Source organism: Rhea pennata, chromosome 6 (genome assembly GCF_028389875.1).
Source record: "Rhea pennata isolate bPtePen1 chromosome 6, bPtePen1.pri, whole genome shotgun sequence".
In the NCBI taxonomy this organism is placed as follows: Eukaryota; Metazoa; Chordata; class Aves; order Rheiformes; family Rheidae; genus Rhea; species Rhea pennata.
The window spans coordinates 26,735,204-26,807,292 of record NC_084668.1 but is presented as its reverse complement, the minus strand read 5'-3'; the positions used below and the strand labels follow the sequence as shown (position 1 = coordinate 26,807,292).

The 72,089-nt window shown below is 39.7% G+C and overlaps 1 protein-coding gene across 1 annotated transcript; it reads right to left on the bottom strand.

Moving 5' to 3' along the window:
* Positions 1 to 13,973: 13,973 nt before the first annotated feature.
* Positions 13,974 to 69,903, bottom strand: UBE2E3 (ubiquitin conjugating enzyme E2 E3). The gene is made up of 6 exons (XM_062579093.1): positions 69,669 to 69,903; positions 68,281 to 68,483; positions 66,050 to 66,100; positions 19,486 to 19,618; positions 17,617 to 17,764; positions 13,974 to 16,112 (listed from the first exon to the last, which is right to left on the bottom strand). The coding sequence occupies exons 2-6, from the start codon at positions 68,472 to 68,474 to the stop codon at positions 16,015 to 16,017; spliced, it is 624 nt and encodes a 207-aa protein (XP_062435077.1). The 5' UTR covers positions 68,475 to 68,483; positions 69,669 to 69,903; the 3' UTR covers positions 13,974 to 16,014.
* Between the last annotated feature and the right edge of the window lie 2,186 nt (positions 69,904 to 72,089).

The following is a 72,089-nucleotide window of genomic DNA, read 5'->3' as shown; positions in this document are numbered from 1 at the left end:
TACAAAAAAAAGAAAAAAAAAAAGATCTAAAAGTAGCTGCAACATTTTATGCTGAGCTCTATCTGCTGGAGTCTAGTAACCAATACGTGGAAGTGATGAGGGGAATTGGCATTGAAGACTTTTACACCCAAGTGGCATCAACAGTGAGAAATCATGCCTGTATATATATATTTCAGGTACAAATCCAAATCCACTTTTAAACAATAGAGACAGAAATGAAGTTAAAAAAGACAGATGACAACACGTCTAGTCCTTCTAGTCCTAGGCCATAGATATAACACAGCAAAATACTTGTTGCTGTCAGAGAATATGGAATTCATGGCCTAAAGAAAAAGATGTAGCTGTGTTTTCACATAAATCCACTAAAGACCTGAAAGAAAAATGCACACAATTTCTATAGTCAACTGTAAGCACTGCTGGAATCAGTCTATGTCTGAATAAGAATAAACAAACATTTATAAACATTATAAACATGGAAATAATAAAATATGACAGGATTTGTATTTGGAGAGAAAAACTGCTTATTTCAGTATGTACCTTGAATGCATTTATGAGTCCCGTAGTCTGAAAGCTGCGGGAGTTCAAGCACCAAGGACAAGCAATAAATAAAGCCCTAGAAATGCACAACGTGGCATGTGTTACTTCATCATGACACGGAAATATTCAATAGAGAGGAAAATTGACCAGCCACCGAGAGACAGTAATAGATTAAGAGAGTGGAGATAATGTAACGTTTAATATGACATTCCTGATAACTAGTCAGGAAGCTCTACCTGTGCCAGATTTCCAAGATTATTTGTAATTGAATGCAACTGAGTAACACTAGAAAGCAATGCAATAGGGGACAATGTCCTGTAATTTATTGCAAGTGTAGAGCAACTTTAAAGCAGAAGATGAAATCTCTGTCCCAAGGAGCTCCCAGGACCCAGATTAGGACTTATTTAAATGTAAGCAAGTGCTTTGCAGAGGAAGAGGGCAACTCCTGTTGCTGCTGGTGAGAGGGGTAGTGTTGCTTCCCACCTGCTCTGAGTTTTGTTGCCGGCTCACACCTTTGCACAAGCTCTCATGTTTGTCTGACCACAAACTGAGCTGATGTAGTCTATACAGCGGCGCAAAACTAGATTTTTTCCCTCCTTCTCCTTGCCTGCTCTTTTAGTGAGCTGGTTGGCTTGTAGTTGATTTCTCACCTGTGACAGGGCTGGAAATAACAGTTCCAGCAGGTTCTGTTTGGTAAGCAAGGCAGCGTGAGCCAGAGAGATGGCCGGTGCTTGGCTAGGGTGTGCTTGCAGTATAGAAAGGCAGGGCTAAACAGAAATACAGGGTTTGACTCATGACGTGAACCACGTTTGTGATTTTCTTCTGACAGTGATTTTACCAGCTGATTTTTTACATATTTTGAGTGTATTTTTAATACTGGGTCTGACTCTCCACATCTGCACCTTTGTGTGTTGATTTCAATGCAGCTGGTGCAGGGCCAGCAGAAAAGTTAGGCTGGTGATGTTTGAATCGTGCAAAGCCTTTGGTGCAAGACTTCTATGGTATTCACCTTGTATATGTGTAAAGTCAAAATCTTTGTTTTTTTTTTCTGTTCTTGACACTTTCTTTTTTGCTGTAATTCCAACAGAGATGGAATTCCTCCAAAAAAGCGCATTCATTTTGTAATGCTGAAGGCATTTGTAAAAGATGCAGAGAGCAATCAAATTGCCACTACATAGCATGTTTAGGAATAGAGACTAACTGTAGTATTAGTAAATCGCAGAGAAAAAATGACTTATTTGGGGAGTTTTACTTGAGCAGAAGTCCTCCTGATGTTGACAGTTTTGTCACATAAAGGATTTTGGATTTGGTTAGAATTGTGGCGTTCACATTTCTGTCAGGCAGCAAAGTGCAAAATTAGTCTCCTGGTACATTTCTCACCTATCACGTACTGCAATAACCATTTTCCCTAGACAAAAGCCTGATAGTGGCACTGTAAAGTACTCCTGTCTGAAAGGACAAAATGCAACTCAGAAGCAAGAGATGATGAGAGGGAAATAAAGCATGCAATGATTCAATGACAGCCATGGAGAGAACCCAGGTGGGATAGAAAACTTGAAAAACATTTAATCTTTCTATTTAAAAACAAAGAGTAACTAAATTATAAAAAGAAAGCAGGAAACCTGAGCCAAGGTTGGTACCAGAATGCAGAGTACACAATGAGGGACCAGTTGGGGGCTGCAGCTGCCCTGGTTTTTGCAGCAGGTCCCTCAGTTAACTGGTTAGCCTGTTAGGCTGTTAGCCTGACCTCCACATGGCTGGTGGCTGGCCCCAGTGCATGTGTGACCCCAAACTGGGGCTCCTTAGTGCCAGCTGCTTCTAAGTCTCAGTGCAATGAGTTTGGGGCTCTCTACACCCTCTCATGTGGAAAGAAGAAATGTTTAGGCAGTGTGCTGCTCTGTTCTTAACATCTCCTGTAGGACTGTAGGAACTGTGAGATATATCTGAGCTCTCAGCCTGTCGGGGATCTGGCTTTTTGGGAACCGAGTCTGCTTGCTGCAACTGCTGCCTCTGAGTCACTATTAGCATCAGCCTGCAGCTGGTGGCAGCTTCCCCCACGGACAGGTCATTCTTTTCATTTCCCCTTTCACAGGCAGTGCAAAACAGCCCTGGCTAGGACCGAGCACAGGGAATCACAGCTTCATGCCTGTAGTGCTGACTTGGCTTCTGGTAAGATGCTCTTCATCTAGGCTGTTGTCTTTACTTTTCTAGCCTCGTGGCAGATGTTTCTACTTTGCACCCATACCCCATACAGCTTCAGAAATACAAGTCTATTCAATATGAATTCCAAATTGTATGGCCATGTTCGTCAGTTGTCAGCACATAATTTTTAGATTCACTATGAAACTATGCACTGTATATCCATTAAATGGAGCTTTTCTTTTCTCATTTGAGACTGCAGAGACTTTTCTCATTTGAAACTGCTAATTGTCTTGTTTTTTATTCATTTTTAGTTGCTGTTAGAATTCCTTGATTTCAGATACCAGAAGCAGTCTTGAGATGTATTCTGAAAAACCTCAAATTTTGAGATCTGTTTGTCCCCTCTCTAGCACCTTTCACAGGAGAGCAGAGCAGTCTCAGCAGCTCAGAATAGGCAGGATTTGACACAAATTACTGTAGGGCTTGGAACTACCAGAAGTTCAAATTAGCACAAGGACTTAACTGGCATCGAGTGAGGGATGGGATGTCACAGTTTTGCATATTTTTGGCACGTGGCCTTGAGCAATTTGAGTCACAGTGAGTGTTACTATCCGGCATGGGGACAATGTGAGAATGGAGTTACGGTAGTAACTGACTACTGAGGTGAAAGAAAGGAGCTGGGTTTCTTTGTGATGGAGGAGAACTAAACTACTGTTGTCTCAAGTTTTGTAGAGAGGCAAGAATGCAAATGGATGGCGAGTGTCTTGCTATTGAGGGGTACCATGTATTAACTTGATTCTTTTGCTAGTTTCCACTTCTGCAACAGCAATGCTGTAATCCTGAAACTCTTGAGCTACCTTTTAAATCACTCCAGCATTTATTCTCTTTCTCATTCTTCTCTGTGCCTCTTTTTCTGAAATTGCTGAGAAATATTAAATTGAAGAATATATAGCTCAGTACCTCTGAATACTGTTCTCAAAGTGGCCCGAGGTATCCCAAACTCTTTGCAAAGTCTGAATACAATGATGAGTTTGTAGAAGTGGAAAATAAGTAACTGAGGAAAGAATACATTGAGATTAATATAATATAACAAAATATAACTGATCCACCTACATGATTCTCAGTAGAATTGGTGGGAGAATATTTAAGTCAGAATGTCCAAGTCTATGTGCCAACAGTTTAGGATGTTAAGCTATGATCAACATATGACTTGATTTCAAAGGTCCTCGTGTTGATGTTAATGTATAGTCTAAGGCTCGCTTTTAGTTTCAGCACTTAGGTAAAGATTAATGTGAAAGGATTAAAAATTCTTCTATCATCTATCTCTGTTGTCTCTTTTGAGGAATTCAGAGAAATAAAGAATTTTTGTAATTCCTAGATTTGCATTAAAAGCCTGAGTGACATGAAACTTGGTCCTGCATTCAATCTGTCACTGTTTCACATTTAGGTTTTGCAGTGGGCTGGCTCATATGAATGCAGATTTTACTCTGAGTAAAATCATGGGGCCATACAGAAGCAGTCAATGGCAGATGCTCAGCAATGACTTTAAGGAAAGGTTGGGCATGTGGTCAGATCTCCCATGGATACTCTTGTGAAAAAGAGCAATCTCTGGTTCAGAGCTTCCATAGCAAGTGTTTGATTGTTTGTTCTTTGATGAGCACTTTTTAAAATCCATTGGAGACATCCAGCATTCCCAACAACATCGCTGACATAAGGGAAGTCTCTAACATGCTTCCTCAGTACTTTGCAGCAGTATTGTCTTCTGTTCGATTTGGACCTGTGCTGTACTTGCAAACTGTAGATATTTTGATAGTTCTTCACCATCAACTCTCCTCTTAACTGCTTTGAATAACTAAAAATCAGAAGCTTTGTCTCTATAATATTCAGCCCTCTTTATTACTTGCTTGCTTTTAATAGCTTCTTTTATCCTGTAGCTGGCTTCTTTTTCATATTTTTAAAAATCTTACTTGTCAAGAACTTTGCTCTGAGCATCCAATATGCTTTCTTTAAAGAGACAGGCATTTTTCAATATTTTCCAGTCTTCTGTGAGTGATTTTACTCCTTTGACTGTACTCTTTGGCGTGCTGATAATAGGCTTCTACATTTTCATGCAGTTCTTTTTCTATTTTCTCTTCCCAAATATGTCTTGGTTTATGGTGCTCCAATGTGGATGCTGAGCAGAAGTACAGTTTGGACTCTGTTATGGAACAGCTCTGCAAAAGAAGCATTTTGTCTGTAATGAGCATGGCCAAGGTGTTTTTCTTTTCCACTTACAGGTTCTGCACATAACTGCTCAATTTTGGGCTTCCAGTCTTCACAAAATTTATTATTTTGTTAAATAACAAATGAAATAGGTCCACAGTTCCAGAACCAGTTTCATCCCTAGCTTTGGCTAGGACTGTGCCTGAGCCAGGACTCCCATCCCTGGCCCAGAAGAAGAAATTCTTTGCGGACAAGCCTTTGGGTAGCACCACCACTCCTTCCTGAGCCTTCTTCCAGCCTCCCTCCAACTGCAGCTGCAGACTGTCAGCTCCTGCTGATGCATGCCCAACCCTAACCCTAATGTAATGAAAGTAAAAAAAGCCTGGTGGGATTACAGCAGTCTCAGAAGGCAGTAAATATGGCAGCCAGGATAGGAAAATCTGCACCTTCCTGTCCTTGTCTTTTTTGTCTCTCAGTCAAATTTCTCTCTCTCTCCCCCCAGGAAGATGTTGAGTAGAGCAGTCCATCTGTTCGTTTGCCACCACTCAGGCCTCACTCCAGCACACTGGTTTTGTTTCTTCAATCCCACTGTCTTTTTCCTCTTGTTTACCAGATAGGTCCTTTACACCAGTCCAAGGGGTTGTTCTGCTGTTTTTGTTTTGTTTCGTTTTTTTCCTACCAGGCTTTCTTTTTGCCCTTTACATTGTGCTGGATTTTGCAAACAGTGTAGCAGGCTGAGCTGAGCTTTGGTTACTTGATCTATGTGGAGCACAGACCCCACACGGAGAGTAGCTGGCTTCTCGCCACCTGCTCCAGTGACAGGGTATGGGTGGCAGAACAAAGCTGGCGGCATGAGTTGGCTCGATGAGTGAGGAGGTAGGGTGCACAGTGCCCCAGCTGATGCTTGCCAGTGTAATTGCCCTTCAGGCAGTAATTCGAGCCAGTGTGAGGGCCTCCAGAGGCCTCCTGCAAGCCAGCATAAGCTAGAGCCACTTCTGCTTCCCTGTCCCTCAGCTGCCACGAGTGTTAACCTTATATTAATTCAAGACTGAACCCCTAGATTCAGATTAGTCAGTTTTTCTTAATAACCAAGTGAGGGAAATGACTTATTTTGAAACCCTTAAAGAAAAAGGGGAAAAGCTGCTTTTCAGCATCTGAAGAAAAGTTGCATCTGCAAGAACAGCAGACAATGGCAGAGTCAACTGCATGGCAGCAAAAGCAAGAAGGCAAAACTTACCATAAACTTAAGACAGAAGAACAAATAAGGAGACAAGGCCTGAAAACAGCTAAGCTGTATGCTTTAGTTATCTACAATGAAAACAAACAAACAAACAAACAAAAAAAATCTTAGATTCCAAGAGATCTTTACAGCCCAGGTCAGTGCTAGCAGGGCAGAGCAGGTAGTATCCACAGGGACCTTTAAATATTCCCTTCTCCAGGGGTTAATGTTTCCCTAAATGCTTGAGATACAGGGCACTGCAGAGATCTCATCCACTCCCTGTCTCTGAAGAGCTCCGAGTTGAATGTCACGCATTGGCACAATAATTTCAAATTTCTCTGGTGGTTTCAAATAAGCTTCTTGTTTGGTTTTTGCTTTTGTGAGTGTTTTTATCTTACTATGTGGGAAATCTTTAATCCTGAATTTGTCCCACTAACCTGCTGAAATTTTGAACTAGGAACATTTACTGTTTATTCTTTCCTAGCCATTATTCCAAATCCAACCTATGCAGAAAGAAGAAAGGGAGCAAGAAAGAGAGAATACGGAAAGGCAATGGCTAGGTATAGGTCAGAGGAAGACACAGAAACTTATTTAAGGTCTTCAGCCTTCCCTTCTAAGACAGTCTTTTGCAGATCTACATCGCATTTAAAGCATAAATCCCAGCAATATGCATGAACCATCACCCTTTACAGCTTATGATTCCTTAACTGTCTTTAATAAAAACCCTACCATGGGCAATATCTTAAGACAACTGCTATTTCACAGTTTCACTCCAGATTCCTAATGTAAGTTAATAAGGCAAATACAATACCTGATGTTTGCAGTGATAATTACGGAGGCCTCACTTCAAGTACTGTCTAAATCTGATCATGCATGACTTCTTTTGCAGAGTGTGTGAATTACAGCATAGGTTAAGGCCTGAAAAATCAATGGCCACTTGAATCACTCAATTAAAGCCTTTGAAAATCATTAACAATTTGGTGGATTTAAAATATTTGCCCATACATCATTTTTAAACAGACAGTGCCAACCCAGCAGCATTCCATTTGTTACATTCTGGAAGCGCTGCTGGAGAGGAAAAAAGAATAGTATTAGTGCGCTAAGTAAGCAAGTATATCATCAGAGTGAAAGCCTGAGAAAAGTACAAGTCACCTCTGTCAGCTTTACCTGATTTATAATGTTTACCCAAGGTCAACCTTCAAGTGACAAAATATAAGCCAAGTGCCAGGAAAAGTCTTGCTCAATTATACAGTCATAGTCCACTACGACTTTCATTGATTTGAATAAACTCCTCCAAGACTTGAATAGTAAAACAGAACATGCAAGAGAGAAAATAGAGCAGCCACATTGAAATCCTTTGTTATTTAAAGAAAATCAGCTCTCCACTAGGCTGATTTCCAAGGTGGCACATCTGAATGAATATGTCTTAAGAGGAAAAAGGTTTTCCTAATGCCAGCAGCCTAATATTTATTTAATCTAAGAAAGAAAATAGAAAACATTACCTCAGTCCATCTGGACTATATCTATCCATCTGCAAAGATTTGCCTTCAAGAAGATAGCTGAAAATCTCTTTTCTTAACTTGCATATTCATTTTCTTTAACTGCCTCTTGTTCAAAGCAGTGGTGTCAAAGTGCAGTTGTTCAGAGTACGGCAGTGTCGCTATTCCAAATCCGTAGTCTCTCCTTTCTGAGAGGTGCTCAGAGGGGATGAACATGCAGGCTGAGAGTTATTCATCAGTGCACAAATGCTTCATTTCCCTCTTGATCTGCTAGGTTTATGTGATACTTAATTTTGAAGATCTGAAGGAACTTGGAAGAGATTGAATACCAGGCTGACATCACCTGTTTGAAATAATCTGTTTTAGTTTCTTAAACATTTTTTAAATATATTTTAAAGCAAATTTCCTATCCTGACAAGTGCACCAGAGTCCCTGTTCGATAGACCAAGGCACTCTGCCGATGATGAGAAAGGGAGTATCACAGGTCACAGGAGATTACACTGTCCTGTACCACACCACTGGGGTCATATAACCTCCGTGTGATTCCCTTTTGCTTTGCAGGGTGCAGGTGACAGTACATGTGCTTGCACCCCTGCACTGAGCTGTTGCATGGGAGAGGCTGCAGGACCCCTGAAGGTCCAGAGTTTGCAAGAGTTGTTGCCTCTGAAGTTTCTGACCATGGGAGCAGAATCAGCAGTTCCATGCCCCATCACAGATTATTTGAAACTCTAGCTTTATAACTGCAGGTTTAGCTTCTGTGGCTACATTTCATTTGCTAGTAGCAAAATCCATGTAAAATCAGGTATCTTTTCTTCCATTTATTTATGTAAATCTCTTTGGCCTATGAGATTATGCAGCAAAAACTTTCTCTTGCTATTATGGCTCTAAACTGTGTTACACTGACATCTAGTGAGCGTTTATTTCATTTTGCCCAACAGAGTTGCCCATTTCTGAAGGAAACGCTGGTGATGAGAAAAGCCTTCCCCACCGAGCTGTCTAAAGCAAGGGGAACCTCCAGCTAGGTTTGTGTAAGCGTATTGAAGGAATGCAAAATCCCCCCCCCCACCCCAGGCCGGTACAGGAGCTATTCATCATCCTGCATCCCCTTACATTTTTGGCTGACCGTTTGGTTTTACCTTTCTGGCGTAAGGAGGAGAGCATCAACTTTTCACCTTTGGGGCAAGCACGCCAGAGACAGGTGGGACCCCTGTCCTCAGCCCATCTGTCCCTCGGTAAGAGGCACTATCAGGCTTCAGGGCATCTTGATAGCCCTAGTTGGGACTTTGGAAACAAAATGACTCGGCTAATTTTAAATAATTCTTTCACCAGATCACTTGCTGATGCAAGCCAGGAGCTGTGCTGATTCATCAGGGGCCTGCTTAGCAGAGTTAAAAACAGAGAAACAGGAAGGGCCCTGGGTCCTCAAAATACCTGCCACTCATGACCAGTTGGGGGGGTATGGATGACTGGTGGTGGCAAGAAACCATTGCTAGAGAATGGACAGCAGCCAGGCCCCGCTTCGCCTAAATGCGGTAGCGATGAGTGTCAAGAGAGTATGTGCTCCTCTCGGCTCTCAGCCGTCCCAGCCACTGCAGGCGCGTTGGGGTCAGGTCAGGGTCGGTTACCTGTGTCCTCTACGATGAAACACTGCTCAGAGACTCCTGCGGGAAACTCCTTCCAGTTGCCTTTAGTGAAGATGAAGCAATGAGAGTGGCTGAGAATCATTGAAGGAGAGGAATACTTTGCAGTCTAGGGAGTCTTTAAGAGAAGCTAGAGAATAGCTAAGCGTGGGATGTAGTGCTCTGCCAAAAAGCAGGCACCTGAAGATAGGAATTAATGGTTTGCAAATGATAAGTAGGAGCCTTGCATCACAGCTGCACTTAAAAAGCCCATTAAACTGAAAAATTCACTGTGCAACCTTCATGAAAATCCAAGAAACTGACTGAGCCAGGAAGCCCAGCATTTGATTTGATTTGTCCTAACTTTAGGTTTTCTTTAATGCAAAGTTCAGGGATTTTAGGTGGTTCTTCTGACATACTCCAGCAAAACTCCACAATGCTTCATGTTTTTAATTTACTTTCTTCTGCTAGTTTATAAGTGCTTGGCTCAGATATTATGCAGTAGGCAAAACAAATTGTACATGATGTAAAGGTATATGATTTCCTGATGTAAGGTACTCAACTAAGTAACAGACATGCTAATAAATAGTAAAATCTTCCAGAAGAACTACAGCGTAATTTAACAGACATGCTAATAAACAGCATAATATTCCAGAAGAACTAGAGTGTAGTTTATTGTTTACTTTGTTAGCTTAAGAAAGGTAATTCAGGTCATTTTACAGTAAAATATCAACTAAATCAATGAATGAAGCTTAATTGTTACCTTGATTTGTTTAATTCTTCATTAAATCCATACTTAAGAAACAATTCGGCTAAGAAACTAGCAAAAATTGGAAATGAATAGAATGAAAAATATTGTTTATAGGTACTAACTAATCATCCCAACAGTGAAAAGAGAGCATATTAGCTTCACAGCTAACAGAGAAACACATGCAAAAGCAGGAAAGAACAGAGCTTGTTACAATTTACATGCAGAAATTGACAATAAATTTAAAATAATTTGTCACTTTAATTCCACTGCCTATAAATTATGAATGTAAGAGGTAGTATTCTATTTATTTAGCATTCAGTAAATAGAGTCTCAGCTTGGTTCAAATGTTCACAAATGTAAAACAGTTTTAAAATGCTGGAATACATAAACACAGTCATAGATTCCTACAATTCCAAGTAGTGGCCTTGCTCACTAAAGTAATACCATCATGCACCACTGTATTTTAACAACTTCATTCAGCTTCCATTTATTGCTTCTGTATTTCCAGTCCTGTTACTGCTAACTGGCTCCTTGAATAAATGTTAGACTGCTGATTTCTAACCCAAGCATATATGCTTCAGAGATATATCCAATTGCTACATTAAGAAGAACAGTCTCCCACAGGATTTGAGATTCACCCCTGTCTACCAATATGATATCCCAGAAAACTAATCTGTGGGGTGACAGCTCATTCAGCACTCTGGAAAATTTACCTACATTGAGTTCCTCTTTAAATAATGACCTGACATTTGTTCTGCAGAGGGAGACAAAGCCCGGGCTGATGAAAACGGTTGGCAGCTGCTTTCATTTGTGCCATTCAGAAGCCGGTTGATAATTTCTCCACAGGGACCCATCACTTCTTGGCAGACAGACCTGTCCGGTGTACTTTGCTGTTACTTTTGCTGCTGCCTCCGACCCCTAGAATAGACACTACACAGAGTCAATATTCAAGACAGCCAAAGCTAGAACTAACTGCAGAGAGTCATAAAGGGTTTCATGATACTGAGAACTGGGAGATAAAACCACAGATAAAATTCAGTGATGATAAATACAGAGTAATGGACTTGATGAAAGAAAAATTCATTAGATCTACATAAAAGATTAACTCAAAACTACTATTACCACTCAGAAAAGAGATTTCAGCATTTCTGAATATAACTCAATGAAAACATTAACTCAATATTAAGCAATGCTCAAAAAGGCAAACAGTGTATTAGGAATTACTGGGTAAACAGACCAAACCAGAAAACATTATTCCAGATGAATCATGCGTTCACCTTTTGCACACTGTGAGCAGCTCTTGTTCCCTTAAATTAGAGCGAAACTGCAAAATGTACAGAGAAGGGTGGCTGGCAAAGATTATATAGATGACAACTTTCTAGCCTGGAGAAAGAGATTACTGAAGGGCTGATGATAACAATGGCACACAGAATCATAAATGGGATCAAGGAGGAGAACAGATGCAATTATTCACTATTTCTTAGAGTACAAAACTAAGAGGCATCAAATGAAATGCTCATTTAGCAGGTCAAGTGAAATGGTCACGTAACAAACTAGGAAGTACTTTTTCACACAGCTTATAATTAAACTATGGAACTCACTGTCAAAGGATGTTGTGGAGGGTAGCAGTTCAGAATCATTCAAAAAGATGTTTATCTTAGACAACAAAGGTATAAAATGCTTCCTGGTACTTGGACACGCTACATAAGCAGATAGGACTGTTAACACACTACCCACGGGAGAACAGCAACAGAAGAGAGACTATTTCTTACCAATTCACATGGTCCCGCTGTATCTTACATAACTTCAGATGCAGAGCCTGCACTCAGATGTAGTCACCATGAGACATAGATATATTTTTTTCATACTTACTCAACTTACTTACTTACACCTTACTCTATTCTTAAGGGGTATTTACTTACCCTGTACTTTATTCTGGCAGCTTTTAAGGAACTCCCAAATTCTTCTTACTATGCTGGATGGATTCTGTTTTATGCAGCACTAGAGTTAGTCACAGCACTCCTCAGAGAGACGCATACAGCGGAAGGAGGGGGAAGAGAAGATGAAGCAAGCTTCCCTCTATAAGGATAAAAGCCCCAAAGTACCCAAGTGCTGCAAGCATCCTAGCAATTACCTACTCTTCTTCAAAGGGCATTATCTGCTTTCCCACATAAGCTGCAGTTGAACATGCCTAATTCTCATCAACATTTCAGCAAGGTCAGGCTACTGCCCAGGGGTACAAGCAGCCACACTGTTGTCTCACTTCTTTTTTCTTTAAGACGTATACTCTGTTTTATGATCTCTCCTATTGTCTTGGGATCCTGTTCAACCACTTTCAGGCTAGGTGTTTAGTGAGCAAAGAGCTACTGTTCTGCTTCAGAAGTTACAATGCAATATAAATGCAAGGATTACCACTACACAGAAGTTAAAGCGATAATATATACGAAGCAGTACTGAGTTCCCTAATGCATCTGTTTGCCTAGCCATAGCACAGCCTACAGAAACACAATGTTATTTTATAATGGAATCAAATCTAATTTTAGTCAAACTAGTGTCACTGCCCTTGACGTTGTTTTATTTCAAGATGTCTGAAAAGACCTTCCTTCTTTCCTATACATATCTGATGCTGAACTTTGCTGAAGAAAATGCAGGAAAGATGAAATTCACTCTTAAAACTGGAATCTAGCTGGAGAGCTGGAAAAAATGTTCATAGTTCCAAACAAAACTAGATGCTTCTTAACTCATACAGATGAAACCCTAGGGACAGAATGCCATTAGATTAATGCAGAAGTTGCTGGGCTCTCTAGCTGCCTTTCCCACAGCTCTGTGGTGACGGAGGGAGGCAGCCACCGCCCCACGGGGAGCGGGCAGTAGCCTGGCTGTGGGGCACCTTGCCCAGGCAGGGCAAGCCAGAGCCCCTTCTCGTTCCACCACTTGAGCTCTGCACTACTCAGCTCACAGGGCAGAGAAGAGAGAGAGAGAGAGAAGCTGCAGACAGGCCACGAACCTGGCTCCCACACGTGAAGGCGAAGCAAGGGAGAGCCTTCATTCCACTTTCTGTAATTCCCATTGCCACAAATAAGCCGATACAGAGCAAGAACTGATGTGCAGCAGAGTGGCCCAGTTCCAGTCTCCCCTCGAGGAAGGGAAGGAGCGGAGCGTGGCCCTGAGTTGTTCTAGTTCATGCTTTGCTTACTAGGCTGATCCTTGCTGCTGCTCAAGTTAGAGCGCACTCTCACTGTCTAGCCCCATACGACTCCCTTCCCTTCCCTTCCCTTCCCTTCCCTTCCCTTCCCTCTTACACTTCTAACAGTTGTTAGCAGACACAGATCTGTAAGTGAAACCATCTCCATGTAAGGCACCCCATCCGTCACTGAGATGGACATCACAGAACATGAAGCAGCTTATCCAAAAATATCTGTAAATACAGAAATGTTTGATGCACCTTTGCCTTTCCATTATATTTAAGATGTTTAATATATTTATATTCACCCATTCCTTCTCATTTGATATCTGCAAGTAATTGCTCTCAGTGTAGCCAGTATTCACCCAAGCACAGCCAGGGAAGAAATAATTAGAAAGCATCAGATTCTTTTTGCAACTAGTATTTTGGACATATTTCCATCAGAGATTTCTCCCTTCCCCATGAAAACAGACACACATTCTCATTTAACAACTAATTGATTTATTTAACAATACAAATTTCTTTCTACTGCATGGTTTAGCAGAGAGAACTTGAGAAACAAAATTAGCTTCTTTTTTTTTTAAAAGTTTAAATGTTTACACAAAACAACCTTTACTTCAGTAAATATAAAATTTACACACAAAAAAAACTACATTAAAAAAGAACAGATTCATGACAAACCAACAAAAAAAAAGGATGGGAATTCAGTGTAAAGGATCCAATTGCAAGGAAGGCAAGATGGGGCAACACTAACAAGGCAACCCACTTGTACACCTAGGTATTTTAAGTTGGAGGTACAATACAAAAACAAAATACATTAAAATTAGGATTAAAACCTTTATTGTTATACCATAATATATTATGATATAAATATCTGTAAATTCTGTAGGCAATATAGTTAACATGTGAAATACATAGTTTGCACTTCACTGGAAAGTCACTGGAGTGGTGTATGAGCACTGTGTAATATCGTAGTGCACTAACAGAGAGCAGTGAGCAGTCTTTAGATGTCCCACATAGATGTGATCGCCCCTTGTTTCTTTGCCAATCTGTGCTATTTCTCACTATGTTCAATGACACAATGAGAAACTCTGGTCACCTTCAGCAGTGATTTCCAGCACTTCATCTCCTGGCATTAGACTGTTACCTGACTTAGGTGTATGGACCTGCCAGATCCCCTGTTTCTCATTCCCTTTTGCACTTTATAACCTGAACTCTAAAGCTATCTTGTAGCTATCAAGAGAGACTGGCTTCTAGGTTGAGATATTTGGGATCCACAGTTCTTCAAGTCACCTTCAATCTGTAGAAATATTTAAAGTAGGGTGGACAATTCATGCTCAAAGGCCATGTGATACAAAGACAGATCTATATAGTGATGGCTAATTTTAATCTTTTAACAGTTTCTATTGCTTAACATTCAGTTTTCATACAGTAAATGCACAGAGCATCTTATTGATGGAAGTGCTACAGAGTCTCCAAAAACACCAGGTGACAAGGGAGAGAGTAAAGTTTAAAATTAGTTGTAATTTTAAAAGTCTTTTAAAGGGATCAAAACTCTTTTGTATAATCAATATTGTGATTGGCAATCTACAAAAGCTTAAATTATAAAACTAGTAGTGACTCTACTTTTTAAACTGTATGTACTATAAAGCTGTATCTTTGTTACTTACAGATGTTACAAAATTTCCAAGGCAAAAAGGGGAGAGGGGGGAAGAAAAAGTAGTCCAGAAGTCTTAAAGATTTCATTTTCACTAACAAAAGTTCATTTCCCCCCAAATTGTTTTACGTCATAAAATTTGATTAAATTTATTCTAATCCTTTCTTTTCTGGACAGATGATATCGTGTTCAATCATACTTTGGAAGACCATTTTCAATGGACAATCGTAATTCTCCAGATCAGCAAGTCAAACTTGCTCTAATCAGAAACAAAAGCACCAAACTATCTATAACTTTGCCCTAGTCCTGCAGAAAAAGTGTGTAGCAAGATTCAGGCACCCTATTATGAGAGCAGAATTGGGCCTGAGGCAATCAGCTACAGTAACCTTAGGAGTAAGCATACACAATGCTCTCACTCCAACTTGAGAAAATGCTGAACAGTATGAAATTTAAGGAAATAGTAGAAATGACATTTGTTCTGTAAAAGAAAACTAGGGAAAATTTAAGCAATCCACAGGTGTGCATTAAACATTTAATAGCAAGCCTTTGCTTATGTATATTAATTTAAAGATTACCCACAGGGATCTGTGATACAATGGCCCTGCCTTGTTACTATAATTAAATTTATTCAAATATTAATTTAAAATAGGAAAACAAAGAAACTACTCCATGGGGAACATGTTTATTGTGTTTGAGATGATACACTGGGTGCTCTCTGAGCTACAAAGGGAAAAAGGAAATCCTTTCATTACAAACTGACAAAGGTAAAAGTTAAAACAGTTTTCACAACAGCATGTACCACATATCGGAAATAGATCTGGGTTTAATACAAATGACATAATTCCTAGTAATCTACAGCTACTTTTAATAACTTCATACAGATAATGAATTAGGCTAAAATGCACTATAATATTTGGTTGACTTCAGGAACAGTATCCTTAGTACATCACAAAATACATTTTGATATCCCAAAGAAGCAAGACTTGCAAGTAGGCATTTTAAACATAACTAATCTACAGCTACAAATTTCTACTCTTGATAGCATTTACCTTTTTGGGGAGGCAGTATCCCAGTCTTCAAAAGGATAAAAGCAGAGTAGAATCAGTATAACATATACACAGAAGTCCGTATTGTAAAGGCTATAAAGATTTGTTGCACACTGTAAAGTTGCCTTCTGCACCTTCACACTGCACAAGTAGTTTGTCATTTATGTTGCATATCTCTTGGTCCACTGTCTGGCTATCCTGTCATGTTCTGCTCTGTTGGTCAGATACTGAGTGGCTATGCTTCCAACCAAAGGATCAGCTGTAAAAGACAGGAGAAGATACTTGAGAAATCATTCCACAATAAAAAGGCATGATTTAAAAAATGGAATCTATTCCAAAATATAGTCTTTGTTAGGCCAGCAAATGCTGAGAGGTGTAACGAGGCTCTTACCATACCAGACATTTCCAAGAGAAAACATACAAGGCACAATGAATAGGAAGAGATTTTAACCTGTTTCGGTAATCTACATTTTAGTATGTCAAAAAACAGGCAGATGCCTATGTTCAAATGTTACAGGTGCTCTTTTCAGCCAAAACTTGACAAAAAGCATGGTAGGTAGTTTTGTAAGATCACCAGCAATTCAGGTGCTGTTTTGTCAGGCACAATTTGCTTATATTTTCAAACAACAGATGTTTTCAAACTACAAACCTTCCCCAAAAGTCTTTCATTTTTTAAAGACCTAATCTGCTCAAGGAGGGTAAACATCACCTGTACAGACAGACATACTGCCAGCTGATGGTGACCAAACTACAGACAAGTAAAGCAGTTCCCTTGTAAGTTGGAGAAAAAAAGAACTTGTTAACTTCAAAGAAATCAAGTCAGCAGAGTCTACTCTCTAGGGCTGGAAACCTCCATACACTGACTCCAGGATACATCCACCAGCCACGTCCTGCCTGAGGGAAACTGTACTGTAACATGCAATATCTCAACCTCAGTTCTCTGGTTGTTCCCATCACAGAATATACTACAACCCTTCCTAGCCAGGCCCTGTGCTTTCCTTTAGAGGGATTGCTGGGTGCACTGGACATCCTGGCGTCCTCCTGTCATGGTGTTGGGACAAGACTAGAGCACTTAGGAACACATTTTTGAGGGCACTGAAGTTTTACTACAGCAAGAATCATCAAAATTTTGTATCAGACGTGCCAATCTGTTTCTCCTTGCCCCTTATCAGTCTTCTCTAAATGAATGCATCTTACCTCTCATTACCTCTCTGTTCCTATATTGACCACAGGCCATTAGCATTTATATTATAATGATATTGGTCATACAGTTGCTGCTGTGAAACTTTACTGCTTCCAGTGAAGTTCCTCACCTCCCAGCAGGAATAAGAGCATCTCTCTGAAAACAGCAAACATTGTCTCCCTCACATTTGCAAGATTAAACATTTCAATTGTTGTCTTCAGAGAGGGGCTTCCTGCAGTCGCTTCCAGCTTGAATGATTATGACTCAGTGAGGTCAGGGAACTCTTTTGCTTTCCTCGAACTCACTTGTTACAGCTTTTGGGATACAGACCTTCAATGGCAGCAACTTCATTTTTTTTGTACCACACCTTTGAAAAAATGGGCTTAGCACTGTTTGCTTTCTGTTATGCCACAAAAGTGAAAAGAGCCTTTTAGTGTAGAACTGTATGCCAAAACAGGAGCATTTCATCCCTAAATTTAAAAATATTAGCTTTGATTTAATCTAAATACAATCAAACCTACAAATGATATATCATGTCAAATAATCCAAACAAAGGAGGTACGCTCAGAAAGTTCCTTACCAGGGTTGCAGTCTGTCAAAAGAGAACAAATAGACAGCAGAACCTTTGAAATAGTCAAAGCAGGGCTCCAGTTGTCTTTCAGAATATCCAAACAGATGACTCCCTGACTGTTGATGTTGCAGTGATAAATTCTGGTACGGAACGTAACCTGGAATTACCATGTAAGCGAGAGAAAAAAGTAACTATATGTTGCCTAGGAATGCTGTCCCTCTTCTCGGAGTAGCAGAAGTGTATGCGGCACTCTCAGTTCTGCAAAACTTCTGCGGAGGCAACTCCTCTCTGTTCATTTTCTAAAATAATTCTATTTTAAAAAGTGCGTATTTATTTTATTCATGGTTACTTTTTAGGAGACCTACCACAGAAACCCTTCGTGCATAAATTCCTTTCACAGAGGCACTCTGTCTGGTAACCACAGAAATTAAGACCTACTTTGTCATACTGTATATTATTTAATGAAGATATTGAACTGCATGTCAAGAACTATCTTACCACAAACAAAATTTTATTACATTTATTGAAGGCAAAGAAGTAGACAGAATTTGCCCTGCTTATTCAGTCTTAGATTGATCTTTTCCTTACTTCCAAAAGCCTAAATATAAACCCTGAAAAGTAATATTTAAAACTATAATAAGGTATTACTTTTGTTCAAATTAGCAAATAATTAAATTCTTTTAATACCTTTTATTAGGCAAGACATAATATACATCTAAAACAATGGTATCATACTGATACAATACTTGTTTTAAAATTATTTCAGATTAATATTGACAAACAATGAAAGAACAATTCTGCAAAATTAAGAAGTTAGAAATATTTAAAGTGCCATAATTACATAAAGCAGAATAAGATGAGCAAAATTTCATACCAATGCAAGGGGCAAAAAAAATCCATGAAATGTTTTCTGAAACCATGGAAAGTCCTAAAATGACCAAATCCACAAGATTTTCATGGAGAATTTGTCTAAAATTCTTCATCACTTCATTATAACAATTTTAACTCAGAGAACATTAGATTTTGTGAGTTTTGGAGAAGTGTGAAATATATAAAGGATATATTATTTTTTATGTTGTAGTGCATTAGGGAATGAAGAAAAAAGGTATTGGATTTATAATAACAACACTATTGCCCCAACTGCCACAAGTTATAGGAAATACTGTGTGGCAGAACATATTTATTCTTTGTAAATGTCAGCAGTGTCCTTCTGGTATCATGGACAAGATTTGTAATTTGGCATGGCAGGGGGCAAGGGGGGGCTCAGGAGGGAACAACCGTTAGCTTCCGTGGCATCTGTTAGTAAATTATGATTTCATAAATGTCCCTGCTAATTCTGAGCCAGGAAATAAAATTTAATTTAAGATTGGTTTCATTTTATGGAAAGAGCTTTTGCTTAAAAATGTTATCAAACCAGGCTGCTGGTCTAACCAGTTGCACATACACTGACATTCTGCAATAATGAATGTCATCACAGTATTTTAGCCAACTTGAAGTCACGTATAACACTTCAGTTGTCTATCAAAACAAATTTATTTTTAGCCTCCTTTTACTTTGGTAACAATTACCTGAAAAATATATAATACAGTCTCTGGCTTATAAGAGAGAAAAGATTACTACACGTATTCTATCAGGTAGAATGAGAAGCAGGAGGCTAGGAAGGTTTGTAGTCTTTTCTATTAAAATTTGTTGTTTCAATCTTACTCATGATCAGAATTATCACTTCATTTATCACTTGGCAAAGCTTGGAAACCAGCATTGGTGCGGCAGGACCATAAGCAAACTTGATTTTCAGAAAGTGGTGAGCACTCACTCTTTACAAGTAATGTTCATGTACATATAAAAAAATTAAGAACACAATAAAACCTTTACTCTTACCTTTGGTGGCTTGAATGGATAGTCAGATGAAAATGTGATATCCAGAAAAAAAACACCTCCTTCATATACAGAACCTGGAGGTCCAAGAATAGTAGATCTCCATTCATAAATGTTATCTCCTTTAGGACCAGCGCTGTGTGAAGGAGAGAGAGGGAGAGAGAGAGTCAGGTGCACCTTTGAGACAGGTATTTTATGGATTTCCTTTTATATCTCTGTGTTTTGCTTAATACTAACCACTTACATATCTTTAACATCTGCCTCATTTCCATCTGATTTCAATGGGTTCAATGTTTTAAATAGACATAACTGCTGGGCACTTTGCTGTCCCTGGGCTTTCATGCTTTGTAACATGTAGGAATGGAAAGGATTGACTATTGCACTGTCACTGTCTGAAGCATATCCCAGCTCTGTTTTCTGATGGATTTGGTTGCTTCTGAGCTTTGACTTCTCTGGAGCTCTGTGGTCCTTCCCACGACACAGTTTCAATGCACGAAAGAAGCTGCACATCACAACCACACTCACCTTCTCTGCGCACTGAACAGATTGTACCTTCATACGAAACCTAACCTACAAACATGCTGATACACAGTGTGCCACTGATGGCCACTTTTTTTTTTTTTTTTTTTTTTAAACAGGCTGTAGAGTGGTATGTTACCCATTCACTGTGTAGATTCACATTTCCAGTTCACTACACAAACAGGAAAATGGCGTGGAGAGACTGAACGAAGTAACCTGGGATAGTCTCAGTTTCTGAGACATCATAATTAATGCTATTAGAGCACAGTAACCATCTAAACTCACACAAAATCAAGTCTCAGTGTAAACACTAAACTACCCTTCCACAAAAAAAGGTCCAGAATCTGAACTGCTCCGTTCCAACCTGACTGCTATGGAAAATAACACTGCTGAGCTCATGGAGGCACTGTGGCTTCACCACATCCCACAGACAGGTCACTAACCAGGTGGAGCGTAGAAGCACCTTTCAATCGCCCTCTGCCTCAGCAGGCTCTCCAGCACTACATACAACTCGCACACACGTGGTCCTCTGTGGTTACAGCAACTGGCACTGAAAACTGTCACATCTCACTGCACGTGAAGCAGGTGACAGGCATGGTACTAAGCCGTGGCCAGGGACCTTGCAGTTTCTGGCACTGCTCAGCATGGCTCAGAGCCTTCCTATAAGCTTTCCTAGTGTTAAGGCTCTGCCTATGTCATGTCACCTAATCTACTTGTTCTGCATATGTCTGCAGCTTATACCATGGTGCGTTGGACGTTCATCTTTACTATGTAGCCAAACACATGGAGACATTCATCAGAGATGAGGAACATGAGCAGCCTGCACTATGCATCTGCAATTCCCATGTCAAAAATCTGGCCATATTCAAGAAACAGCCAAAAGCTGATTTTGATTATGAATTCCCTTTCAGTTCGTAATTTCCCAAAATGTTTTTTATTTTGTGACTGTTTCATGTACCAAATGTTTAAACGGTTGCAGACCTTTTCTTAACAGGACAAGAATAATTATGAATTCTGGCTAACATCCTTTTTAATTAAAAACAAAAAGTTATTTGTGGAACTGCAGCTATTTTTCCTTTTGCCAAAATGAAAGTAGATAGCAGCCATGTGCTAGCTTCAGAGAACAGCCAAAGAAGAAAAATTAAATGTGATGTTAAATAAGTTTGGGCCTAAAATCACTGCTTTTATCTTTCTATTTGCAATGCATGTACAAAAGGGGAAAGAAAAACTGTAGACAAATTTTAGAGAAAAAGGGAAAATCCACAGGCAAGGAGGTCCATTTTTTATAATGTAATGATCTGTCTGTACCCTCCATCACTCTAGTAGATAATAATCCATTCATGCTCTCTAAAAAGCAATTAGTGTAAGAACTGAAAATATTGGGGGAATAATGCTAATATTTAAAACCCACATAGGCCATCAAAATGTTTTAATTAATTCTTGACATTCATCAAGCTTATAGCTAATTAGTATTAAGCTTGGAAACCAAATTTCTGTGGAGCAATTCAATTTCTGCATTAGATGTCCTAATGAGTGCTTTATAGTTTAACGTAGAGGTTAGTGTTCTTGCCTCATGTGTCAGCTACCTTTCTTTCATACACCTTTAATGGCTGGATGCAATTCAATCAGATTAATGAAATAGCTGAATTAAATTAGTGACATATTTCAGCCCAGCGAATCAGTCACCATTAAGTGCAGCTATAGCATCTAGTCCTGTGCCAAACTATCTGGTAATCACTCATCAAGTCAGCACAAGGGCATCTATCAGTTAACAGCCAGAAGCTAAGTGCAATAACTCTCTGCCTATTATTATCTACTATCATCTTCTATGCTACTGTTAGCAATATATAAAAGGATAAGGCTATAATGTGAGAAGAGGAATTCATACCCATGTAAGAGGAAGAAAATGCTGTGTTCAAAACCCCTATTACCACTGGGAAAAGATTGCTGCAGTATCAAAATAATATAATGCTGTAATAATAAACGCACTCAGGTAAAGGCACAAATTGTTAAATTGAAAGGTTGGCCATTTCATTACATCTGATTGAGGTTTGTGAAATACCTATTTTAACAGCTGAAGTGTTGTCTCACTTTCCAGTGGTGCAAGAGCTCCCCTGCTTCATTAACAACTTGAAAATCCCAGCAATTACCACATTATAGGTATGTAGAAACAAGAGATTAAAGAGCAGAGACAAGACATCACACTTGGCTGTTACCACTTGCACATTTCCGCGGCAGACCGTATTCAGACAGCCATCCCCTACTTTGCATTTTGTATACGTACTGAGGCCATCTTTTGGGGAAGCTGACGAAACAGCACTTGTCTCTCTCAGAACCTCTCTAAGGCCCAGCAAAACAGAACAGATCTAGTGACAGCAGCTCCAGCTTCCGCAGTGCTTCCCACAAGGAAGGGGCAGTGGGCTTACACTGACCTGGGCAACTGCAGAGAAGAGCAGAAAGAGCAGTCCTGACTCAGCGAGCCCACAGGAAGGCTCCTACCCATCGGCAGGCCAGCGCTGCAGCCTCGCTCAGGGCTTTGGCTCTCCACCACCACAGTGCACCGGGCAGGACGCCACAGGCAGCGGACTCCCACTCCTTAATGCAACCCCAACTTGTTCACTCCCACTCAGGACAGCGACAACCAAGGGTTGAAAACTGGGAACAGGGAAGCATTAGTCTGTCTCATTTTCTATCTCATTGATGCCTTACACCCAACAAACTACACTCTCCTCGTGTTAAGCGCTGAAGAGGCTGGCTCGGGAAGTGGTTCTAGGGACTACATTTTCAAAGGTTATTCATAGATGTTCTCCTGCTTTCAGGAGGATCACTCTCCTATTTAAAATTGTGTGTGGGCTTAAAATATCTCACCTTAAATCTTTCCAGCTGTGGGGAGTAACAGCCTATGAGTCTCACTGTCTGCCACACTGAACAGAATATCCCAGGCAGAGCACTACAATGAGGAATTTCCACATTGTCTTTTCCTTTCCTTTTTCTTCATCGTTGGAAGACCCAGCTCTTCCTGATTTCCTTAAGAGAGTCAATGTGAATGAAGAATCCTCCTCTATTCAATCCATTAAAACGAAAAATCCTGACAGAGCCACAGATCTGATGATGACTTAAATATTCTGGCTACACAGCATACCTGTGCAGTTAATTGCTACTAGCCTGCTGCTCTATTAAATTAGCTTATAGAACATCCCAAATTTAGTAAAGACACTATCGGTATGTTCTCAAAGAAAAGAATCACCTGGAATGCTTTGTTTTTAAAAATACGGGATAAAAAAACCTCAGACAACATAACAAAGCAATTCATTTGAAATGACAAAAATACTCTTTATAAAATTGAGATGTTTTTACCTAACACATAAAAACTGCATTGACTTAATAAATTACATAAATTGACAGAATAATGCTAACAGGCTACATCTGCTTCCTAAGTAAATATTCATTATGCTGCTTTGATGAGGGAGATACACCTGATCAAGATGAGACAAAGGACTTGCAGCAGCATTCTGTACAAGCTGGTCAGCTGAACAGATTTAATTTACAAGTGTGACTTCAGTTGGAGAATTTGAGAAGACATGAGGTTAAACACTGGGAGACTACAGGTCACATCAGATTCTTTAAACCTAACACTACTGAGTCCAGAGTCTCATGTTTCATGAAGATGAAGAATGGCTTTTCCAGCACAGTGATAATGGAAGCAGTGGCATCTACACCACCAAGAAGTTTGGTAGACTCCTGACATGGTTTGTTACAGAAATCAGAATTCAGTATTTGTTACAATCACTAAATCAAAATGCATTAAAGCTGTCCATATGGAACAAGCTGCAGGATGAGAAACTAGGACAAGAAATTTCCAGTCTACATGATCTTTGCAGCCTGCTACTTTCTGCACTCACTAAATACACTTCTACTGTCAACAGCACTCCTCTAAAACAACAGTGCTCTAAATTCAATGACAGAATGTAACTTCATAGTACTGAGACTGCGATGATTAAAAAGAAAAGTGTGAAGGAAAATGTAATTTAGCTATCTTTGATGTAAACTCTGTGTTATTCTTTATTATGAGACACAATTTGGGTCTGTAACAGGTTATAACTGAGGAAAAAAACCTGTTTTTTAGGAAGCTTCCTGACAGTGAAATCTGTCAAACTGTGAAATAATCTTATAAGAAATGTGGCTGGTACCATAAAACTAAGGGTACGTGTCTATATCCCAACATGACCAGCAGGGATGCTAAGTACTGACTTAAGTGGTGGATTCCCAACACGTGCAAATCCCAACATATCAGAAAACTCCATCAGAGGAGTGAATGACCCCTGAATGACTAAATTCTGGATGACCAAATATTTTTCTATGTTCTCCTTTCAAAGACCCCACCCTTCAGACTGATCACCCTTCAGGCTCCCCAGCTAGATATCATAAAGACAGCAGCTTACAAACCACATGGGATACACAGACCAAGAGCTATGCAGGAAGAACAGTCTCCCTAAATGTCTATCTTAATATATGGTTCAGCAAAAGTGGAATTCCAAAAGCTCTTCATAGACCACTCAACCACAATGACTCTACTGCAATAGTTAATTATAATTTATACAGCAATGTAAATGAAGGCAATGTTTTACTAAAGGAGTAAGTTAACTTTTTCTATTTTTCTTAACTCAACTGTAGGTACTGAGGAAAGGAGCAATTAATGTCTGCGCTTAAATATATTCCACAATTATGTACTTTAAAAATTCAGCTCATAAAGCTACATACTGAGGTGTGCAAAATCCACAATACAGCTTCAGGAATAAAATTTTACAAAGCCTGCTATAAAAAAAGCACTTAGCACAATACCAGTGTGAAAGGCATTGTTTTGGACAGTAAAGTCTCAGTTAACGTTCTTGGATGATGTTCTAGGTTGGCATAATCCCACTAGAGGCTAATAGGGCTGCAACATATCTAGCTAGGACATACAACTCAGGAAAATACACAGATCGAATCTGTAGTGAGTCTACTACCTGCCTCATCATCTAAGCATTGATGAACTCATCTCTAGTGGAAGGAGAAACCCCCAGGCTCACACACAGAGGGCTCTTCTGCGTGAGGAAGTTAGCACAGAGGCAAGGACTCCCAGCACCAACCATGTTGGGTACCTAGTGTGGATGCTGACATTTGTATCCTAGACCTCCTGAAAAAATCAGTGTAAAGAGATCAGCAACTCTCTGAAGTTCAGTCAGCATCTAAATACTATTTCAAGACAATACTATCTTGAAGAAAATTTGCCATTACTTTTTTTAAAACCTCCCTTTCCAGTTTTGGAGGCTCTCTTTTGTACTTTTGGTTACAATCCTCAAGAAATGAAATGAACATTAATTAAAAAACATATTTTGGTGACTTTCAGTCCTGAAGCCTTGAAAAACAAGCAAGCATGGCCAGTGATTTCCATTTTTTTTTATTTTTACCACCTAGTTTACATGGCTTTCATGAGTATTTACTCTCAAAATCCATATTAATGGCGGCAGTGCCTAAGCATCTACACTTACAGAATATCAATGGCAAGTTCTCTATACTCAAAAAGTATACTGTTATCACTGCCTCAAATGTAGCCCTAATTTTTGGATTATGGCATTTTGCTGGGGTAGGATACATGTGGATTGTCTACAGCAATACACCAAATTCATCTTGAAAATGCTTTTTGATAAGGTACTTAATAATAAGGTTTCCAGGTTATGTGCAATTTCTTACAAGGAAATAGTTTCAGTCTATTGTGTTCTTTATATAGCTTTAACTGTTATTATTTTATCTGCCACTAAACTATCTCCTATGTCTGTTTGGTGAAAAAGAAAGGTTATTTACTACTTCTAAAACATCTGTAAAGGCTGTAGTAATTGAAGATACATGGAGTTCATTGTACAAACCTTTGCTTCTGTCACTGTTGAAAAAAACCCCTATTTTTAACTCATGGATCCCTTGCTAATTCAGCCAGTTGTGAAGTGGTACCGGACTTGTGCCTGAGGCCATGGTTTGATGCAACGGTAAATTCAACTTGAATTCCTACTACTAGATCAAAAACTGTACGGCTGCTCAAAGCAAAGTGCTGATCCAATATAAACTAACTTTGCCAAATCATGTATGTTCCAAAAATATCAATGAATTAGCTTCATAACACACCAGGCTTTATGCTTATTCAGGTATCATTTATCCTCCTGCAGCCAGCATAAAGAGGGCATAAACTTCACATTGCATGGTCCAGCTTAGAAATGTAATCAAGTGATCATATTTGGTTCATGTCAAGTTGTATTATTAGGGGAATCTAATGGTGTGCAGATCCAGTATTAATCCCCCGATAAAGAAAGACTCCAGATTGTAATGTCTTAGACAATTAAAACCTTTAGCACAAAGCTTGTCTTTAGTAGAATATACACTGTGGTTACTGAAGACAGCCAGATAAATTGTTTGATAATTCCATCAATGCTGTAGTATGTTGATACCCAAGTAATGTATTTTGTAAAGCTGCTCTTTCTTCCACTACCAAAAGCCTCATTAGCTATGTTTACTGCTACAATAGCTCAACTTTACTTTCCTATTTGTATTCACATTAGTTCCCAAGACCTTTTTTGCTACTGTTAGAAATTGCCATCCATTTTCCAGAACAAACATATCCAGTTCATGGATGCAGAATTCCTGCAATTTTTCTTTTGAAAAAAATAACTATCCCCAGAATGTAGTTTGATAAACTGCAACAAGAAATACTGAAATTAAGCCAGGTAACAAAACTTGTTAGATCATATTTTGTCCATGCTCTTGACAGAGAAGTTGCAAATAAACATACACTGCACAGACAATACACAGGAGGTTTACCAAATATGACTTGTTTTTGGAAAAAAAGAGAAATCACAGGACTCAAAGGCATGAACAAAGCTCTTGCTAAACACTAGATTTATTTTAAAATATACTGAAATCTGCATATCCCTTCCATATGCAAACACTACAAAATAACCTTTTATATACTCCCTATTAAAAAAAACAAACAAACTTGGTTAGTAAGTAAAGGAAAACATTTCCTGCTGCTTCAACATGTGTTCACAGTAACACATTCATAATTTAGGATAAAATAAGAGAGCGGTTCTTGTGTCTACTTGTCATCACAGCTGAAACACTAGTAGCACTAGTGGTAAAATGGGTACTACTTTCTTGCTATCAATATAAACCTCAATTTGTACTAAAGCAAAATGACTGTCACTTAAAGAAATTTGTCTGCCAGGTATACAGTTCACATTTCCTTCCATTCAGAATTACTTATTGAGGTACCTGTACTTAGCAAACAAGGCAATTTCTGCATTTCCTTCTATGAGAGAGAATCTTTCTCAACTCCCTAACACAAAACAAATTTGAGACCCATGCAAATTTTTTTCTTCGGCCTGTTATGGGCTCGATATTGATAGCAGCAATCCCTGCTGAAAGAATCACATAGTACCTGAGGAAGCATAGTTTAAGTTACCTGCCCACGGATATACAAAATCTACCAAAGGCAAAGAGATGAGAGCACTGGCTGATATTACTGTAAACTGTCAAAATTTGTGAGGACAATAATGGGACAATTTAAACCCATGCAGAAGAAAATATGTAGAGATCTATGGTCTATCTAAAAGTTCACATAATTACCTCCACAGTACTTACAATTATCATAATTTTATTCTGAAAACTATCTATGGTTCTTATTACTGTACACTGTTTTATATTCTTCAACAGGTGTGTCATCAAAACCCCTGTGATAAACAAAATTACACCCATTTTGAAGATGGAAAACTGAGGTACTCAGAGACAAGATGGTTTGTCTAAGGTCGTGTTGAAAACCTGGGCCATGGACCATGACTAGAAGGTAAATCTCCCAAATCAAAGGCCATCAACCTACCCTCTGGCATGAGATTGCACAATTAGTATCTCATTCAATAGTTCTAATCCATCCACACATTTCAGGCATCAGTCACCTCCATCGTGCACTGCAAAATTTCCATGTTAAAAAGTGAAATGACATTGAGAAATACAGTTTAGGATTTCCTATGAATATCTTCAATGTCACTTTAAATGTCAACAAAGAAATCTATTATTCCCAAAGCCCTTTACATATACACTTGAGACAGAGGAAGAGAGAACAGTTAAAACAATCAGTTTCACTAACTGTATTTAATTAATCTAAAAATACAACCATCTTTTAAAAAGCAGTCAACTTATGAACAATAACTGGGCAATTTTCAGAGTAAGTGTGCCAGACAATTAAAGCTGTTAATGAAGTTCCCAGTTATCTGTCTACACAAAATGCCTAAGTTTTAGGCAATTAGAAATACATAAATATTAAAAAAATCTTCTGTTACACTTTGTGGATTATGTTTACTTTTTAGGAAGCATATCTTCAGCCAAAATTTAAAAAGAACTCTATCAATAAACAGTTTTTTTTTTCAATACAGAAAACATGTTACTTCACTAGAGAACCATCACAGACTAGCAATTAAAGCTTAAAGCAGACTCAGTGTTGTGGAGGCACTTTTCTCCTACATTATAGAGGGAGAAAGTGCAACTTACTGAACACAGTTTATTCAGGGACTTCATGAATGACCAAGAAAGATATCGTTGCTGGTAAATCGCTTTCACTAAAATGCAAGCACATCCACCTCTCAAGATGATGAACACCCAAAGCTCTTGGTGTTAGCATAAGGGACCCTCTTCCTCCTGGGACACACAGAATTAGACTTTTCTAGCACTTCACAGGAAAGTAGCTAAAAGTTGCCTTTTCCCTCCTTCTAAAAGCTAGCTTTTAACTTCAGCAACAATGTTACAACTTAGCCACATAGAAAAAGAGAAGAGTTAAGCTAAAATCGGCAAGTCAGGCAGCACTGCCTACATTAAAACACATTAATTCTCTGAATGAGAAGCATCCACTTAGGGATTTAATGGTCTTTAACACATGCATATTAGTTTCATGCTTTTACTTGTTTCACATTAACTTTCTGAATGTCACCCTGCAGCCATACTCTTAAATAGCACTGAATATTTCACCCTGAAAAGAACTCCTTATTTTCCTCATCTAAGTCAATTCTCAGTTCAGTCTTCCTGGTCACCTAGAATACACTTTCTTTCAAGTGTAATTCTATTATTCCTTTTAAATACTTCCTCCCTCTTGCCTCCGTTCATTTCCACATCAAAGCCTTAGCAGGGATACAGTCTAACAAAAAAGAAAAATGTCATGCCACAGTTCATTTTGTTGGATGGTTAACTTCAAGCCATAAAAGTCTGATGGAAATCTCTATGACTAGTAAAAGGCTAGACTTCTCAAAAATAAAATTGAAATTTCCCAGTTCATACACAAAGATACTCCCCACCTTCACCTATGCCTCAATAGAGCTCATTAACTCAGTCTTTGCAATGGTAAAAGAAGCTTAATTATTTCTGGACAAGTTTTTAGGGGGAAGAGCTCATGCTTGTACAATGCAATCTTCAAAACAAGTAATTGCATAGGAATTCTGAAGAAAGGTCTTCCATCTTTTTTTGAATCCATGTGCCAACTAGTTTAGCAGATACACAAAGTGATGGGAATTTCATCAATGCCTGACCTTTTCTACACCCTCAAAAAATCTGCCTGTTACAGTTCTGTACTGCTGTTATAAGTCCCACATTGTATTTCATGAATGTTATTTCTGTAATTGCTGACTCCACAATATTATCTTTTTTGAGAAGCAATGGATTTTTTCCCAAGATCTTAGTCATTGCTATCTATATAATTAGTCTGTTTCTCCATCAAGAAAAAGGGAATATAAAAATTAAATGGTATCTACAGTGTCAGGACACCTCTGTCTGCTTCCTTTTCAAGTTTACTCTTTCTGTAATATTCTGACTGAATACTGCAACTAAAAAGTTCATTACAGATCTTGACATGAAGAAATTCCACAGCAATCACTAGTATCCTTTTGGTTTTGGAGTACCACAGGTAGAGCAGCTGCAAAGCAGACTTCTCTTATCTGCTAAGATTTTACCTACTGCAGTCCCAGGATTGCACTACCCTTTCGCGGACAGAAGAGGACAGGTAGCACTTCGATCTGGAGCTCTACAGAAGTGGCAGCTGGGTTTATTTAAATGCGTTACTTTCTCTACACTTGCAGCCTACCACTCTGGGGATGGAAATATGCAGAAGGGTTCCCAAGTATTCCACAAACCAGTGCAAGAAAAGTGAACTCCACCTTAATCATCCTAGCAACACAGCACCACAAACGTGTCCTTTAACACATCCTAAATGTTAACAACATTTGCAACAGACTGAATTATCGTCATAAGTTCAGATTCAACTGCTACAGGTGACTAACTTGATGGAAGAAAGAAACATCAAAGGTGACCATAGAAGTGCTGACAACTGGCAGACACGATCATAGCATGTTTGCAGCCTGGCTCATTCATGAAAATAATTTCACTGTTTACAGTAGGCTTGTCATCTGGGTGGATGACAGATCCGTGGCTCTACAGAGCCATGCCACCAGCCTCACAAACGATTCAGAGTGGCTCATAAAGCCACACTGCTGTGACTAGCTCCCAATCCCAGCTCATTTCATTTCTGAGACACCAGTATGACTGATTCGAAGAAGTTCTCCAAAATCAGCCCCTGCTACCAAGATGATCTGATGGCCTAACAGTTACAAGAATTACTTTTTTGTTTGTAGCTCTTAAATTTTATAATGAAAGAGGTGAGAGACTGCAGCTAGTTCTTGAATTAGAAAGGGCTATACTTGCTCATAGCAGCCTGAGTTACAGTTGCTAAATGACAACCTTTTAGCCATTTTAGTAAGACTTATAAAAACACTGAATCTGACACTGAGCTCTCAAACTACCTCACTGTTTCTTGAAGTTCGTTACCATCAAAAACAGATGCAACAATACCATGTCAAGTCAAACTCTATTCATGTGCTACGTTGAAGTCTATGCCAAGAGCAGCTTCTTGGCTTTTAAATGTGCAGGTTGTTGGACTGACGTTTGTCTTTAATATGAGAAACTCCCTCAGTCTTTCAGGCAAGACACTAAGCAAGAGCCTAAAGGAGCAGACAGAGATGCTCTGAAGTGCCCTTTGTTGCTTCAACGCACTTTTTATGTTCTTCCTTTCAGAAAGCCAAAAGAATGGACTATTTTAGAGCTATCAAAGCAGCAATAAATTTTAAAGTGAATTTAAGTTTAAAGTGGGCAGGCTGACAGTATTTGAAGTGTTCTGTTTCTCCATTTAAGACACAGAGCATGAGTGTATTAGGCAGGCTTCTCTCTCCTTAGCAATTAGTCTGCTTTTACTACTGACCTTGTAGGGATATAATCTCCAATAGACTTTCAAATGTGCAAAGAAATAGGATTTCTATCACTTCCACTTATTCAGTATAGAGCTATAAGCAACAGAAGTTTTACTTCATGTCAATAAGGATGACTTCTCAAGTCTGGCTCCCTTCAGAACATAGCTGTGATTGTCAGATGACTTTTGTCACTAGCTACTTCATCTAAATTGAAAATTTACTGTTTTGAAAGGGCATGAATCTGGTTAGCCAAAAAACAAGACCCTGTAGTATTCAGAAAGCCTATCTTTTATCTTATTCCCACATTGTTAATAAAACTTCCAGTTTTGAGGACTGATTAAAGAAGATTTACAGTTTTTCACAGTAAGACCTCATGGTTTGAAATGATCAGCAGAGCTGTGGCTGTGGACTTCACATTATTTTAAAACAAAATAATGACAAGCTTTGCATTTAGAGCAGTGCATCAGTTTATCACTGGTGACAGTTTTTTTATATTTCTTACCTTATACTACACTGAGTTTTTAAACTTTATTTTTATCACTAAAGTAATTTTGCAAAGAACCTTTGGCTTATATAAATGTATAAAGCAAATCTCTGTGGTATGACACACTCCAGCAGACCCAAGAGCAAGGTGACAGGTGCTGTTCCACCACCGACTCAGTCCAACACAATCATCCCATGCTTACTCTTACTGCTTCCCACACACTCTTGGCCCTCCTTTGACCCTGACAAGCAGTAGTCATGCTTGTAAAATTGCAGAATAAATTGTTTTGTGGTACTGAGCAGGCTGAAAACTAACCAAGGAAAAGTGATTGCTTTTAGGCTGTCTCAGCTCCTTAAACTAGTTTGCTGCAGACTTGCACAAGTAACAGCACAAGCAAAAAGAAGGGAGCAGGAAGCAGCAGCTGTGGGGCTATAGCAGCTCTAGCTTAGATTGGCTTAAGACATAGGGGAATTACACTCAGAGCGCACTTCTAGATCAGCAGTGTCCTGTTTACATAGCTAGAGGCGCAGGATAGTCTCTCTCTCTCTTTTCCCATTCTACTCTATTAAGTATGTAAGATGCATAGTTACCGCAGATTATAAGCACTGTTCTGTACCAACTAAAAGGCAGACTTGATTTAGGTGCCAGAATATTATTGAGCTATTGCTAATGAATATGGAAATACTCCCCCAACACTGTACATTTCATTAGTTGAGTATTGCAGTCTGGAGAGTTCAAAATAAAAGCAGCTGAGGATAACGATGTGCTCTACATTATGTAGAATTTGAGACAACTGAAGCAACAGCCAGTAGAGCATATATAAATGTAAGCTGTGTATTAAAAGCATTAGAAAACCCTGTCAATATGAGTTTTAATTCCAAAAGCATAGCAATTCAAAGGAATTGAGAAAGCCTGTGCATAAAAATACATGGGAATCAATGTCTAATATGAAAGTTCATTTTACATTAAAAAGTATACTACATTGAAGAAAAATGTGAAAATAATAATCATTCCAGAAAAAAGAAATCAATAAACGTCATCTACTAAATGAAACAAGCCTCACTCTAAAATTTGTTTATTGAAAAACCAGCTCCATCTCAACTGTAACTCACTAACAATGTTAATTCAATGAATAACTCTTCCAGATGAGTTCTTTGTGGAGAGAGCTGTAGCATATCAAACAGAATTTGCTTGAGTTAGGCTTGGAAGCAGGGCTTTATAAATCTTCTCTAAGACAACTGACAGTCAAAGCAAAGCAGTAAGGATGAGCTAAGAAATTAGTGATCCACACAGCGCTCTGCTATAGCCCTTAGATAACTCGTACATATGGACGAAGATGTGCTGCAGCTACATCCCCCCCTTTTTGACTTCTTGGTGTTTGGAACCATGATTAAACAGAAATGTTATTGCCACACTGCCCATATTGAGGTTGATCAAGGGAGCTGGTAAAAAAAAAAAAAAAAAAAAAGCAGCAGCTGGCTTCCTGCACAAGGGTGCAGCAGCTCCAAACCACGGCAAAGCAAGAGCACAGGGTGCCCACAGCACATGGTGGGCATGCTACCGCCTGCTCCTCACTGGGTAAGCTCACAGCATCAGTTACACTGCAGTCAGGGGCTAGCTATGGCTATAATGCAGACTGCCAAATAGATGTAATCTCAGGAATAAAAGATTCAGGCTGTGCAGGCTTTTATTTGAGTCTCTAAGGATGACTTGTATGCGCTACTGCAAAATTCATCAGGTTATATTCAAATTGAGTATAGTCTCTTCTAACATACCCTAATACTATACATTGATATATAACCCTGCTTCCTTAGGTTTTCAGACAGTCATGTAATATTATGAATGTTATTAACCACACCTTTGCTTACACTGGCAATATACGGAAAATAATGTTCTTCTGATAACTCATCAAAATAAAGCTCTCTTTTTGCTGAAAATGCCTAAAGTTTGTGCAGCATTACTAGGAAAATTAACTTGAGACAGATTGCTTACACTTTGTACTTAACAGATTTAGAGCTAAAAGGATAAAAACTTCTACTTAGTTAGCCTGCTGGGATTGGTTCCCAGTTTTCAGATGATAAAATATTTTTTAAAAAAATACAAGTATTAAAAAAATACAAAAACTACATCATTTTGATCTTACACCTTTTCAGTGTAGATCTTTAAGACAACATCAATATTCTGTTTTACAGACAGAATACTAAACATAACAGAAATGACTTGCTAGAAGTTATTCTACAAATAAGGGACACAAGTGGATAAAAAAAAAAAAAAACAGTCTCTGGAGTCTCAGGCATGTAACCAAAGCACCGGGATTATCAGTGTTTATCAGTGTTATTCAGTGATTATCACTTAATGATTGAAGGTTCATTAAAATCCCCTCCACTGTTCATGCATTTGAGTTCCAAAAACCACAGAAACACACATTACTATACAGTCAATCCTGGTGTACAATATAGTTGTCTCCAAGAGATAATTAACAAAACAACCCAAAAGGAAAAGTTTTCTTTCTTGTTTATTGTAGTTTAAATTCCGTATTCATTAGCAACAGCTCTATAATATTCTAAAGTTCTTGTAATTTAAAAGTGCTAGAAAACACCAGTAGTAGTAATAATAGTAATGATTATTAATAATATTACTATAGTAATGTTATTAAATGTATAACTGTCAGATATATTAATCACAATAATTATACCTAATTCTGTGGCCTGGTTCTGCATTCTTTGTGCCCAAGAGCACTGCTGTACCTCCCCAGCTGATGCTCCTTGCCAGGTGTAGAGCTCTAACATCAATCCCGACCATCTCAGGCATTCTGGGCCAGGCAGGGGGAAGTAACTTCAGCTGGTTGCACTCCAGCAATTCCCAGCTGTCCAGCAGTCCCCAAGGGCCCACAGCAGGCTGGGGCAGGTTCGAGTGCCAGATTGTCATAAACAGCTCCTTGCCAGTTTGTTCCCTCCCCTCCACTTGCTAGGCAAGTATCAGAGGACACAATGCTGAAAATGGAAAGATGCTGGGCAATTATTTAAAGGAGGCAGTTTTCAACAAAGTACCCAAAGGATCTTCTATAGACCATTGATAATTTCTGAACACAAAGACCTAGCTTTTCAGAGTTGCATTTCATCTCCCTCCTGCTCTCCCTCCAATTCAAGAAACAGCAGTAGCTTTCACAGAGCAAAACTCCATAGGAGCTGGAAACTACTTTCCAGATGTCTAAGAAAGTTTTCCAATCTGCACAACTCCATTCAGTTTGTAATGCTTAACATCAGCTCTTTTGGAACCTTTTCATCCTTATTTTTGTGCAACGAATTTTCAACAAATCAGGAGTATTTCAGGTTCTACAACCTAAAATGTTAACAGTTCAGCATGAAACTAATGAATTAAATGCATTTTTCTGAAGATATGAGCAAAAAGGAAAGAGATTTCCAGATTTATGTGAAAATTTATTAATTCTTGAAACAGTGCTTTGGGCTATCTCTTTAAAATAACTTTAGAACTACGAAAATGAATACAAACAATGGCTATGATTTATTTATGTCTTGCCAAAAATACGGCCAGTAAAAATGCTACCCTTATTGAGGACAATTTAAATGAAAATCTTAAAGGGGCTTGAAAAGAGAGTGGATGAAGTCAGATGTTCATTCTGATGGAACTGTGCTTGACAGAAGTTCTGTCTACAAATTTTACTCCAAGCAACTGCTAGAGGCAATGCAGAGCATGGAGCATTCATGTCTACAGTTTACATTAATGTAAATATTTTTCAATTCAGACCACCACAGAGGAAGGGTGGTAACATCTTCATTGGTACAGCTGATTGCTAAGTGAGTGTACAGTAACAGGCTATGCTAAGCAAGGAAGGACGACTCTAAACTATGCCCACACAGCCCTAAGGTGTAGCCTCCAAAGGCCAAAGGATTGCTGTAATTTACATATAATGATATTATGCCTAAGACTGACACTGTGCTGTAGTCTCCTTGGAACATGTCCTATGCCCAGGGCTGAAAGGAATTGGTGACACGCAGCTTTTTGCTAGCTTTAAAGCAAGAATCTCCCCTTCAACACCAAAGGTGATTTATTTGAACCTCTTTGGCTAAAATAAACAAAGCAAGAACTTTCCCTTTGGGCAAAACACCTAGACTGCTGGATTTCGTATGTTCTGTAAAGATTTTGTCATGAACAAATCAGGAAGAAGTACTTTTATTTTTTTTATTTTGTCCAAATTCTGTCCTATGGGTGCTGCAGATTCTGTTATGTAGAAGTACATATTCTTTTGAGCATTCAGTTTCAGATTTGGGATTTTGGATAATAAGTCTAACGTACACTGCACTTCTTGGCAGTTGAAAAATCACCTGCTACAAGTAGCTTCTTTCCCAAGTAAATATTAAATTAAGTAGCTAAAATATTGTTCTCACCAGAGTATATTCAAAAAAAAAAAAACAAAAAAAAAAAACAAAAAAAAACATTCAGAAGACACCAAGTTTAAAGTTTTTGTTTAAAGTTTAGAGTGGCAGTTTTTGAAACTGCCACTATCAGAGGAATGGTATCATCCAAGTGATGCTTAATGACAACCTTCAATTGAACTGCTATTGCTAGCAAACACCAGTATTAACTACAAAAACCTTTTTTGCTGAGAAGAGTGCAAAACTTACAATTAGTAAAAGGTCAAACATACTGGAAATGAACTGGCTCTCTGGAAAGCTTTAGAAATTTATGGATGTTATATAATTTTAAGTACTTTGGTTAAAAAAATGACAAAACATAAGATTGCATTTAGTAAAACAAATGTGTAAAGAAAAAAAATGATCAATTCATCTTTAGAAGGTTATCATTCATCTACATGGAATGTTTTGCTGGCCTAAATCATGTGAACATAATTACCCCAGAATTACCTTACTTATATGACAGTCTTAACATTATGAATTGTCTAAAATCCATTTGAGGGAATTGTTTTTTCACTAACTTCACAGGTTTTTGTTTTACAGAAAAAGATACATTTCTATGATCTCTTAGAATATGACAGAAAATCTCTTCAGGTTAATTTACTGTTTTATAGAGCAAGGACAAAAAATGCAATCTTATTTGGGTCTCTTGGTAAACAAACTAGATCCACAGATGCAGCTATGTTATTTATGCATGTCACACAATCAATGGCATATTGCTCTAGCAGTGCTCAAGCACACATTTCTCTACCAGTTAAATAATCTTTCCTGAAATAAACACATCTTTTCAGCTATCATATGCTATAAAACAGTTCAAGAGCCTTGCAATAATCTTTTCATTAGTTTGAGATGCTTAAGTATTCCAGTATTGAAACATCCCATATAAGCCTTATGAGACAGGAAGAGTATAAATCCTACTCTCCCATTTCCTTAATGAGAATGCCTAATAAAAATGTAAACTAATTCTCTCAGCTGCCACTATCTTGTCTACTGAATGAAATCTTCCTTTACACCCTCATATATTTATTTAACTTTAAAGCTACATTATCAGTATGGCTGTTTAGAGGTTATTCATCCAATATCACAAGCTGGCACAAGTTTCTTATGTGTATGTGTGCGTGAGTGTAAGTACAGATAGGATCACCCACCCTGTTAGCAATCCATCCTCTTCATGTCAATTTGCTAACAGCCTCACCAAAGTTCATCCTCCATCAACATGCCTCCTTGTCCTCATACAAGCAGACACTGACTGTGCTTCTTCCTCAGGATTCTCTGCTCTTATCAGCTCAGTGGCCACTTCTGTCTCCTGTACCACCTACTCAGAAGTTCTTGTTCAGCCCTTGCCCTGAGTCCCTTGGGTCTTTCATGGGAAGAGAGTTTCAGGCAAGGAACAATCTGACTGTCTAGCAGAAAAAGGAAGAGAGGAAATTTCAGTTCATTTTCATGCTTGACCTGGCAGTCAGCCAAGAATGCCAGCCGTACCTCTGGACAATTTGAAAAGCTATTAGAAAACCTTGGAGCCTCCAGCTAAAAGCCAGGGATAATAAAAGAGGTCCTAGAAACACTAGGATGATGCAGGAAAGCAAGCTGTCTAGAGAATGAGTCAGGAAATGAATGTCAGAAAGGACCTTTCCTGGATATGGCTATCAATAAAAGCTAACCATTGAGTTGCACTGCCTGCATCTGGCTTCTTTCCACAACCACTTGGCTAAATGCAGGATCACAAGATGCATTTCAAGGTGAACATGTACCAGGGTGGAAGCTGCTAGAAAGTGGATGTAGAAATTGAGATTTTTTTGAGAGATGGGTTGCTTTTCACTATGCAAGTATGGAAATGAAACCTTGCTAATTTGATCCTGGTAAGTTAAATTTGATCATATTAAATTGAAATAGTTTTTAAACCTATAGCTAAGGAAGCATTTCTCTAAGTTCCCTCCTGAAAGCACACATCCTGACAGGGACCCATACAGAACTGACAGGCAGATTGCAAGGAATTCTGAAGAGGAAAGCTGATGAGGAAACCTGTTTCAAAATACAGAGTTTAGACAGTGAAGCTACAGCAAATTTTCTTGTGACCATTTAAGAAAGCTGCCTGTGCTTCCTTTCTGCTGTAGACTGTTGCTCTCATAGCACAGCTGGCAAGTGAAAAGAAGTACTTAGGCCTCAGCTAGCAAAGGTACTCTTAGAGCATAGTTGGACAAGCAACTTTTGGGTGTGCTGCTCTGCGTTCTTGCTGGGTACCTCCTTACTGCCCCACGTTTTCCAAATTACAACTTTGGAATCAACTGGAAGGCAACCTAGCTTGTTTCAGGCTAGCTTGCATAAATGTACACTGCCAACAGATGTACCTTTTCACAGCAACAGCAATCCTCCCTTTCCTTCTCTCAGATTCAACAATTCAAACCCTGGCCAAAGAATTAAACCTTTTGTTTTCCTAACATTTTGGTTTTATGCAAAAAGATCGTTTTTCTTTTCATTTCAATACTACAGCTTTCTTGAACCACTAAAAGATAAAAGGCAAGGAAACTACTTTTCCTGAGAAAAACTGTGCGAGTGTTCTGGTGCCAGGCCATTCCTGTCTGCTTCTGCAGAAAAGTATTAAATAAGGTGTGGAGATGGCCTCTTGCAGAAGTACTGGCTGTCTTGCCTCAGTTGTGTTGGTCTCCAGCATATGAAGACAGCTCCCTCAGAATCCAATGATATTTCTATACTGCCTAGGCAGCCTTACAGATGAAGTTACGTCAGCTGGTCTTTTTATTATATTCATTTCTCTAAAATTCTGCCTTTTGACAGCCCCTGGAGCATCTTTTGTCAGGTTTAGCAGCTCACCTGTGTTTCATGCTCCTCTGAAATTCTCCAAACAGCAAAAAAATGGAAGTTTTCAGCCACTTCCTTTGCTTGGTTTGCACTTCCAATGCTAGTAGCCATACCCCAATTTCAACCACAGAGCAACTCAAAGAGAAGCAAATCAAGAAAGCAGTGCAACAACCCTCTACACACCATTCCAGCAGCTGCATGGTGCCTGCAAACCTCATCTATACTTCTTAAATATTCATTATATTCCACATAAGAATTTGCCATAGAGGACATCCCAGCAGTCCTGCCTACATTGGGCTTTAGGGATTCCAGGCTCCCATTTTCAGGCACTTACATGTCTTCTTCCTCATTCACAGAACACATCGAATAAATATTATCCAAGCTTTCCTCTGAACAACAATGAAGTGGGACCAAATCAACTCCAATTTCAGAGAAGCGTTTCAGATACTATGGGCAAGCCAAAGTTTTCTTACTGCAGCTGACTGAAAGCAAAGCAGAGAAATTCACATTCCTGACACTGAGGTAGGACACTAAAAATGTTCTGAGAGATCTCTTGAAACACTGACATTGTATCATTCAACTGAGCTTCACGTAGAAGAAAACAACTTTTGCAGTGATGTCAATCTATTGTAAAATAGATTCTCAAATCTGCTTCTCACAACCACTAAAAGATATGTCTAATTCCATTTGACATTTTCCCCATCTTTCTGGATGGTGGGGAAACACAATGGTTAAATAGAAATTTGTTCTGAAAAGTTGTCCTTTGAAAACAAGAACTTAATCCTAATTTCACTGACCACATAACTTCTAGAGGAGTAGAACTGCTCAGCACCTGGACTAGCAGTTTCCACCACAGGCAGAGACACAAAGAGCAGATCTATAGAAAGCTTTGCAGACATCATCCTCCAAGCATCACAAGACACTGTTTATTCCTGCTTGGTACCCGACATGGACCAATATTCTAGGGGTTGAAGTAATCTAAACCTCTTCTTCTCTTGTCACCATAGATATGCAGATATCTCCTATTCAAACAGGAACTGCCAGGGAATAAGCGAATGAGGAGAATCTGCAGTAGCAGTTGCTAGGGGCTATAAGCTGCTCTTGCAATAGAAAGGGACACCTCAGACAGACATTTGCACTCTGCATCTGACTTATTTCACCATCCACCCACGCAACCAGATTACGGCCAAAATCATGCCATCCATTTTACCACTCTATCACATGGGCTGTTACCCATTTATGTGCTCCATAATAAAAGCAACAGCTCTGTATCAGAGAGCACACAGGCAAAAGGGGTTTTGAGATCTGTGACTGCTTCATCTGGCTTACACCTGTATTTCCTGCACACATGCACAAAATACATCCAGATCACACTTTCTTAACCTTAGAGGTAATTCCCACAGAAATCACACAATGGGTTAGGTTGGAAGGGATCTCTGCAGATCATCTAGTCCACACCACCCTCCTCAAGCACGGTCACCTAGAGCACCTCGCACACGATCATGTCCTGGTGGGTTTTGAATAGCCCCAAAGAGGACACTCCACAACCGCTCTGGGCAACCTGGTCCAGCGCTCTGCCACCCTCACAGGAAAGAAGTCTTTCCTCTTACTCAGGTGAAAACCTCCTGTGTTTCAGCTTGTGCCTGTTGCCTCTTGTCCTGTTGCCTGGCACCACTGGAAACAGTCTGGCCCCTCCCTCTTGGCACCCTCCCTTAAGATATTTGCATGCACTGATAAGATCCCCCCTCAGTCTTCTCTACTCTAGGCTAAACAGGCCCAGCTCTCACAGCCTTTCCTCATGACAGATGCTCCAGTCCCCTGGCCATCTTCACAGCCCTGCGCTGGACTCTCCCCAGTACTGCCACGTCTCTCTCGTACTGGGGAGCCCGGAACCGGACGCAGCGCTCCAGATGCGGCCTCCCCGGGGCTGAGGAGAGGGGCAGCATCGCCTCCCTCGACCTGCTCGTGACACTCTTCCCAATGCACCCCTGGCTACTGCTGTCTTCCCTGGTCACGAGGGCACACTGCTGACTCACGGTCGACTTGCTGTCCCCCAGGACTCCCAGGTCCTTCTCCGCAGAGCTGCTTTCCAGCAGGTCAGTCCCTGACCTGTCCTGGTGCATGGGGTTATTCCTCCCCAGGTGCAGGATCCTGCACTTGCCCTTGCTGAACTTCATGAGGTTCCTCTCAGCCCAACTCTCCAGCCTGTCCAGGGCTCTCTGAATGGCAGCACAGCCTTCTGATGCATCAGCCCAGATGCATCCCAATTTGGTACTATCAGCAAACTTGCTGAGGAGGCACTCTGTCCTCTCGTCCAGGTCATTGATGAATAAGGTGTACAAGACCAGATCCAGTACTACCCCCTGGGGGACTCTGCTAGCTACAGGTCTCCAATGAGACTGTGTCACTGATCACAACACTGAGTTCTGCCTGTATCATGTGGAAATGACCTTAATTGACTTCTACCAAGGATCTATATCCTTTGCAAGGCACTATGAAAGGGGTGGATGCTACTTCCCTAAGCAGGATAAGTGCCTAAGCTCTATTTCCTGATTATATTTGACCTGGAGGTTATCAACACCTATCACACAGTCCTTTTAAACAAAGCAACAAAACCAGTAGCTACAGCTAGCAACCTCTTTGGAGCGGAAATTGTCCTTCTGAATCTGTTTATATTGAGATTAGCACAACAGGGCCCCTGACAGGTATCCTTGGTGGTACTAGAAGACAAACAACAACTGTTAAAAAAAGGAAGGCATTGGCAGTGTTGAGGAGGCCTGCACAAGCAGAGAGTAAAAATTAAAAAGAGCAAATGTTACCTTTCAGCCCCCTTACTTCTTGGGTTAGAGGCTGCCCACCCTTCTCCCACATTTGATCCCAGACACACTCCTATTCTGAGCATTCAGCCCTTCAGCACTTACTGATGACAAAAGAAGGTGCAGTTTACACTTACTTTTACAGCTCCATTAAAAGGTCACCTGCAAATAAAAAAAAATCAAGCACATTTAGTATTATGTGCTGAATGCCCCCAAATAAACAGGGTTAGATGAGCATTCAGCCCTTATGTAAAGAAAAAAAAAGAAAAAAAAAAGGAACTGGCACCAAACGTGTACTTTGATTCTCGTTATTCAGTCTTCCCTCCTAGCAATGTACTGAGTGGGTTCATGACAATTACTGCCTCTCACTGCTTCCAGAAAGCAGACTGAAGATGGAGGTGCAGGAGATCTGAACAGTATTTCTAAACATCCATAAGAAACCCGGCAAAAGTTAAGTATCACGTGAGGAGGAACTGCAGGCAAGGCTTACTTCCACCTGCCTCCTCTCTCATCATCCTGCTTAGGCACAAAATGTTTTCCAAATGCACTTAAGTGTCATAGTGCTAAACCCCAGTGGGAACCAATGGTGGATCAGGTGGATCATTTTTGAAGACAAGAATTTGAAGTCTTATAAAAATATTTACAGCAGGCAATGCAGAGCACCAGGAAGAGCCTTCCCTTGTGAAATTCTTCCCACAGCACTTGAATGAAACAGCTATTTCCAATTCACAGTTACCATACTGCTTTCCCCCTTCCTTCTGAACATGGCCCTATTTAAATTGACTGTGTTCCCTCTGACTCCAATTCAGGAAAGCACTTCTGCATGTGCTTAAAACTCCCTGACTTCAAAGGCAGATAAGCACATGCTTTAGTACTTTACTGAGCAGGTGTTTAAATGAATGTAGACCTCTCCTACCAATATGCTCTTTTGTACCTTTCTTATTATCAATTACTTTGTATAAAGTGAAGAAAAACTAGGCTGTAAGTTTATCACTTCATAATTACTTCTATTCATTCTGACTTATAAGCATATGGACATGTATAAGATCAGGGCAGTCCTACACCACACAAGTGAAGGCTGTTAACTCTTATATTCCAGAGTTCTTGAACAACCTTGTTCTCTCCAAATTCTTACTTTGCCATTTCTCTAATATGAGGCTTCATAAAAAATACATTAACCTATGGAAATACATCACAGTGTTGTTCAGAAAGTTGTTCAAATAAAGTCTAGCACTCAGCTACAAATCTCTGAAGAAAACAGTAGCTTTGGTGACAGTGTCAAAATACATTATGGTACATGCTTACTTTTTTTTTTTTAAAAATTGGCTTTTTCCTTCCTCATTCTTTTGCAAATTCTGATACTTCCTTATAGGTCTCCAAGCTCTTGATGCAAATCAACAACATTATACTACAACTAAAACTCTACTATAAAAAAAAAAAGGGTTTAAATACTGCTCACTCTACATTCTAATGTAGAACTTCTGGCAAAGCAAACATCAATTGACATTAACAAGAACCATTACTTTAACTCAGGAACAAAACAAGTGAGTTATATTAACTTCTGCTCATAACAGTTCTACAGTTTTTAGTGGCCTGATAAAGACAACTGCAATTGGTTAAGAAATAAAAAGAAATCATTCTCATTTTCAATTAAAAGTTCTAGTGAAACAGGAAAAGGGGAGTAGATTATGCTGAATTTCCAATTGCATTATAGAAGAGGCAGAAGACAGAGCTGGACAAAAAGCAGAGAAAGAAAACTGCTTGGGTCCATCAATTCCCCTTGCCATCCTCTCTGACTAAGTCCACCCATCTCATGTTTTTCTGCTTTAAATATGCTGCTGACATTATAGGTAAGTGTCCTCTTGAGTGGCCTGGGAAAAAGCATGTTAGGGAACTGTTTGCTGGCATGCTTATGCCTCAAATGAAAGCACGATGTTGTCATGCCAGTGCTTGACTCAGGAAGCACAACTGACCACTACGAAACCAGGAGAAACTAGCTAGAAAAAAAATGCATGCTGTCTAACACACAATATAAACAGAAAATAATACTTTCTTTCATCTGACATTGCCTATTATTACAATGGACACCATATTTTAGAAAAACGTCTTCCGAAGTGTCTTCCATAAAGTAATGCTGATGTGGCTTATTGCTTTGTCTGATTTAGCATCTTCCAAATAGCCATTCCACTAATATTTCAGTATACAACTAAAAGGGACTAATTGTATCTATAAAGAATCAAGCATAAAATAGTGGCATGGGCTTAGTCTTCTAAAATGTACAGTGATAACTGCAATTGCTTCTGAAATCTGAACAGATCCTGAATTTAAACAACTGATTTAAGAGCACTTCCTCCTACCTTAGTCCTTCCGCAAGTGACTTCAAGAGGCTTCAAGGAAGAGAGCAGAATCACAGCAGAAACTAAGCAGACTGCTCACCTAAGAGCTATACATACAGATATCACATTTAAACAACAGAGTCTCTCTTGAGCAATTAAAGGTGATTTAGAAATTTTAAATTTCTATTTAACCTAAAAAGGTTAAAATATTTTGAAATTATTGATTTAAATTAATTTTATCTATTTTCAAAAGAAAATAACGCTTAGTTGTTAGACTACTAGACAACGCCATCTAGTGAAGAGAGTTGAAAAAAATCATGCCCTATGCTTTATTAAAAGGTTCATTCTTGCAGGAGGAAATTGTTAGTGGAATGACAGGTTCAAAAAGTGAAAAATCTTCAGTACCTATGAGCATTTGCAAATGTACAGCATTACTTAGGAAAAAAACTGAACCACTTTATTGATCCCAAAGTAATTTATAGAACTGACAACCCAGAAAGACAGTTGGGTTAATCACATCAGAATTTAAACAGGAACATCGTGTAATCTTAAAATGGTACAGGGATACAATGTAAAGCCTTGTAATACAACCTAATATAACCTTACAGTTAAGGGAACAGCTACAGATCGTATTTGTATGATAAAATAATTTACATATTTTTGGAAGATTTCTGATTGTCTGGAACTGTGTGAAGAATTTAACCTCAGCCTTACAGTGCGTGTGAGTGCGTGTGAGTGCGTGTGAGTGCGTGTGAGTGCGTGTGAGTGCGTGTGAGTGCGTGTGAGTGCGTGTGAGTGCGTGGGAAAGCCAGGGCAGATTTAAATTCATTGATTGCTTTAAGAGGTGGAACTCCTGTCATCTGCTGTATAGCTGCTAGCTGTAATTAGTTTCTGGTGGAAATTGCCAGCAGACACAACTAGAAGTTTAAATCAATTGCCTCTGCTAGCTCCTTAAAAGAAAACTGGAGTTTCAGGGCTGCATTCCAGAGTGATGGATCTAGGAAACCAAAGCCAATTTGACAAGAAAGGGAAGTGTCCCTTTTCATGGCCTACTTTAACCCTGAACATTCTGCATGTTCCTTGGGAGGACGTCTTTCTCTCTCTCTCTCTCTTTTTGAATTTTCGAAGAGTGTAACTGAAAACATACAACAAACATTACACAGACAGAGCCAGTGTTCAACCTCAATTATTTTCACTTTACAGCTGTGAAAGAGTGAGATGGGACAAGATAGAAAGTCAGAAACCAAGAATATTGAGAATAAAGGTAGGAGCACTGATTCTATGATTCTAAGTGTAACCAGACTTGCAAGGGGAAATGGAGCCTGGAGAGTGGAAAACCTAGCAAAACCTGCAAGAACAAGTAACTCAGCTGATTCACAATCACTCCAAATTCCACAAGTTCATGACAGTTCTGTATTTTGATGATACCATTCTGCACTTTTCATCAGTACTGTAGCAACTGCTGTACAGATACCCATTTCCCCTTGCTCTGCTTTACACTGTGTTTTCCCAGATTTTCTGTGTTTGATCAGTATTTGATTATTTCAACATTCAAGGCTTCATCAGCCCGTAGTGACTTTCAGGCTGAGCAATGTTGTGAACTTTCCTGATCTTGTCCTTCATCTAAACTGCATTGAACAGAGTAGATGTTCAACTGTGACAAGTAAATGGTATCACCGGTTTGCCAGTGCTCAGTTTTGTGCAAGATAAGCTTCAACTCCATACTCCTTAGTCTTGCTGTGATTTAACTTTCTTGTGCCTAATTCCAGGGGCTACCTGTAGACCTTAAATGGTCAAGAAAACACTTCACTTTCCCAAGGCTGCCATTAATTTGCAGTGAACACGTCTAACACATAAACAATTGTTTTGCATCTTTATGGTATCTACAATTGGGTGTTCTAACTGTCCTTCAGTAACAACTTTGTATCAAACAACATTTAAATACATACATCAGGGGGCTAACTTCTCCACTTCAGCAGCACATGTGCACACCTGCCTTATCAAGCCAGATAATATGCATGTAACAATTTTTGTCAAGCTACCTTTCAGAACCGACATTACTTTTATATTATAAAACTTAGTTGATGATGTCTTCAGACCAGGAAGTAGAGTTATTTGAGAGACAAGAAACTCAATGCTGACATTCAAAACATAAAATACAGTGCTTACATGAAAGCTTAATGGAACAAGGAAGAGTCAAATGGAAACTCAGGCAGGGGAAAGTGACTTTTTTTGTCACTAGGTGAACTGATCACATAAAACCACTGGAATTACGTAGATCCTTCTACAATAAAGTGTTACTAACAACTATTTTGAAGCATTTCCTGAAAGCCCACACAATGACAGCACAGCAGAACTGCCATAATCACTCGCACTCCAGCTGCCCCATATATCCATGACTGTCTCCTAAATATGTTATGTTCACTTTGTTTCCCTACTCCCAGACACTGAGATTTGAAAAGGGTATTGGGGATATTAACTAGAAAAAAAACATGCATACGCATGCTTGAGTATATTACTCACACATAGGTACAGACAGTATTATGCTTCTCACAAAACAGGTTTAAGAGCATTCTAACAATGCAATTTCTTTTTAAAAGGACCTAAGGATCCTCTAAGGGAATGCTAGTTGGCTCTACAATGATGGGATATTTTCCCCTATGATTAAGAAAAAACAAAAATATTCTGTAGATCTAATCCTGCCTGCAGGCTATTTTTTTCTCTCCTTTTTAAAATGGCAACACTTAATATTTAATTATAAATATGGAGTTTTGCACAAAAATGGGATCTTTCTTAACCTCTCTTTTGCTCTGTTTCTCTAACCTAAAATTGTAAAGCTCTTTCCTAAGACTTTTATCATTTCTTTCTTGTTACAAAGATATTCCTCTTATTAAACAAACAATAGAATAAATCCTGATTCTTCTTAAAGCATTAAAAAGCAAAGTTTCTGCCAAAAAATTCTGCATAGCTGAGAATGTTAGCTAATGTACAATCATAGCTTTCAAGGCTAAATCAGTTTGCACTAGATAAGAATCTCACCCAGGAGCTAAAATTCTCCAAGACATATGCTCTTTTGAGAGAGAGCAAGCACAAGATTAATAGCTCTGCAAGGATGAGCAGGGAAAAATCTTGGATTCATACTTAGTCCAAGGATTTCCCCACACACTCAAGCACTTGGAGTGTTTAGCCCTCCAACACCCTTGTTTCACACCGTTTGGTTCCATGCCCCAGACCATGTGGGACTGTAAGACAAATCAGAAATTCAGCTCGCCACGAGTAACATGACCCTGAAGTCTTTCCTGACAGAAAGCAGATGGCTGCCCAACAGAATGTGCTGCTTACGAAGACTGTATCATTCTCTGCCTCTCAAAGACACCAGTCACTCAAATACCAGTGTAATTTTTCATCTAAAGTATTTGAGGAGGAATATAACCTATAGGCTCTGCTACTCCCCATGAGATTTCAGGCTCTGTTTCCATATGCATGCTCTTTTCTAAAGGGCAGAACAAAGAATATTTGCCTTGAAAAATGCCTCTGAAACCAAAAATGAGAAATTACATGAAAAGTGTACAGCTTTAATTACTTCTCTCAAGGGGACAGGATAGCATTTTTGCATCCCCATCTTGCTTCTCCTTGGAAATTCATGAGACTAGCTGAAGTACAAATGGTCATATTTGTAGGGGGAAAAGAAAGACCTATGCTGCATCCTCAACAGATCATCTAAATAACAGGACAAACTCTCAGAGAATTGGTTTACATTTGAAACATTTTCAAAATACTGTTTTAGCTGGGTACAATAGACCACCATAAGATGTGACACACAGCAAACACAGGGCTTCAATTAAACAGCTGGCAAACAGCCAGGAAGAGATAAAGACCCAGGCTGTCACATGCTAGACAATATATATGGCTATTTTGGCAGCCAAAACTGAATGCGATAATTGAGCCATGACACATTAAAAAGGCACACAATTTTCAAAGAAAGAGTTCCTGAGAACTAAACAAATAGCATATATAGTATGCCTACAGTGAAGCAAGGTTTAAGAGTAATAATAAGATCTGACTGCAAAGCCAACCACTGTACCACTGTAAGCAGCTATATAAAACCAAACACAAAAATAAATGTGTAATGCCCATGAAGACAGTCAATATTAGAAAAAATGGGAATCTGAAGAGTCTGAAGCATTGTCTTCATTTGTTTTTCTGTATTATTTGATACCAGTAAGGATTTTACAGTAGCATTCTCGTCTCCAGAAATTATACTGTGCCTTGATTTGACTTTCAAGGGAAAGAACCTCAGTCTACATACTTCAATGTAAAAAAAAAAAAAAAAAAACATACATAGTAATATATGAAGAGTAAACAACCCTTCACAATCACACTTTTGCTATAAAGAATGATGACTGCTGTGCTTAAGACATGAAGAACATGGTAAAACTGACAGCAATAGCAGTTTGGAAGACAAAGTTCATGATCTTTTCTAGGCAACGTGCAAAGACTGCTGTTTCACTGCACACTTTATTAAATAACCTAAGAACACAACAATGAACAAATGTACCAAGTAAAAACACGGTTTTAAGTCAACACCCAATAGTTATATAAAGCCTCCTTATAATTGTTCTCCATTAAGTCAACAAGCTGACACCAACTGCATTTCCTCCTGAAATAAAGAACTTGAAAGCCTATACATCAACCTCCATCACCTTCACCCATACGCCTCCCACAAAATATAAGAATTTCATGATCCAAAATTATGCCTATAAAAGACAAGATAAATTTAGGCTCCATAACAGGAAAATCTTTAGGAGGAGCTTACTTCCTAATCTTATTCTAAACTTAACCACATTAACAATGTATTCAAATTAAGAAATTGCTTGTATGCCTTCCCTAAGTTGCTGAATAGCAAGAGAACTTTTTTTTTTTTTAAAAAAATCCACTTTCAGTCCCAATAGCATCAGTAATATTAAAAAAAAACAGTTGCACAGGCCTTCTTAATACCAATGAAGCAGAACAGAATCCAGTAATACTGGGGAAATTTCTTAAAATATTGCTTTATACTTAACATCAAAGGAAAAAGCAAAAATATAGACAGAAATTTAGAAGTGATGCCTTAAGTTTAACCTGATTTCTTGCCTCTCATATCCTAAATGAGAAGATGCTCTAAGAGATTTCCTGCAAAACAAACTCCTTTCCACCTGCAAAACTCAAATGCCCAAAGCACACTTCATACCGAACAACCAGAGCGAAACAGAGCAAAGCTGCCATACTAGGCCAAAAGAACTGGCATCACTACTCAACTGCATACTAGAAACAGAGTACAACAAGCAACTGTAATAATTACAAAATCTATGTTTATAGTATCTTATAAAATTATCTTTAATGGCTGTGATAGTCACTTCATTAAGCATCAGTAAAGGAAATGAAAAAGCTTAAAGATCAGGTCAGAACATGTACTTTTGGCTGCTTCCTGAGGAGATGCATCAAGTATGTTATTTCTGTCTCAGGAACAGCAGACTTCTGAGAGTATATGATACATAGGACCAAAAAAAAAAAAAGAAATAAGAGAAGAAATCATGATATTGTTCTATCTGATCTTAAAAAAAATATTTTAATCAAGTTGCCAGCATACCTGTAACATCAAGAAAATACAGAAGCATGACCGCAATTTTGTGCGAGCAGTGGACATTAACCAAAATAAATGGATATTATTGACACAACCAGAGCTGAATGTCATTCTGACAACACTAAACTGGAGTCACTTTTAGCCACACCAGAGCACTAAGCAGATCACCCGAGAAAATACTCGCCCTCAGAGAGGGGGACACAGTCTAAGCACTGAATTATATAAAATATGGAAATGTAATCTACCAATTCTTGACTTTTGCAAGGAAGAAAGCTGTGATCTGTTGGCATTTAAATACTTGTAAGGAAAGAAGATTTAGATCTTGCACTAGAAAAAGTTTCTACAGCTACAGTCCAAGGACCGAATGAGAAAGGACCAGCACTAAGAGGGAGAATGCATAAATTCAGGCTATTAAAATAGTTTTACAGCTGCCAGAAAAAAAAAGTTTGCAGGATGCAGAAATGATGCTTTTCATGTATTTTGTATTCCAGCCTGACTGTGAACACCCAGTTACTAAAAAAGCACTCAAGAAACTAAATGTCACCCAAAAAGTAAATTTTCATATAGATTAAGGGAAAGCATGATAGAAAACTGTTTTAGGACAAGAATCAAACATAAATAAACAAACAGCATTACAGAAGGAGAACAGTTGAGGACAGTGAATTAAACTGTGTCAGTCAGAAAAGGAAAGACTGACTAACACAGATGAAGAGAAATACTGTAAGTAGAAGGTAGTTTATTTACATTTACCAGGGAATCAGGGAAGTATTTCTTGTTATGACTATGATAATTCAATCTGACCTTTGAGCATTAATTACTGGCTGTAATTGCAAAAGAAACAGTCTATAAACACAAGAAATTTCAGGTAAAAGTTTTTATCCTCTGCTGCACACAGCAGTTGTAAGAAGGTGTGTCCTGGTATCACACAAGACACTAATCCTCCCCACAAAGTAGAATACCCTGGAGTAGATAACAACATACTCTGCAAAGTAAATCCTCTCTCTATTTATATTCTGGCACACTTTCCCAATGTTTACATTTATTTAACAAGCCAAAAAATTACTCAGACTTATTTTTTCCTTTATATTTTACATTTGGTACAACAGCAAAGCTCTGAGCACCTGGGCCATAATTAAATCTATAATTCATCCAACAGAACAAAACACAAAGAAATTAGCTCCACCTGCCAGAAGAATTAATGATACAGGGAACAATTTATTGCAGACACCAACAATGAGAACAGAAAGGGTCTACAGTAAAGCTCCTGTCTTTCCAATTATACTTAGGAAGATATTTCCCCTAATTCCCATTTTAACAGTCTTGTAGACTGCAAAGTTAGAACTTCTACACAAGACTAGGAAATCAGAGGAACTATTACTACCCTTCCAAATGGAGGCACAATGTTAGCTAGTGTACTAGAAGCAGAGCACAGCTACCCAACGAGCGTCCTGGGCCAACACTGTTCCTCTCCCAGGGGAAAGATCCCCTGGGCTAGTGCTGTGCAGCTGGCGCAGAGCTGAGGTACCTTTCAAAAGTGCTAATTCCTGACTGAGATTTAAGCCACTTGGTACCATTTGCAGTCAGTGTAATTTTAAATGGCCCTCAAGATACTGCAATTTATACAGCCCACAATGGCCCAAGGACTGAAGAGTGCAAAGGTGAGTTTCTCTGTCCTGTTCTGCACGCGCACTGAATAACATCCAGGGTCCAGCTTCCACCGAGCTTAAAGACGACAGTTAATCACTGCAGTAGTGCCAGGATGACTCACAGGCTTTGTACTCTGCCAGCTTCCTTTGTATCTAACAGAGATTTTGCATCCAGAAAGCATAAAGCAATTACAGTGCAGCATAGTACACATGCTGCTTGTCAAGGATTCGGTGCTACCGAGACCTGCTGCAAAACTAACCACATTAGATTCCTCGGTTTTGCGATCAGTTACCAATGCTGAAAAAGACCAGTAAGTAGTACTTCCACAAATCACATTCACTTTCCTACACAGATTGCTCTGTAGATGATTTATTGTCCCCTCCCTCCCTCCCTCCCACTTCAAAAGTTAATGGATCTTTCAAAGTTAAGAAGTCTAGAACGCTTCTGGGCACACACAGATTTGGACTAGGACCTGGGGCGGTATGGTCTCTCATAATTATCTGTTTCCCTTCATGGGCTTTTAATAAGCAGAAAACCAAAGTGGTATTTCTGTTAATGCACTAGGATTTTTTTAAACAATATTCCAGCTCCCTAAGTTCTCAAACTAGCCACTACCACAAAAGCAGGCACGTGGCATTTCAGGCTAGAAAATTTCTTAGCCTCGATGGCTTTCCAGGAGGATTTTAAAGGGGAAGTATCCAGTTTATTTCAGATGTAGAAAGAGATATAGTCACTGTCACTCCTGTTTCCTTACTCCCACATTAAAAAAAAAAGTTTAAGCAGGGCTGGGTCTGACAGCTCAGATGAGATTTTATTATTCAGAAGCGGCTTAGAAAACATTTACTCTTCAAAGGTCAGAATCTGAATACAGAAGTAAAGAAATTAAGCAGACCAAATCTGCATGTGATGCTACTACTGCTGGTGAACATTCAAAATCTGTCCTGGTTAGAAGTAGGGCATTTGTCAGAAAACAAAGCATGAAGTTACTAAAATCTCTCTTAAAAATCTACTAGAGAAAAAAAGTAGGCAGTAGCCATTTACAGTGTAAATATCAAGTACTGTCTGCTCCTCAGTTAACACAGCAAACACACACAGAGCTATTCACAGGAGATACAAATGGCCTAAATAATATCCAGAAGCATGAGGAGTCACATTCCTTTAGTGAACGGAACAAGCCTGTATTTAAACAGTTTGCAGAATATACAGATAGTCCGTTAGACTAGAATATGGATCTGTCAGTATGTAAACCTATCCTGCTATGAATTTCTCTCTTCCAGCACCAGTTTACTCCAGCAGGGAGTTCAATGGTGAGATGTGTCCATAACTGAGTGAACCAGGCACCCAAAGAACTTGGAACAAAATCTAGATTGAGCCTCAAAACTAGATCTCAAATTCAAAGATTTTGCCAATATTCTAGTTAACATTTGTGAGGACAGCTGCATTTGGGCTTATGATTTCTAGGCTAGCAAAGCTTTGTCTGTCTCAGTCTACAGAAAGCCTTCCCAAACACTTAAGATATGAAACACAGACCCTGGGAATTTGATTTTTTTAATAATATCTCAGTATGACAGTAAAAATATCAACACTTAGCTGTTTCACTGATATTACAGAAGCAGCCCACAAATACATCTACCCCACTCCACCAACTTCACCACATTAACTCCTCCTTTCACATGCTTTAACTCATCCAACAAGAACCAAGATACGAGCATTTAAGACCTCAAATTAACACCTGCTCCATACAAAGTAAAAGCTGCCACTGTTCAGATTTAACTCAATTTAAAATTTTGCATAAGCTTTCCCAGTATTTAAAGGAAACTGAAGTGATGAGTGAAGTAATATTCCTGGCTACAGAGAAAAGGAGGTGGCTGCTGCAGGAGCTAAAACACCACCAGAACTCAGATGGGGTTTCTCCATACCAGGAGACTGAAATTAAGTATTTAACTTCTGCAACTCAAGAAAAGAAATAAATTGTTGCAAATGCCTCTTCTGCTTAGAAAAGCATAAGAAGAAACTTTTAGAAGGAAAAATCTGAAAACATTAACAAGGTAAAGCATATTATTTAAAACACAAAAAACCTTCTCCAGCTCTGCAATCTACAATCACTAATGGAAACTACCAAAAATAGAAGCTTCAGATGTTAGAAAGGAAAATAAAATAAACCTAGGGGTTTTTCCAACACCTTTTTAAACAGTTTAATATTGAAAACAGCTTTATAAGTTTAGTAAACAAAATTTGGTTTCTATAAACTCATAGCTCCACAGAAAAGCTCTGCATTTATTTCAGTTGTTTCTACATCTAGGTATCAACTTACAGAATCAGCTCCTCGTTTTCATTTTCTCTAAAAGAGTATGTATAACAAAATACAACGATCAACATCATGCAATACAGGGCCAAATTAAGTTTATTACACCTTGAACAATAATCATTTCTAGCTCCATTTAGATGTTTTATGTAAAGCTTAGAATAATCCCACAAAAGACAAACAAGTGCAATTCATAAGAAACAACTATTCACCATCCCTTCTATCCAGATCAGAATTATCTAACTTGAGACACACACTCACAAATCTTACTTTTTTTAGAGAAAAAAATAGCCATAAAGTGCTTATATGATTAGTACAACTCACATGCAATTAATTCCTTCCCCTTCCCACATCTTCATTAATTTCTAATAGGACACACTTGTCATTTTTATAGGAACTCTACCCACAATGCCCTTTATATATAGGAGAACCCTACAGTGCTGAGAGTACAATAGTAGTTCCTGGTTTTAGCAGCTATTATTACTGCTTTATTTTTCAACTGGTAAGCAATTACTTTGCTTTTACTATCCACTAGCCTAAAAGAACCACCAAGCCTACTAAAAAACAAGCTTTAAAATCATGCTAACCTGTAGTATTATCATGAAAAACTAATAGTTAACTAAGATACTTGAAAGAAAAATCTTTTTACAATATTTGCTCTCAGAGAATTAAGAAAATAATTGACTTATAAACATATTGATTTATTTAGAGTTTAGTACTGTACAATATCAAATGAATCATTGTTCTCTTACTGTCCTATTTTAATAAAGTTCCTTTTACTTGTTCCCTTTTAAAAAAAATCAGTTATTAAATATTTGGTTTGGTGTAAGTATGTCAGTTGTAATTCTGGCTGCTTTTTACAAACAAAAATCAGGATTTCTTTATAATTTCTGCAGCTGATGTGCACTTTTTTTTAAAAAAAACAAAGGAACCAGGTTGCTATTTCAATTCTTTAAGCTATTACAGCAGTCCTTGTACTTCATGATAGAAGAAAAAATGCAGAGCCAGGCATTACCTAATTATATACAGAATTTGTATAGATAGCACAAAATCTATTCCTGGCAAGCAAACACCTTTGCAGTTATAGACTGTGTGTGCATGTCAGAGTCTATCATGTGAAGACAGCCCTTGAAGATTTGATTGCTCTTTAATTGTGTTTGTAGAACTCTAGATTACATAGTATTTCTTCCTTCTTGTGTAAGAATTTTGATTAATCACTCAAGTTACAGCATACTAAGTGTAGTTTATGTTATATAACTTAATTCACCTACACATACTTCCATAAGAACATGGTGTTTGTAGACTCATAAGATCTCCCTTTGCTTTCCTTTATATAGGCTAGAAAATAAACTGGATCACACTTTATTAAGACTTTCAGGGACCAAAACTTCAAAAACAAACAAACAAAAAAATCCCACAACTGTTTAAATGGGTGTTAATATAGCAGGTTTGTCTCTGTCCCCTGAAAGTGTGTGTTGCGGAAGGTGTTATTAAATCTTTGTATCTTGTTATAGCTTCTGATGTATCTGTATCTACTTCAGTAACATATGCCCTGGGTATCTATGAACAAGTTAGGACCAGCATCGACGCACAACGATAACACAGAACTCAGTGTGAAATAACCACCTCCGTGCCACTTGACTTGTCCAGTGGATTCCTCAGCCTAGATGAGGCCTCTGATGCTGAATTACCAGGTAGAAGGACAAAAGCAAATTAGAGTGTACCCAGGGCAGTGATTGCACAGTAGATGCATCCTTTGTTAGAAAGGGTGGGGGGAAAAAAATCCAGCTGTCCACTGTCTGCTACGATAGCTGCTGCTTCACGGCAGGAATCATCATCAGCTGATTGTATCTCCTGTTGCGTAGCTACTAATCTATTGTGATGCTCTCTTTTTTTCTCCAAACTCTCTCTGCCCAAAGCATGTATAATCTAAATTTTATTTAAATTGCCAACAAAAATAGCTAGCTCTTCCTTATAGAAAGAAGAAAAAAAGTTTATATGCTGTTTGTTTTCTATTTGTCCTGTGGAATCTGATCTGCTGATGCTCTACTGACTTATGCTGCTTTCAGTATTTTGGTGACTTCCTTATCTATGTTTTATCTCATGTTAGCACTTCAATCTCAAGCCTAAACTGCCTCACTACAGTTTTGGCTCTACTGGGATTTTTTAACTCGGGATGATTGAGAACCCCTTGCACAGTACCCTGTGCTGCTAATCCACTCGTGGGGCAGCTTGAGTGGTGAGCACCGTTTCCTCTGATCAAGCTATAGCACGGCTCAAGCACACACAAGCCAAGCCAGTGGTACAATGAAGGAGAACCTTAACTTGCTTTCCGATTTCCAGTCTTGCCACTAGCGCTGTGTGGAGGGTTTCTGGCGAGCGAGGACCCTACCTCAGACAGCTGCGCGGTGAATCCTTGAGGCAGGCCTTCAGACTTGCTGTCTGTTCTTTGCCTTTGTTGGCTCCTCTCCCAGTGTCTGCACCCTTCTGCATGCCTCAGAGAGGAACTACTGAAGTTTATAGCAGCATTAACTCATTGGCTGGAAACCTGCCAGGCTGCTTACATTTTCACTACAGTCTTCTGAGCCCCGATTCCACAGGGCACTTAGACAGGATCCACAGACAGAGGCAGTATGCTATACAACTATTTTGTGATACGCTTGATCCATTTGGGGGGGTGTATGTGCAGATGCATTAGAGCTTGCATAACTACTGCAAATTGCCTCTATGAAGTAGGGGGAAATGTCCCTTGCTTTTGTTTACCCTAGTATTAGAGGGACTTGCATGCCTGGAACAGAAGCAGAGTCCAAGCACAGAGCATGTTACCCAACAGAAATAAAGATCTACAGCACAATCAGTGCTATTAGTTTCCCCCAGTGGTGATAAAACCTCTGCTATGTTCCTAACTTATTTCTAGTTATCAGCAGAATGTGACAACTTTGTGCAAGGGAAGTAGGATTGCCTCCAAAATGGAAACAAAGCTGAAAGGGGGGAGAAAAACTATTAAAAGCAAATACCTAGTGATTTTTCTATAATTGACAACAGGAGAAAAACTACACTCCTACTATCTTCTAATAATTTCTGTTATTGTTCCTTAAAATGATAGATCCAGTATGTTTTCCAGGATGATTATACTACAAAACCTTGATTAAAATACTGTTTTCAAGGGAAAATAGCTTCTTGATGAGCTCTTCTAGCACTATGACTTAAGCCCAATATCATACAACTTGGTCAAAATAGTCCTCAAGAACTTAGTTCATTTCCTGTCTAAAAAAAAAATCACCTATACTTAAACTATTCCTGACATTTATCTAGCCTTTGTTTCTAAACCTCTGATGATGCAGATTTGCCATGTCCTTAGGCATACTGTTTTTAGTTACTCCTAATGTCTAAATTGGATTTTCCTTATAGCAATTTAAGCTACTCTCCATAACCACCACAGATAGGACTAGCAATAATGAGCTTTGCAGTAACTTTCTGCATCCAGAGTTTATTATACTATTTCTTTCCTCAACTCTGGATTCTTTCCAGTTAGCCCACATCACTTGAGTGTAGTGTTTAAAACTGGATAAGTACCCCCACCTGGACTGTACCCCTGCTGAACTGAATGGGATGACTTTACCTATATATTCAACTTTAACATCTCACTATTTTGATTGCTGTTTTATTTATTTCTTCGTGGCTCAGTACTGTTGACTCCTGGTAAGCACAAAATCCTCAGAGCTGTTGCAGCTTTCCTAAAGAACTGCTCCTTATCTGGTCTTTTTTCCTCATGGATTTGTGCAGCTGATTATCCTTACTAAGTGCTCTGCCTTGCAGTCCTAATTATCAAATTACACGCTATTTTTAAGGTACCTGCTTATCTGTCCAGGTCACTTCACATTCCAGTTCTGTCCTCCAAGGTGCACACAGCCCCCTCCTCCTTTATTACCTGCATATGTAATAGCTACATGCTCTAGTCCAGTATCGAAGTCAATGAAAACATCAATTACTAATGAACGCAGGACAGTCCTCCACAGACCCTCTCTACATATCCTTCCAACTTGAACGTAAGCTATCGGTAACCATAGTTCTCGGTGGCATTTAGTCTGTGCGATCTCTTCCCTCATTCACTTTTGGAAGTGACACTTAAATAGAGATGTAGTTGACAGTGGTAAAAATACTGTTGAGTCCTAAGAGATCTGACTAGCCTGTTTTACAATTAGTGGTATTAAAATTAACTGCTACCGTTACAGTTCTGAATTAGACAACAGTATACTGCACTCTCTGCATGGGGACACTCTAGAAAATTAATTCTAATTAATGCAAGCAGGTAAGGACTCATTCATCACTGGAAGTTACTGGCTCAAAGTACTGCATCCATTTAAAGCTAAAATACAGTTCCTGGCTTGTTTAATGGTATGCATGCTTCTGTCCTGGATGGCAATTAGACATCCTTGCTCCTGCCTACTAAACTCAAACATGCTCAAGGAATTTTTGAAACAAGTAATATAACCACCATGAAAATGCTCTACATATATGCAAATCCTAGCTACACCAGATTAAAAAAAAAAAAACGCATGGAGATTTTCTTTAAATGAAGTAGTCAACTTGCTTTCAATGAAGGATTTAATGCAGTTTAACTGATTCTCTTATTTGTACTTTTCTAATATGGACTAAAATTAGGTGTCCTGAGGCTGTAGAAGTAAAGATCAAATCAAAGAAAGGTAACTCATGTAATTGCGCAAATCAGTCTGGAAAGTGTTCAGTATGCTTGCCCTATACACATTTAATAAAATGTGACAGATTGGCAGTGTTAAGCAATGTACAGTTTGAGAGTAGAAAGAAAATACATACATGGTGTATTTTATCATGGTCTGAAGAGGTTTGTATAAACGGGTATTTGAAATGCAGATTTTTCTTCTAGATCTAGGAACAGCTTATTCCAAGTTCTTAAATTTCTGCACAACAATGCTTAAAGCACTGCTTAAACAGCCTGGTGCTACTTGGACTTTTTCCTATTGTTTCCAAATAGAACTGGGATATAATGAGGTCAGTTTTCTAACACCGATAGCTGAGTGACAAGTGTTTGAACTGTTTATACAACCGCAGAGTAGATACAGGTTGACATGAATTTCTTTTATAGTTAGATTCAAGCTGTCATGAATCTTTTCTTTAGTTTTGACAGTAATAATGAAGACTGGCAAAAGCCTTTATAAGGCCTTTTGATTAAAACAGATTTGCTTAAAAGCATGTATGAAAGCACTGGACAACCCTTAAGCAAGGCAGCAAGCTGTGAATTTGTCAGCATGAAAACTTACTCCTATGAGTAGGTATGTTGACTTGTGTTGCATAACACTGTCTTCATTATGCCACAGATATTTACTTGTATGAGAATTCACTGTGTGGGGGTTGGTTTAAAAACCTTGGCGCACAGCTTGCAAGGGATTGCTTCTAGTACAGAAAAGAACTAAATTAGTGGATCTGTCATCTACTCCCAACTGAAAAAAGTTAACTTTTGTTCTTATAATTCAATACATTCTTACAATTCAATACATTCAGGAGCAACGGTTTTCTACTCTTGCATCTATTTTTAAATAAAAGCACATTAACAGTGCACTTTAGCTATACCTAACATTAAGCATCTTGCTGAAATGCCTTTCTAAATCTGTTTCATCCCTATTCCTTAAGTAATTTTGCTGACTACTTGCAAATAAGGTAACAGGTGCTCCGCATTTGTGAAGATGGCAGAAACAGGCTGTTACTAGAGAGGGACAAAAATGCCTGATATGATTGCTGTGCTGAACTCTTGCTTCTTGCTAGTTTGACCTAAACTGTACTCTGCTTGTAGGAAAGAAGAGAGAACAAACTGCTTGATAGAAATAGTTCTAGCTAAACCAAGTTTATCATTAGATAAAAGCTATATTTAAATCACTGTGAGCCATTGATTTATGTTTGGAGACTAACAATGAAGTAATTGCTTCAGAAGGAACTGCAAGACTCTGTTCAATAATATAAAGTAATATTTGAACACACAAACTAGCTTCAAACATGATCTTACAGTATTTGTAAGCCCTCTTGTACCTTTAACTGCAAACTCTAGTAAAGGAAGTGTTTAAAAATAATTATGTGCAGTTGTATTCTCAGAACTGTTTTGCAAGCTATAGCTTTCTTTTCTATATTACATTCAGTGGTAAGCAAGTGCTTGAGGAGTAAGGCAGAATAAAAAGTATAACTCTCAGAAGATACACGATTAAGCAGGACTAAGGTGCTGTTTAATTTTGCTCATTCAACTTCAGCACAAGCATTTTTACATATACTCCTAATAAACTGGCTCTTACCTTAATCAACTCCTACAAGGAACCATTTAATTAGTTAGGGTTTTCCATGCAGAGGTAAAAACAAGGCTAAGCTTTTTTTCAGGAGACTAAGCATCCTGAGGATACTTAAGAGTTCTTCAGGAGATTAAGCTCAATATGAAGAGATTTATCCAGTAAGAAATGAACATAATAAATGCAAAACTGAGGCACTGCTACTGCTCTAAAACTTTAAAAGTTTGAGTTGGGGGGGGAGAAAAAAAAGCGCACACTAAAAATGTAGTCACATCTGTGCTATTGTACAGGAGCCTGGTATTTGACTGCATTCAGAATAATCTTCCTCCTACAGATTTTAAAAAGTAATAACTAATGCCTGGTTTTGACAAAGGTGAGATGAAAAACTTGCTACACTTGAGAAAAGGAATGGATTGACTCCTTAACATCCTGGTGTGTCTGGCAAAATGCTTTGTGAACAACGCCTACTCTGGGGCAGGAGGAAAATCCAGCAGAGCAGATTTGAATCACCTATTTAAACCATGCAAGAAGACTTCAGATGATACCTTCTCCCTCTGCTCTGAGGGAAGATTATGGAGTAACTGCACCAACCTGTTTCACTGGTGGTAGTTGCCTCCATGGCAGGACTGGAACAAACCACAGCTGTGCAGTAACATCTTCAACAGGCATAACAGTTTGCAGAGTAAACACTTGCCTATAACCTTACTGTAGATAACAAGGAAGGCTTCTACCAGCCTACCTGTGGCACTTTTCTCAGTAACGCACGGCTGTGGAATGGTCCTTGAATCCAGGGATACCTCTGCCTGTAGAAGAGGCTGCCCTGGCTCTGCCAGCACAACTGTTCACTGCTTCTCACTGTATCTCACAGCTCAACTGAAAGGGCTTAAGCTGCCGGTCTAGAATTACCTTCACAGTGCAGCTTTAAACACATGCAGCAATGCTTCCCCAGGGATGGGGTAATAACTCAAGTGAGGCAGAAACAAATACCTGGATTCATGGGTCCTTAACCAAACCAGCAAGGGCATTCCTCTACCAGGGTTTTACAGGCATTTTTGCTTTGTGTCAAGTATCTGGCCACTGGGTTAGGCTGGCAAAACTTTGCAGCATAGAATTGGCCCAAGATGCAGTAGTAATGAAATGGACAAATGCAGTTTTTTGGGAGCACAAAAATCCTATACTAAAACAAAACCCCTACGTATCTTCCTCCTGTTGTGAGCACTACAAAATACATTGGAATGGTATGTGGTTTTTTTCCCCCCAAACTTAATACAGTCCAAAGCCATTCTGTGCATATGACTCCATTTTAAAAAAGAAACAGGATAAACTGTAAGCTCAAAAGGAAGCAGTTATTTAATGCAGACATGCTATGCTCATAGTCAAATTATGTTTTACTCAAGTTGACAGGCTGCACAGAGACTACATGGAAAATTTTCTTGTATTTCATTTTTTAAAAATTGGTTTTAACTTAGTTTAATTATGCATGCAATATAACTGAAATCCAGTGTAGAGCTTATTTCAAGAAAGGTATGAGTTACGAAGCAATCATAGCAGTAATCAAAAACTAACAAAGCTGCTAAAGTCTGCTAGCCACAACCGTAAGTAAGCAATTTAAAATGAACAACTCATAAATCATCAATCTACTTACAAGCCTAGGAAGGGATACAAATAGCAAAACAAATGGCTACTTTTTGTAGTATTACTTAAATCACATTAGTAACCATTAGTGTAAAGGAATGAAAATAAACATATTAATCCCTACTGACAAAATCTTCCCAACAGAACCGGGTTCAGTCAGGTGCTCACAGGCTAGAGGATATGACAGAACAGGGAGCCTCTGCAGTGATCCAAGAGTCTCTTTCCTCGTAAGAACTCATTTTCTAGCAGCAGCAGAAGGAAAGTTACCTCTCTGACTGGAGCTGTGAGGTACCTTTTCTGTTTTTCACTTTTCTTAAAACCATTTGCTTTTAGATGTCTGATCTTTAATTTAACAAAAAAGATTAGAGACAACTGACCAAATATAAATTAAAATATTCAATTCTCACACTTCCATGGGAAAGATGCACTGCTTTAACTCATCTCTTTTCAAATTGCACGAATTAAGATCTCGGTGGATACAATGATTTTGATATTTGCTCACATTTCCTATGAAGCTTATACCAAACTGAATTTGCTATAAATGAGATTGTAAGCTATAAAAATAGGCTTGTATAGATGTTGCTAATTTTATTTAGTATTGGGTTGAACTTCAAAAATCTTCTCATGAAGATGAATAATGCTTAATTTTGGAATGGAAGTAAGGAGGAGGAATGAGGAACGACAGGGAGTACATATTCCAGTTGCTGTGGGCCAGCAGAGCAGCCAGGAACAACTAAAGGAAGCTGGTATAAATCACTGTTCCTGGGGTTGGCACAAATGGGGTCATTCCCAAAATCCATGTATTTCCATGTAGGAAATACATGAGTGTCAGAGCCAGCTGTGCCCTGCTCCACCTGAGCTGCAGCCTCTGAGTTGTACAGGTCAGAACAGTATTCTCATATATAACCTTAACTACAGAGCAATGACCCTGGCTCTAAAAGTTTTATGCCATGAACTGAAAATAGTTATTCCAGATATGTCAAACCTATTTAAGAAAATCTCTGCAGCATGGATTTGCCATGCATTATGTGAAAGATCCTTGGAACATTATTCTGAGAATGCATAATGGTGAGTTTTGGCACATTTCCATACCTTTAAGCATGTATAAGCACTTGGCCATGGTTTGAAATTGAGCTGCCTTAGAGCAATAGGGCCAAGACCTTTTTTAGCTTTGCTTTATACTATTAAAAGCACAAAAGAAATTAAATACAGCACACTGCATCAAGTAGTACAGCTTTGAGTTAAGCCAGCAAAAGCAAGAAAAATCAGGATCAGATACCTATGTTCTCAATTTAACTGTCTGTCCTAGTGCTATGGTGCATGTTGTGCAGTAACTTGCTCATTTCAGGCTCATGTATTAGATGAGAAAATAAAGATGAAGTAGCACTTTATTTCCTCCCCGTTATCTTTGGTGACTTAAGAACAAATCTAGTATTTTGTCTTCGATGCTCTATCTTCCTTAGAAATTGCACCAAAATCCACATGAATTTAGAGAGTATGACTATATGCTAGAGTAAAGCTATCAGCATTAAATATTTAACTTCTACACTTGGTACCCCCAAGGATGTAATTTGTATTTGCACACTGACATGACAACATGATTTGTCTACTAGGACATTGTCCAGTCAACTGAAAGGAATCAGAAATGCAGGACCAGCCTCTACTGTTGAGAAGCATGCAGAAAATTATTATTTAAACATTTCTACTGTTTGTCTTTCTGCTATCCTAGTGTCTAAAATGAAACGTAATATGCAGTCCAGCCTTGTTCAGCACACCCAAGAATGGAGATCTCCTGGGGCCCTAGCACTTTTATAAAACAGATGTTATAGTAATAGATGTGACTGGGAAATTTAACTGCTGAAGAAGCCTACATTTTTCTTGCATGTGAATAACTGTGCAACAGTTGGTGTCACTTTTAAGTAGCTAAATCAACTTTAGATCATTTTGACAGAATTGGATTAAGGAGCCACTCTATGTGCAGTTATACTGGCAGATGAGAAGTGGCAGTAGCCATCAAAGTGTTTAACACAACACAGAGCTCAATACACAGTTCAGTATTTCATGCAAAGGAATACTTACTATTTTGCATGTGCCTTTATATTAAAATCCTTAATTTTATCACTTATGTAACTAGGTAACCAGAATGACTCACTGTCCAGGAAAATCAGTTGCTAGTTATATTCTGGCAAATTGCTCTAATCCTTCAACACGTAGATCACAAATGACAAGGCTGTGTTCTAGAATTGGGGGTGAGGAGGAACTTGGCATGAAGAAATCTGTTGGAAATCTTATGACAGTTTATACTTATGTCCTACAGACATTTATGGGTTTTATTACAGAAGAAGGTAAGAAGTAGTGTTCTGCAGCTTGCTACATGAACAGGCAATGAAATGAAGATATGTCATATGCCTGTTCTCAGTGTGCTACCTAACCTAGGCTACTGCAGTGCACAAGAAAGTATATTACATGTCTTTTCCTTCAACTGCTCTGCATGCAACACCTGCATTTACCTCCTTATACAGAAAGATCCCTTCTAAAAATGTAAATTTCAGTGTAATGGTAATCCTTCAGGCAGTGGAACTCTGTTCAAACTACTCATTCTGAAAAGCCAGAACTACTACTAAAGAAGCTGAGGTCTCCTGCAAATATTTTTGGTTTTGCAGAAGGTAAAATACATTCATCGTACATCTGATCTTGAGTAAATGGTTAAATTCCTGTTTAAAAATACTTCTGGCAATAAGAAGCAAAGACTTCCTCACCAGCAAAAAAACAATCTCTTCCTCTATACTCTGTAGGAGAGAAACTTAAATTATTTTAGATGCACTGGTGGTGGTGGTGTTTTGTGGGGGGGGGGGGAGGAGGGAGGGTTTATCACTCTCAACAGCATTTCTGGGCATCTAGTAGCACCACCTCACAAGAAAGGCTCTCTGCAACATTCTTGTGCTGATACCAGAGAGGAGCATATCTTCCAAGTAGCTAAATATCAGATGGTATGGCGGGGGGGGAAGGCTTCTCTTTCTAAAAGCCAAGCTGTAACTTACTGTACCCAAAACTGCTACAATACTACTTTTAGAAAGTACAGGGCAAAATGCTTCTTCCTTTAAATGCTTTCTCTCCTCCCATGCTCCATTCAGGGCTCCAAGCATAAAGCACATGACAAACTGAAGAGGTATACCTTCAATGCAGAACTATATCCTGCTAGCAAGACAACTGTGTAAAAGACATTTGCACTCCCTGCAGAGTTTGCCCCTACTGAAACGGGGGAAGCAGCAACCCTGCCTGCAAGTATATCAGACTGCCACAGGCAGTCTGCACCGCAGTCCGCAGGGTAAGACACCTTTACCACAAATGCAGTAAAACACAGCTCTGGTTTGTCCCTGCCTCTCACAAAGTATAAAGAGGAGAACAACTTCCATGTTACTGAATTAACAAGACACCTGCACCAACCATTTCAACAAGCCAAACAACTCACACAAAATCAGAAAACAATTCCAGCATTTATTACATGTGTACAATGCTAGCTGTTAAACATGAGTTATTAAACTGAAGATACCTTGCAGTCAAAATCTTACTGGAATGCATCAAATGATAGCAACATTATTTAAATGTAGTTTTACTGCAAATTTTACAGTGGATGCTCACAGCTAATGAGAATTTTTATGCGTGCTTTAAACATAAGTTGAACATGTAAAATTTTTAAAGAAATTAGCTATGTTGCTATTTAAGTTTCTCACAGATCAAGTGCTCCAGTTTCCTTCACTTTCTTTAAGACTAAATCACATAAGCTTTCAAGCTTAAAACTACTTTTTTCTCCTCCCTAGAAAACAGAAGTGATTCTCCATTTAAGAACTTCCTTAAAAATATCCTTTATCAAGAGACTACTACAACATTGAATGACAAGCACAAAACTCAAAGGTAATGCTTCATCTTTTCTAACTATTTGGCAACACATATTAGGAGAAAACACGTAAAATCACATGATTCCTTACCTAATTCCAGAATAAAGTAGTAACTCTCTAAACCTAGCACTCAAAACGGTTCAAACTGTATACAAGCATTAAGTTGAAAGCTTCAGTATATTATGAAGTTGATATCAATGTTTCACAAATACAGTGACAGAAAATAAACTGGAGAAATTTTACTATTTATGTCAATCATGCATGACTGCACCTACAGCATGCAGGCAAAATATCACACTTCAGTGTCAAATATCCTACTGCACACAATTTTTAATAGTCACCAGTTGTAAACACTAAAGAGTTTTCCATTTGTTAGCCTAAGCACATTAATCTCCTACCACTGTCTACAATTTAAGAAGCTGTTACATACCTGCAGTTAGGGGGAGGATCGAGGGTTATTTCAGCTAGCTCCTTCTGGATTCTGTTGGTGAAATGAGAACAGACACAAAGCATTTGAGATAGTCTATAGAATAAATCAGGGAATTACACTGCCCTCTACCACCATGCAGTTTAATGCAAGATTGGCTTTGCCTTCAGTAATGCTAACATGGCTGCTTCCTCTTTGTTCTCAGAGGCATAACCCAAATCCCATAGCAGAGAAACTTTGCAGCTTTTTTCTTCCTGATACTGTAAATAAACAGAACACTTGCAACTGAGTTTGATAGGAATTTCCCACAAGTATTCAGAAAAGTAACTATTTTTCATATCTAAACACTCCTTACCACAGAGATTTTCTTTTCAAGCTAATATGCAAATGAGGTGGGGGGGAGGCTGTACAAGCATATTTAACAATGACTTCAAACCAGTGCTACAGACCTGTGATTGCAGCTGAAGTAATGAACTGTGCTGTAAGCAACTTTGTTCTTTTGACAATATTTTACCTGCTACTTTGCAGTGTATTTAAAAAGTAGAATGCAGATCTGTCAGGCTGTCTCAATTACTGGAATAATCTTTCTGGATCAACTTTGCTTCTTTACACACCTTCTGCTGCCTTTCTCCCCTGAGGCTTATAATTTTGAAATAAGCAAAGTTAGCTTTTCTCTATCCTATAACGACCATTTCTGTGATGATAAGGTCCAGAAGAGGAATACTGAAAACTTTGTCAATAGTTTATTCAGATATCTGAAAGGTATGATACTAAAAGAGGCATGGTAAAATATCAAAGAAGAATTTTCTTCAAAAGAGGCCCATAAAAGCAAGACTGCTCTTTCCTTTAAATAGGAAGCAATACGAACTATTAGAAGCTGATCTGAAAGCCCCTACACTAGTCACATTAAGTTCAATCAGGCTACTCAACTATTTGAGATCTATGGAATTAGGCACACAACTAAGCAAAGCGAAGGCAAGATGGGAAAACTTAGTCTCAAGTTTCTACATGATGTATCATGAGTTTTTCAAAAAAAAAAAAAAAAAAAGGCAAGTAATAATAAATTACAAAAGCTACATGGTGCTTCCAGAACTTTTGCTTCTGTAGCTAGTCCTATTTCAAAGGTGCTTTTTTAAAACAAACATAGAAGTCAAAGCCACCTCGTCATATTCTGCAGTAATATTAACAGTATAGTGTAGTATTTATTGAATTTAAGTCCAATACAAAATTCCTAAAATTTTCCTAAAAATCTGAACTACAGTATTCACGCTGAATAAGCAAAACTTGAAGCTGCTTAATAAAGAACTTGTGTGCATTTTTATGGCTAATCTTCAGCTCTTCTTGATACAGGATAAACTTAATATTTGTAAAGAAAAGCAACTCGGGGGAAAGTTATGTTTCATCTCAAGACCTGGGGAAAGTTATGTTTCATCTCAAGACCCTGGAAATCAAGAGATTTAAAGGTTGCTTGTTTCATACAGCTGAACTTACAGAAAAGTGTTAGTGTGTGTGTCGTGAGAGCTGGACTTCCAGAAATCTTATATGCATATAAAAATGCACCAGAAATGCACCAGAAATAACCAAAGAAGCTTTCTAAAGATTTTAGTGGTTAACAGTAGAGCCTACCTATAGAAATCTCTGGTTTGAATCTGCAGATACTAAAACAAAAGACTCACTTAAATTTCTCCTTGACAAATTGCAAAAACTTAGTTTTAGGCATGTAAGGCTATACTGCATATTGACAAAAAAAAGGTAGCCGTAAAGCTGGCAAAATCCACTCTTTTTGTGACTTTTTTTTAATTAAAGAGCATTTCCTGTTATTAGTCTACAGGCTACTAATGTATACCAGGAGACTGCCCTATAACAATAAGGGTGGGAAAACTAACTCAGCGAAAAAGATACCTGAAGCTCAAAGATATGCTCTCTCACACATTTTTACAAAGATATAAAAGCCAAAAGACAACTGCCACGCAGCTGGTAAGTTGCCAAATTCTTAAGCAACTCTTCAAAAATTCTAAGCAACTCTTCAAAAGAAATATGACAGTTTGTTTAACTGTTACCCCAGTAAGATCTGGATTAATAATGCCTGACAGACTCCTGTATTTAAAATGTTCGTACTTCACTTTCTCATACAGCTTTAGAAGAATCCATCTGCCATGAAAAGTGCAATTGCAAACAGTGTGACTCAAAATACTGTGCAAAAATACTACAGAATATTTTACTATCACTTTTACCTTTTAGCACTAGTAGATAGCTTAGCAGTAGTTTTGCTGGATAATTTGGTGTTCTTCTTCTGCTGGGTTGCAGAAGGTTTTCTTTCTTCTTGCTCTTCAGGTTCAGGTGCTGGTGGATCCCTCTGATCGGCATCTGAACTACCACTGCTGGTACTTGGACTTTCATCGTCTGACCTCTGCCTATCACTGGACATCGTGGGGAACTTTTTGGCGGAAGGAGAAGAAGAGAGGTAGAGTTAACACTACAGTCAGGACTGTCTCTTGCCATTCCCTCAAGTTCTAAAGAGCACTTTTAAATTGATGACAACTCTATTTCACTGTGAGATTAGCCAAAATGCACCTCTTTGTCTCATCCTTAGCAAGGGCTGCAGTTTGACAGCTACAAAGCAATATTTACACTTCTGAAAATACAGATATTTCCAATTTTTGAACCCACTCACATTTTTTTCATACTTTAAACAATATGCCAATTGTCGACTTTGTTCTAAGGCATGAGACAGATTTAGCAGGGTACTTAGGCAAGGAACATTAATAACTTATGACACATTGTAAATAACAGACCTCACTGAAAATGTTTTTTAAAAAGTCACTAATACCCTGTAAATATTTACACTGGAGCAGAGCATTTTATTGGGTCCAAACAGCCCGATCCCCGCTCTCGCGGAGGAGACGCGCTGCCACTAACACCCGGGTCGGTTTCAGGCTGAAACAGACACTTGCTCCGGCCCTGGGCGTTTAAAGGGCCGGGGCGGGGGGGGGGGCGGAAGGGTTTTTCTTTTCCTTTTTTTCCCCTCCTCCAAACAAGGCGCATTTAAATCCGCTCAGAAGGCAGCAGCGCCGGTTATTTACAGGGCCGGCAGCGCGGAGCGGAGCTGCCGCAGGGGGGGGAGGAAGAAGCGCGGTTCAAACTGCCCCTTGCGCCAGGCTCCGCGCCGCCGCGCAGACCGACATGTTTTCGCCGAGCGGCGGGGGGGGGGGGGGGGGGGGGGAGCTGCCCCCGAGGCCGGGGGGGCCGAGGAGGAGCGCGGCGCCGGCGGCGCGGGGAGCTGCGGCGGGGCCGGCGGGCGGGAGCGGGGGAGGGAGCGAGCGGGGGAGGGAGGGAGGCGGCCGCCCGCCCGCCCGCCGGCCGCGCTTTGTGGGGAGAGCCCGGCGCGGCGGCGGCGGCGGCTCGCCCGGCCCCGCTCCCTCCGCGCCGCTCCGCGCCGCGCCGCGCGTGTGCGCCAAGTGAGGCGTGAACTCGGGGCGGCCGCGCTGCCCCGGCCGGCGGCAGGCAGCGAGCGCCGGGAACAAGAACAAAGCTCTCGACCAGCCCCCCCGCCTCCTCCCCGCCTCCCCCACCGCGCTCGCCCAGCCGCCTGCTGCAGCCGCCTCGCCCGCCGCTCCTTTACCTTCGCCGGCGTCCTGTCCCGCTGCTGCGTCCGAGGGGCGGGATGGCGGGCGGCAGGGCCGGGCCCGCGGCGCCCGCGGCGGGGACGGAGGCGGCCGGGGGGCTACAAGGCGGCGGCGGCGGCTCTGTGGCCGGGCAGTGTGGAACATTGAGAGCCGGAGCAGGGGGGAGAGGGGGGAGGTGCAGCGCGGCCGCGGGGCCGGCGGGTGGCGCTGGCGGGCCCCGCTCTGCGGCGCGGGCTCCCGCGGCGGGCCGGGGCGCCGGGGCGGGCGCGCGCCTCCCGCCGGCCGGGGGGGGGGGGGGCGCGGGCTCCTGCCGCCCCCGCCCCCTGCTGCCGCCGCCGCGCCCGCCGCCAGCCAAGTTCCCCGCGAGCGGGGGAGGGGCGAGGGGGGCGCTCGCTCCCGCCTCTCGGCTGCCGGAGCGCGCCCCCCTCTGGGCCGGGGTGCGCGCAGGCGCTCTCCCGGCGTGGCCCAGGGCGCGCGTGCTGCGGGCCGCGCAAGGACAAAGCGGCGGCGCGGGGCTCGGCCGACGGCCGCGGGGCCTCCCTCTCCCGCCACCCCCGCCGGGGCACCGCCGCCCCCCCGGCCAGGCCTGCGGCCCGCCGGGCGCCCCCCCGCCGCCTCCGCCGCCTGTGGGCCCGCGACCCCCTCTTCCCCCCCCCCCCCGCCCGGTGCGCGGCACCGAGCCCCCTCGCGCCCCCCGCCCGGTGCGCGGCACCGAGCCCCCTCGCGCCCCTCGCCCAGCCCTCGCGCCTGCCCTCGAGCGCCGGCCACGAGCTCTGCGGCCGGCAGCTCCTTGCCCTGCGTTAACTTCCCTCCGCTTTTCCCCTTCCAGAAAGGCTCTTTTCTGGGCACGTGGGCTCTGCAGGAGCCGGAGCTCCTCAGCAGCGTGCGCCGCGCTCGGCCCCGCAGCTGCAGGAGCGGCGGCGCGGGCCGGCTGGCGCCATCAACAGCCCGTGCGCCCCGTTCCCGGTCTTCCTGAAGAGGGCTGGGAGGTGGCGACGGCCGTAGGCGTCCGTGGGCAGATCAGACCGTTTGGCGAGGGAGACGGTGCACGGCGGAGGTGTAACTTCTCTTCTGGCCTGTCCTGCACGTGCTGCTCTGGCGCGTACGTGAACAGCTTGTCACGCTCCACGTTTGAGTACTTGGTGTGGTAGAAGCAAGCCAAGAATTGAAATAATACAAATATTCCAAACTTTCCAGAGTGTCTGATCCTACTGATAATAAAAGCTACTTGTGAAAGAGGATTTACCCTGTTTGTGAGAACTAGACAAGGTTTTTCAGCTTCAAGGTATAACCAGCTTCAGCAGAGAAGGAATTAACAGTTACAGTAAGTGTTTGTGCAAGGACAAAAGGCAGCAATTGGCATGAAATCTGTGGTGAACATTGCTATCCAGCACTAGGGCTTTCACCTCCATGGCTTTCACCTCTAGGGCTTTCATTACCAACAGCCTAATGACTTAAAACCACTGTATTTTTCTAGATTTAGTAGGATCGGGGGTCAGGGAGTGTATGTTGTGCTCTAGAGGGAATAAACAATCAGCGTGTCAGGGATGACAGTCTTCTGGGTAGCTGAAGTTAGCTCAGTTGAAAAGTATGCTAAAGATTTGGTGAGAGAGTTGAGTGATGTGATGTGGAGAAATCCGGGAGGTTTGTTTGTTAAAGTAGGCTATAGAGAATTCCCAGATCACCACTACAGGCAATTTGCCCCTGAGGTATGCTGTAGAAAATTCCTAGCATAAACAGTATCTGGCATGATGAGCAATCTGGGCATAATTAGTAAAAGAGAAGCATGACAATATCAAAAATCTATCAGTCAGCACTAGCAGCTTTTTTTTTTTTTTGCTAGTCTATTGCTGATGCTTAAGATGAGACTTGCTCCAGATTTGAAAGTTTAAGTGTTTAAATTTGTATTTTATTTCAGATGAAGATTAACATGGGTGTCCAGAAAAACCATGGTTAGCTGAGTATGCGTCTGCAGAGTGAATGTAAGTAGACTGGTTAAGGGTTGCTCCCCACATCAGCTATTACGTGGTGGTTTATGTGTGGCTTTTACGATACAAAATGAAAATAAACAAAGCCCATTTAACACAGATTAATTGAAAAGCCATTTGAAAAGCTAGTCTAGAATTTATTTGCTCCCACCTTTTATACTTTTTTAAAACAGATTTACTAAAGCAAATTGTGACTATAACAGATGTTTATTTGAATGAATATTCATTCATTTGACATCGAGTCTCAAAGGATGACACTTTTCTTTTACGAGGTTGTATTTTCCTCAGGTATGTTTGTTATGCTGTCAACCGTATAAAAAGTACGGTATTGAGGGATATGGTACAGTTGGAACTAGGGGGAGAAAATGATAATTTTAGTAGCCATAGTTATAAAGCCACATATCATAATCTTTGTGGCTTTTCATATCC

Bases quoted from the DNA above. Each gene is read 5' to 3' on its own strand.
- UBE2E3 (XM_062579093.1), bottom strand. From the start codon at position 68,474: ATGTCCAGTGATAGGCAGAGGTCAGACGATGAAAGTCCAAGTACCAGC. The intron at 19,619-66,049 runs GTATGTAACAGC...TCCTTCACACAG, and splicing joins GATCCTCCCCCTAACTGCAG to CGCTGGTCCTAAAGGAGATA. The intron at 16,113-17,616 runs GTAAGGAACTTT...TGTCTTTTACAG, and splicing joins TTTGACAGACTGCAACCCTG to CTGATCCTTTGGTTGGAAGC.